Below are 72089 nucleotides of genomic sequence, written 5' to 3'. Positions count from 1 at the left end.
TGGTGAATAATTCAGGACACAAGTCATTTAACCCCTTTCCAGGGGGTGATTTGAACTTTTATAGTTTTTTTATTTTTTTTATATTTTTTAAAGCATTTTTTTTTTATACTTTTGCCATGTTTTAATAGTCTCTGCTGGAGACTTCTGGTTGTCATGCCAACCCATTGGCGACATACGGTCATGTGACATGGGATTTCTGGCTCGCTTGCCGGCAGCGCGTGTTAAATATTTAACTAGTTAACAGCCGCAAGTGGATAGCGATTCCATCCGCGGCTGTTAGAGGCAAGTGTTAGCTGTTCAAAACAGCTGACATGTGATGGAAAAGATGTGGGCTCCCCGCCAGAGCCCACATCAAAGAGAGGGAGTCCGCCATCGGCATTCTATTACGCCCGATGTCGGAAAGGGGTTAAAGTGTTATTTCCATCTTCAGAAATGGGTATTGTCAGTTAGAGCTGGTAAAAACAAGCACTTTTACAATTTGCTGCTTATTAAAATGTTCAAGAGTTCTTGAATTAATAACAGTTTTCTTTTGTTTATAGCTCGTTGCCTTAGAGACCGACCACTTCTGCCAGACAGCAGAACATGTGTTGTGGTTACCAGCTCTTTTTTACTGAGCTTGTAAGCACTCTTTTGAAGTTGGCCCAGATTGCTGGAGCGCTCTGTTACCTCCTAACCACGGCCAGTTTCACCGCAGTGCTTACTAGCTAGATAGCAGCGTCAGTCGCTCTCCTAGGCAATGAGCAGTAAACAAAAGTGTTAATATCTCAAGAACAGCTACAAATTTTACAAGAAGTAAATTCCAAAAGTGCTTGTTTTTCTGAGCTCTATCTGACAACAGCCATTTAGGAAAATGGGAATAACCCTTTAACAACCCCACTCTTCCTTCATGGAAGAGTCATCAGAAGAAACCTCTGATGCATTTTGGAAACAAATCTTTTGGACCAATGAGGTAAAATAGAAATCTTTAGCCACAATGATCAGAAGTATGTGTGAGGATAAAAAGGCACAGAATTTCAGGAAAAGAACATCTCACCTACCATTAAGCATGGGGGTGGATCATTCATGCTCTGAGGTTGTGTTGCAGCCAATGGCAACGGGAACATTTCACGGGTAGAGGGAAGAATGGATTCAATTAAATGTCAACAAATTCTTGATGCAAATATAACACCATCTGTAAAAAAGCTGAAGATGAAAAGAGGAAGAGGCTGGCTTCTACAAATGGATAATGATCCTAAGCACACGTTGCAATCCACAATAGATGACCTCAAAAGGAACAAGCTGAAGGTTTTACAATGGCCCTCACAGTCCGCTGATCTGAGCATCATTGACAATATGTGGCTAGAGCTCAAAATAGGAGAGGATGGAAGAAGCCCCAGGAATCTCACAGAACTGGAAGAATTCTCCAAGGAAGAATAGATGAAAATCTCTCAAACAAGACAGAAAGAAATGTTTACAAGCTGCGATACTTGCAAAAAGGGGATGCTACTAAATACTTACCATGCCGGGTGCCCAAACTTTTGCATTGGCCCATTTTTCGTTTGCAATTTTTTAACATGTAAAAGATTAAAATATTTTTTTTTTGTTTTTTTTTGCCTAAAATACAAAGGAAATGCGTCATCTTTAACTTTAGGCCATTTAGAGATCATTTCATTTTCAACTTGCTTCACAGTAACAGTAATCAGTAATTTTGACCAGGGGTGCCCAAACTTTTACATGCCAATGTAAGTTTTACCTAAAAATTACAGATGTTCCTCTGGTTTTGGATATTCATTATTTGTGCTTCCTTTTGCCATAATACATGAGGATTTATTTTTTTTAATATCTTGGTATCTTTTGTGTTATTAGCGGATAATCAATGTAACAAAATAAAACAAAGAAGTCACGGATGTGTCACATTTATAGAATTTTTATTTAGCACAAAGTGGGCGCTTTATCAGGGTTTTGCACTTTTTTGGCATTAAAAAGTTCAAAATTTTGTTGCAAGTCCTTTTTATGCAAAATGTACAATGTGCAAACTTTGATGAAACTGTTCGCCTTTTTGGTGGAGGAAAAGATTTAAGACTGGCTTCTTTGCAATCTAGTATTTAAGATATGGTTATCCAAGTAGTGGACAACGCCTTTAAGTAATTAAAGTCCCTCATGTAAAATATATATATATACAGTCATGGCCAAAAGTATTGACACCCCTGCAATTCTGTCAGATAAAACTAATTTTCTTCCTGAAAATGATTGCAATCACAAATTATTTGGTATTATTATTTTCATTTAATTTGTCTTAAATGAAAAAACAAAAAAATAATTGTCCTAAAGCCAAATTGGATATAATTCCACACCAAACATAAAAAAGGGGGTGGACAAAAGTATTGGCAGTGTTCGAAAAACCATGTGATGCTTCTCTAATTAGTGTAATTAACAGCACCTGTAACTTACCTGTGGCACCTAACAGGTGTTGGCAATAACTAAATCACACTTGCAGCCAGTTGACATGGATTAAAGTTGACTCAACCTCTGTCCTGTGTCCTTGTGTGAACCACATTGAGCATGGAGAAAAGAAAGAAGACCAAAGATCTGTCTGAGGACTTGAGAAACCAAATTGTGAGGAAGCATGAGCAATCTCAAGGCTACAAGTCCATCTCCAAAGACCTGAATGTTCCTGTGTCTACAGTGCGCAGTGTCATCAAGAAGTGTAAAGCCCATGGCACTGTGGCTAACCTCCCTAGATGTGGACGGAAAAGAAAAATTGACAAGAGGTTTCAACGCAAGATTGTGCGGATGTTGGATAAAGAACCTCGAGTAACATCCAAACAAGTTCAAGCTGCCCTGCAGTCCGAGGTACAACAGTGTCAACCTGTACTATCCGCCGGCGTCTGAATGAAAAGGGACTGTATGGTAGGAGACCCAGGAAGACCCCACTTCTTACCCCGAGACATAAAAAGCCAGGCTGGAGTTTGCCAAAACTTACCTGAAAAAGCCTAAAACGTTTTGGAAGAATGTTCTCTGGTCAGATGAGACAAAAGTAGAGCTTTTTGGGCAAAGGCATCAACATAGAGTTTACAGGAGAAAAAAAAGAGGCATTCAAAGAAAAGCACACGGTCCCTACAGTCAAACATGGCGGAGGTTCCCTGATGTTTTGGGGTTGCTTTGTTGCCTCTGGCACTGGACTGCTTGACCGTGTGCATGGCATTATGAAGTCTGAAGACTACCAACAAATTTTGCAGCATAATGTAGGGCCCAGTGTGAGAAAGCTGGGTCTCCCTCAGAGGTCATGGGTCTTCCAGCAGGACAATGACCCAAAACACACTTCAAAAAGCACTAGAAAATGGTTTGAGAGAAAGCACTGGAGACTTCTAAGGTGGCCAGCAATGAGTCCAGACCTCAATCCCATAGATCACCTGTGGAGAGATCTAAAAATGGCAGTTTGGAGAAGGCACCCTTCAAATATCAGGGACCTGGAGCAGTTTGCCAAAGAAGAATGGTCTAAAATTCCAGCAGAGCATTGTAAGAAACTCATTGATGGTTACCGGAAGCGGTTGGTCGCAGTTATTTTGGCTAAAGGTTGTGCAACCAAGTATTAGGCTGAGGGTGCCAATACTTTTGTCCGGCCCATTTTTGGAGTTTTGTGTGAAATGATCAATGTTTTGCTTTTTGCTTCATTCTCTTTTGTGTTTTTTCATTTAAGACAAATTAAATGAAGATAATAATACCAAAGAATTTGTGATTGCAATAATTTTCAGGAAGAAACTGAGTATTATCTGACAGAATTGCAGGGGTGTCAATACTTTTGGCCATGCCTGTATGTATATATATATATATCTATATACACATATATATATATATATATATATATATATATATATAAATACTCGCCTCTTGGACCAGCATGTCTGACCGTGCTCGTGTAACATTGTCGTATGAATTGAGCTCTACAGCCTATCATCCGCCATTAATGGGCTTCAGTGCTCTCACTTGCTTCTAATGACCAGCTCCGAACAAGTTGGTGATGGGTGAGAGGTGCAAAAAAGCTAATCTAGAATGCAAACAGAAATATACAAAATATATATACACTGCTCAAAAAATAAAGAAAACACTAAAATCCCACATCATAGATATCACTGAATAAAATATTCCAATTGTAAATCTTCATTCATTACACAGTGAAATGTGTTGAGAAAAATAAAACCTAAAAATTATCAACGTAAATCACAACTAATATCCCACGGAGGTCTGGAGTTGGAATGATGCTCAAAATCAAAGTGAAAAATGAAGTTACAGGCTGATCCAACTTCAGTGGAAATGCCTCAAGACAAGGAAATGATGCTCAATAGTGTGTGTGGCCTCCACGTGCCTGTATGACCTCCCTACAATGCCTGGGCATGCTCCTGATGAGGCGGCGGATGGTCTCCTGAGGGATCTCCTCCAAGACCTGGTCTAAAGCATCCGCAAACTCCTGTACAGTCTATGGTGCAATGTGATGTTGGTGGATGGAGTGAGACATGATGTCCCAGATGTGTTCAATCGGATTCAGGTCTGGGGAACGGGCTGGCCAGTCCGTAGCTTCAATGCCTTCATCCTGCAGGAACTGCTGACACACTCCAGCCACATGAGGTCTGGCATTGTTCTGCATTAAGAGGAACCCAGGGCCAACCGCACCAGCATATGGTCTCACAAAGGGGTCTGAGGATCTCATCTCGGTACCTAATGCCAGTCGGGCTACCTCTGGTGAGCACATGGAGGGCTGTGCGGCCCTCCAAAGAAATGCCACCCCATACCATTACTGACCCACTGCCAAACCGGTCATGCTGAAGGATGTTGCAGGCAGCAGATCGCTCTCCACGGCGTCTCCAGACTTTGTCACGTCTGTCACATGTGCTCAGTGTGAACCTGCTTTCATCTGTGAAGAGCACAGGGCGCCAGTGGCGAATTTGCCAATCCTGGTGTTCTGTGGCAAATGCCAATCGTCCTGCACGGTGTTGGGCTGTGAGCACAACCCCCATCTGTGAACGTCGGGCACTCAGACCATCCTCATGGAGTCACTTTCTAACCGTTTGTGCAGACATGCACTTTTGTGGCTGGAAGTCATTTTGCAGGGCTCTGGCAGTGCTCCTTCTGTTCCTCCTTGCACAAAGGCTGAGGTAGCTGTCCTGCTGCTGGGTTGTTGCCCTCCTACGGCCCCCTCCATGTCTCCTGGTGTACTGGCCTGTCTCCTGGTAGCACCTCCAGCCTCTGGACACTATGCTGATAGACACAGCAAACCTTCTTGCCACAGCTCGCATTGATGTGCCATCCTGGATGAGCTGCACTACCTGTGCCTCTTGTGTGGGTTGTAGAGTCCATCTCATCCTACCACGAGTGTGAAAGCACAACCAACATTCAAAAGTGACCAAAAGATCAGCCAGAAAGCATTAGTACTGAGATGTGGTCTGTGGTCCCCACCTGCAGAACCACTCCTTTATTGAGTGTGTCTTGATAATTGCCAATAATTTCCATCTGTTATCTATTCCATTTGCACAACAGCATGTGACATTGATTGTCAATCAGTGTTGCTTCCTAAGTGGACAGTTTGTTTTCACAGAGGTTTGGTTTACTTGGAGTTATATTCTGTTGTGTTCCCTTTATGTTTTTAAGCAGTGTACAATCTAGATATAAAAGATGTGTATTCCTCTAGTTATTGCTCTTGTAGTAAATTTTTTTCAGGTATTAGAAGAGGAAAGGATTCTTCACAGTAAGAGCAGTTGATCTAATACTTGTCCTATCATGAAAGGTAGTGACGGAAGATACATACAATGACAGCTACAAACAAGAAGAGTAAACTTTAATGGAAAAGTTTTTTTCTTTATCTTAAATAACTATGTAACTTGTATGGATCGGTGAGTGATCGGACCCCCAGCATTTAGCGCTATTCCATATCTTATGGTGGGTTAGAGGTGACAAGCTTGGATGGAAAGTATCACTTTCTGTGGTTACGACCTCACATGAAAAAAAAGTAATATAGAGATTTACGGACTTTGTGCGGAAGCCGATAATAAATGTTTGCACAGTGTAAGTTACGTGCAGTCCATATTCCGGGTAGAGCTGACGTTGAATGGACATTTTGGCACGGTCTCCTCTTCTTCGTTCACAAGGAGCAGCACAGACAACTTCTTCTCACACGGATTAGTCAGGGATGTGTCACAGCGTTCTTGGTATGTGTTTCATTACACCGCACTTATTATTTTTATATTGTATCATGTGGGTCTCATTTATTGTAGCTTTGAAAGACAGAAGTTGATCTGAAAAGTTAAGGCCGGTAGCCAAAACTTGCCACAGTTTCCATTTCTTAAGCCATTTTCATTAAGTCTGTCTGGCTTATTACATTAGCTTCTAGTGTCATCATTGAAGAAGAAAATACAGTTTCTCACTCCAAGGAATGTTGTCTCCATATATTTATATCCTGCGAGGGAAAGATTTAGAGAAACGTCCCTCTAACCACACAAGGTAATGGTGTCCAAAGCTACCAGCAAACTCATACAGGTTCTCGGAGATGCCGGAGAGATCTTTGATTTGGGCATTACTCAAACTCTTAATGACCCGGGTTCAACTTGAGGAGATCCAGTTGGTCTATAGAGTCCTACAGGCTATGCTTTTTGGGAAAACTGTACAAAATAGCTCTTTTCCCTAAGAAGAAATCCTCTATAGAGCAATAAAGTCCAAACAGAGCTGTGTACAAACGAGAGGCTCAAATGCTGGTGATAACCTGGTTATGTTTAAGGTACATTTACCAATTCTCCCAGAACATTTGGAAGACTTCAGAAAAAAAAAGAAAGACTTTTGAGAAAAGTTGGCAACCTCTCTTGCATTCAAGAACCCACGCAGAAGGCAACACATCCTGGATGTTTCACATAACGCTAGGATGGTCGGTGATCAAATGGCGCTCTGGCGCCCAATTGTGCATTCGGAGAGTAGAAAATGCAGAGTAATGAAAGTGTTGAAGGGCAACAAAGGTGACATAGATTGTAATTGGGGAATCAATTGAGGGGGATTTTAGATGCCTCCTTTTGTAATACAAAAGCAAGCATTTTAGGTTTTTTTTTCCACTACTAGGACAACCTCTTCTCAATCCTCATGTTTGGAGCCATTAAAATAAAAACCATTCCAGCGGTGAGGTTGTAATGTCATGTGATCCCTCTGCCAAATCGGCCCTGACAACACTGTCCCCTTCAAGGGGAAGTCAGAGAGCAGTCACAGCCCTCGATTTCTGTTGATGTTCAATGAAGGGATAGTGAAGCTGGTGCTGATTGGGTACAGGGCTCGTGTGATGCCACAACAACCTCACATGAGCCCTGGGAATCCAAGCGGCATAATCTCTGACCTGGGAGATGAGTATAAGTGTTTTTATTTTGATGGGACCAAATATGAGGAATGCGAAGGTGATGTTCAAGTAGTGAATAATCCCTTCAGAGGCTTATGAAGGGTCAGGTATTTACTTTGACAGTGGCTACAAAACGTTTAGTAGATGTGGACTTTTCCATATAGCTTTGTTATTGAATTTTCTAGTCCAGTTTGATCTCAAGTGAAGATATTGACAGATCCTCCAGGTCAAGAAACAGCAGCAGAGAACTCAAGGGCCAAGATTTTCCAGTAAGGACATGCTGGGTGATACCATGTTTCTGGGTGATACCATTAGTATTGGCTTTCTATTATCATAGAGGATTTTGATATTTTTAAGGTACTCTTTTGAGGATACCAAAAGCGAGAACATTGCGAAACTTTTTGTACATTCTTTGTTCGATATTTTTTGGATCTTATGTAGAAAAATAAAAAAGAGGAGGCATGAATCGTACAGAAGTAATCAAAGCTCAAAGCTTCAATTCTAGAAGAAGTAATTAAGTTGGAATCAATGTACCAATTCATCTGTAGTAAAATCATGCTGAAAGTGAGATCTGTAATGGTTTCCTCTCATTGGGTAGAAGGACCAATAGGTCAGTTGAAGCCACAACACTTTGAGCCGTTAAACAAGCATGCCGGCTTTTGGAAATTCATTTAATGGAGATTGGGGGTTGTGATGCCATTAAGGCATGGCCAAGTTTTTATTGGTTTATCAGATCTTGTCCCATTCCTTCCCCTTGAACGTGATTCCAGATGCCTTGGGCTTAGCCTGATAATACAACATCCCGACATCATGATGCAGGAAAGAATGAAGCTTGAATCTTCACTGAGAAACTTTTCTACTCTTCCAAGAATCCAGGACATCTCCTGTTCCAGGAGAAGTTGCAATTATGACTTTAGGACACAAAACTCCAACTAAATCAGAAAACACCATTCTTAAAAGTCAAAGAACAACAATGAGTTCTTCAAATGCCCTTCATCCCACTAGTGGCTTCATGGGCCACTTAGATGGTGCAATTGGGAGAAGACCCTGGTGGAACTATCTAGGCTTGCACAAAATCGATCTTCCCTCAGAGCGTTCATACATCAAGTCGCCATGGTTCGAGATCAAGCCGAAGGCCGTTAAGTGATAAAAAATTACTTTTGTCCGAGTCCCATACAGAAGTCCTGGTGTAAGTTCTCATCTTCTTGAAGTTCCTTCCACACTTCTCCAGGGCAATGTTATACAACCTTCACACCTCTTTCCTTGATATCCAGTCTCCTTCAAAAATAATTTGCCCTAAACTGATGTCATTATTCCCAGCGAGTACTAATTGCTGTAAGACCAACTTGGATGTGTTTTCTAGTGTAGGAAATGATGACACCTTGCTGGCAAAACGGGAAGGAAAAACATCATAAGTATTCTCTGGACTTTACAGGACAAACATGAGGTCATGTATTTTTCGGCCCACCTTGGTGAATAAATTTGCAAGGGTCCTTTGACATAACGTGACATTTTTGAATGCTGAATAAAGTAATTAAATTAAATTTACTTCTGAGGCAACATTGGGTTGGCAGTCAAAATGTACCATGTATTTTCCAAAGCAGTGGAAGACTGAGCATCTCACGGTACAGTGTTTCCCTTCACCTTGGTACAATACTCGCTTGTCCAATGAAGCCTTCACAATCATGATTATCTTATATTCATCTATGACTTCTTTTTTTACATTGTTCTTTTCAAATCAACAGAAGATATTTTTACAAAGGAGATAACAAAACATAAAATGGATTGTCCCATTCCAACTATCTTTAGCTTTAGCCCATTTACTCAGTGACGTATAAAAAATAAACTGAGCTTTAGTTAAGTCCCCCCTATCCAGATCCAGCGCTGTCTCTTCACCATTGCCCCAGCCTTTGATGCTCAGCTGTCTTGGTGATGTCACATTGACAATGCTGCAGTCAATCACTTAGCTCACTGGCTTTGCCGATGTTGAGTCAGCGAGCTTGGTGATTGGCTGCAGCGCTGTCAATGTTATGTCACTGCTGGAGCTAATCAACAAAGCCTGGAGCAGTGGAGGAGAGACAGGACTGTACATGGGAGAGCCACTGAGCTCAGTGATTGGCTGCAGCGTTGTCAATGAATTGCCACTGCTGCGGCTGATCAACAAAAACTGGAGTAGTAGAGGAGAGGGAGCCCGGACATGGGAGAGGCACTGATCTCAGTGATTGGCTGCAGCATTGTCAATCAACTGTCACTGCTGCAGCTGATCAACAAAGACTGGAGTAGTAGAGGAGAGGGAGCCCGGACATGGGAGAGGCACTGAGCTCAGTGATTGGCTGCAGCGTTGTCAATGAAATGTCACTGCTGCAGCTGATCAACAAAGACTGGAGTAGTAGAGGAGAGGGAGGCCAGACATAGGAGAGGCACTGAGCTCAGTGATTGGCTGCAGCGCTGACAATGAGATGCCACCACAGAAGCTGATCAACAAAAAGTGAATTTGCAGATTGGCACTATTGGACTTGGGAGAACCGATGGGTTCTTAGATTGGCTGCAGCGCTGTCAATATGATACCATTGCTGCAGCCAATCTACAATGACATAAGGAATGACAGAGAGGCAGCGCTGGATCTAGATAGGGTAAGCAAAGGTCAGTTTGTTTATTTGTACATCATTGACTCTAAAGTTACTTGAAACAGGACAATCCCATCAAGAGTCTGAATTTTGAATAATACTATGCACGGAAAAAGGGGAAAAAATTATTTGGGGTAAAATTATGATAAAGTTGTAATTCTGCAAATTTTTGGGGGGATTTCATTTTACGTCATTAAAACTAACCTGAAAGTGTAATTCTTCAGGTCTGTATGACTAAGTTTATGCTAAATCTCTGCACTTTTTTTTTAAATATTGTACTATTTAAAAAAAAAAATCTGTTTCCACCTTCTTTATAGACATTGAAGGATGATTTTTTTGCTTTGAAAACTGAAGTTTCGTTTTGAATTATAATTGGACACATATACTTTTTGAGGTACAGTGACTGAGAAGGAGAATTTTGGTATTTACTTTTTTTTGCAGAATATGAGAAACATTGTGTATTTTGACTCTTAGGCTGGGTTCACATTACGTGCCGACATTTTGGATGGCAAAACAAGTGCTAGTAATATCCCAAAAGTAATAGGAATGAAAAAATAACTTTTAAACATGCGAAAGGAGTTGAAAAGAAAAGTCTTTCTTGAGTGAGGAAAAGAAGGGCTCAATTCTGGCTTTACTAGCAGAAGGACACAGTGAGCATCATGTTGCCTCCATCCTTAAAATTTCTAAGAGGACATTCCATTACAACAAGGTCAAGCAGCAGCCATTGGGGACAACAATGCTACAGACCGACAGAGGGTGAAAACGGATCTCCATTGACCGGGATGACCGTCATCTTGTTCGAATGTCACTCAACAACCGCAGGATGACATCAAGTGACCTACAAAAGGAATGTCAAATGGCAGCTGGGGTGAAGTGCACTCCATGAACAGTTCGTAACAGGCTCCTAGAGGCAGGACTCAAGTCATGTAAAGCTAGAAAAAAGCCTTTCATCAATGAGAAGCAAAGGAGAGCCAGGCTGAAGTTTGCCAAAGACCATAAGGATTGGACCATAGAGGACTGGAGTAAGGTAATCTTCTCTGATGAGTCTAATTTTCAGCTTTGCCTAACACTGGGTCGTCTAATGGTTAGACGGAGACCAGGAGAGGCGTACAAGCCACAGTGTCTTGCACCCACTGTGAAAATTGGTGGAGGATCGGTGATGATCTGGGGAGGCTTCAGCAAGGCTGGAATTGGGCAGGTTAATCTTTGTGAAGGACGTATGAATCCAGCTGCATACAAGGCTATCCTGGAAAAACAGCTGATTCCTTCTGCTCAGGCGATGTTCCCCAACTCAGAGGACTGGTTTTTCCAGCAGGACAATGCACCATGCCACACGTCTAGGTCAATCAAGGTGTGAATGAATGACCACCGCATCAAATCTCTGTCATGGCCACCCAATCTCCAGAACTGAAAACCCATTGAAAACCTCTGGAATGTAATCAGGAGGATGATGGACAGTCACAAGCCATCAAACAGAGAAGAACTGCTTACATTATTGTACCAGGAATGGCATAAGGTCACCCAAAAGCCGTGTGAAAGACTGGTGGAAAGCATGCCAAGACGCATGAAAGCTGTGATTAAAAATCATGGTTATTCCACAAAATATTGATTTCTGAACTCTTCCTGAGCTAAAACATTAGTATTGTTGTTTCTAAATGATTATGAACTTGTTTGTTTTTTTTTTTACATTATTTGAGGTCTGCAAACAATGTTTTTTTTTTGTTATCTAGACCATTTCTCCTTTTCAGAAAATAATTACAAAATGTATTGCTTGGAACTTGGGAGACATGCTGTCAGTAGTTTATAGAATAAAAGAACAATTCACATTTTACTCAAAAATATACCTATAAAGAGAAAAATCAGACAAACTGAACATTTTGCAGTGGTCTCTTAATTTTTGCCAGAGCTGTATATGTATACACACTGCTCAAAAATAAAGGGAAGACTAAAATCCCACATCCTGGATATTGCTGAATGAAATATTCCAGTCCCAAATATTTATTCATTACATTGTTAAATGCGTTGAGATCAATAAAACATAAAAATTATCAATGTAAATCACAATTAATATCCCATGGAAGTCTAGATTTGGAATACTACTCAAAATAAAAGTGGAAAATCAATTGCAACTGATCCAACTTCAGTGGAAATGCCTCAAGACAAGGAAGTGATGCTCAGTAGTGTGCGTGACCTCCACGTACTTGTATGACCTCCCTACAACACCTGGTCATGCTCCTGTGGAAAGATGTTAAAATTGCTGTTGGGAGAAGGTGCTTTCACATGTGAGAGATCGAGAGCAGTTTACAAAAGAAGAGTCGTCCAAAACTTCACGTGAGAGGTGTAAGAAGCTTGTGGATGATTATAGGAAGCGATTGCAGTCATTTATCCCAAAGGGTGCAACCAAATATTAATTTGAGGGTGCCAACAATTTTGCCTGGCCCATTTTGGGGGTTTTATGTGAAATTATGTCCAATTTGCCTTTATTTCTCTGTTTTTTTGTGTTGTTCCTAAACTCACAAAGGCAATAAACATATGTATAACAAAGTATGTATAACTGCAGTAATATTCTGTGAGAAATATTTCATATTTGAGAACAATTTCCAGGATCCCAACACTTTCACTCATGACGGTATATGATTTTGTTATCATCTGACCCCACACCAAATAGTTTTCTATTGCAATCAACAACTCAGAAAATGCCAAGCTAATGGTAAAGTTAAGGAGGGAATATAAGCTCTTAGGCTATGGGCGCAGATTCGTGTGTGGATTTTTCCACGCAGAATCTGAAAAATCCGCAGGTAAAACGCCCTGCGTTTTATCTGCGAATTACCTGCGGATTTACCGCAGTTTTTGTGCGCATTTCACATGCGTTTTTACATCTGCGGATGCCTATAAAGGAATAGGTGAAAAACGCTGCAGGATCCGCACAAAGAATTGACATGCTGCAGAGAATACAATGCAGCGTTTCCACGCAGTATTTTCCACAGCATGTGCACTGTGGATTTTGTTTTCCATAGGTTTACATGGCACTGTAAACCTGATGGAAAACTGCTTCGAATCCGCAGAGTCATATCTGCTGTGGATCCGCAGGCAAATCCGCAACGTGTGCACATAGCCTTATGGTCAATGGAGTTCTCTCTCTCCTGTAGAGTGTAAGCTCTTATGGTCAGTGGGGTCCTCTCTCTCTCCTATAGAGTGTAAACTCTTATGGTCAGTGGGGTCTTCTCTCCTATAGAGTGTAAACTCTTATGGTCAGTGGGGTCCTCTCTCTCCTGTAGAGTGTAAGCTCTTATGGTCAGCGGGGTCCTCTCTGTCTCCTGTAGAGTGTAAGCTCTTATGGTCAGTGGGGTCCTCTCTGTCTCCTCTAGAGTGTAAGCTCTTATAGTTAGCGGGGTCCTCTCTCTCCTGTAGAGTGTAAGCTCTTATGGTCAGTGGGGTCCTCTGTCTCCTGTAGAGTGTAAGCTCTTATGGTCAGCGGGGTCCACTCTCTCCTGTAGAGTGTAAGCTCTTATGGTCAGTGGGGTCCTCTCTCTCCTGTAGAGTGTAAGCTCTTATGGTCAGTGGGGTCCTCTCTCTCCTGTAGAGTGTAAGCTCTTATGGTCAGCGGGGTTCTCTCTCTCCTGTAGAGTGTAAGCTCTTATGGTCAGCGGGGTCCTCTCTCTCCTGTAGAGTGTAAGCTCTTATGGTCAGTGAGGTCCTCTCTCTCCTGTATAGTGTAAGTTCTTATGGTCAGTGGGGTCTTCTCTCTCCTGTAGAGTGTAAGCTCTTATGATCAGTGGGGTCCTCTCTCTCCTGTAGAGTGTAAGCTCTTATGGTCAGTGGGGTCCTCTGTCTCCTGTAGAGTGTAAGCTCTTATGGTCAGTGGGGTCTTCTCTCTCCTGTAGAGTGTAAGCTCTTATGATCAGTGGGGTCCTCTGTCTCCTGTAGAGTGTAAGCTCTTATGGTCAGTGGGGTCTTCTCTCTCCTGTAGAGTGTAAGCTCTTATGTGCAGGGTCCTCTCTCTCCTGTAGAGTGTAAGCTCTTATGGTCAGTGGGGTCCTCTCTGTCTCCTGTAGAGTGTAAGCTCTTATGGTCAGTGGGGTCCTCTCTCTCTCCTGTAGAGTGTAAGCTCATATGTGCAGGGTCCTCTCTCTCCTGTAGAGTGTAAGCTCTTATGGTCAGCGGGGTCCTCTCTGTCTCCTGTAGAGTGTAAGCTCTTATGGTCACTGGGGTCCTCTCTCTCTCCTGTAGAGTGTAAGCTCTTATGGTCAGTGGGGTCCTCTCTCTCTCCTGTAGAGTGTAAGCTCATATGTGCAGGGTCCTCTCTCTCCTGTAGAGTGTAAGCTCTTATGGTCAGCGGGGTCTTCTCTGTCTCCTGTAGAGTGTAAGCTCTTATGGTCAGTGGGGTCCTCTCTCTCCTGTAGAGTGTAAGCTCTTATGGTCAGTGGGGTCCTCTGTCTCCTGTAGAATGTAAGTTCTTATGATCGTCGGGGGTCTCCTTCTTTCTTTCTCTCTCTCTCTCTCCTCTGATAAACCAAATTATAGCACTCAATACCAGTCTGCTGCTTTATAAGCCAACTTAATACTGTATTGTACTAATAAGTCGATAACTTCTAAAAAAAAAAGATTATATTGCCTATGTGGAGTCACATATAGAAGAGAGAATCCACAACTACCTGACAGACGAGCAGAAGACGAGCTCTCTGAGTCAATGATATGAAGCAGAAAATAATTACACATTTTTCTGGCTTCGCTTTTTCATCTGCTCCATACTGGAGCATTTGTCTTCATTCACTCATTCGAACATCCTCTTGGACTTTGACCACCGTGTCTTGCTGCAAGTATTCTCCAAGGAGCATCCAATATGCTACCCAGAAGAGACATTTTCCCTTTCCTTTTCCTTTCTGCCATTTTGTCTGTTATTGCAACTGCAATCTCAGCAGGGGATAATGCAAGAAGCGTATATATAACCTAGGGCATGTGGTTTATTGCTTCAAAGCTTTAAGTGCAGACAACATTTCTGAAATTTGTCACGTTGGCACCATCTACAAATGAGAGGAGCGGCTAATGCTCAACTTTGACTTCATTCTATGTCTATTGGACTGTTAGAAATAGTATCTTCGTCTTTATCCGGAAGCCACCTAGCCAATAAATGGAATGGAGGTCGAGCATGTGCGGAGGGCTCTAGAGTGTCTGGGATTCAGAGATGGGTTATCTAGATTCCGTGGTGTCCCGGCGGTCAGACCCCAGCATTCAGTAGGTTATCCTTCAGATAAGGGCTATCAAATGATTTCATGAATAATTTTCTAAAGGTGCATTTCTACTGAAAGATTAATGTGAACAAATGCTCTTAGGAACACTCATTTCACAATAATCTTGCAGTGTGAACCGACTACCAATGAGCAAAACACTTGTTCGTCGGGTGAAATGATTTTCAAACTTGCTTAAAAATTATGGATCTCAGCAGCACACTGTGTAAACAGCACCTGTGCTGCCGAGAACAATGGCAGCCTACGTGCACTGAGCGTTCGATTGTAGATAATTGTGGGCGCATCGTTTAGCGCGATCTACCTGTGCCATCGGTCAGTTCTTCTAAATGGAGCCTTAATTTTGACATTGAACCAATAGATACTCAACCAGCAGGGGGTCTCTAGGAGAAGTATGGTTAAGCCGGCCAAAAATATTGGATAGCTGTTTTATAAACAATGCTTCTCCAGATCAATCGGCCGACAGCCATCCAGTCCGTCTTTTCAAGGTGTGTGTTAGAATCTGTTTAGCTTGTTACTATCCGCCATTTTCTTGTGGTGTTCTGGCTGCTGGTCTTTTCCCTCTGGTGCTGGGTCAGGTGGTTGTATCACTCTTTATTACCCAGCACCTGCATCCCAGTCCTTGCTGGACAACAGTGTTAATCCGCTAGAGTTCTGGCTAGGTGCTTTGCTTTTTCTTCTGTGTGTGTAATTTGTGCAGTACTGGTACATCTGGTTCTGGTTGTCTCAGTTTCTGTTTTCTATTGCTTTCTGCAGCCTTCTCTGACCCATTTTTGTTCCCAGTCCTCAGATCTTTTAGGGAACCCTTTCCCCCAATCTATAGGTCTTCGCTTGAGATTGACCCAGGATCGTTGGTGGGTCTATTCGCAAGGAATGGGTCGCCCACTCCATCGTAGGGTACCAGCCTAGTCATAGTGCAGGGTCAGTTTTCCCCCCTTCTACCCTAGTCCTGTGTTGCAGTTCCATAACAGTTTGTCCAGCCACACATATATATATATAAAAAATCCTTTCCCGGATTCCTTCAAGAACTTGCTCAACGCTTGCAAGGGTTAACTTTGGAAGTAGCCAACCTGCAACAGCACGTGAGTAATTACTCTGGAGCACACTCTGAAGAACCTAAGGTAGGATTACCTGAGGTTTTTTTTCTGGTAAACGGCATGAATATTTTACATTTAAAAATGCATGTTTACTATATTTTCGGCTTAGACCCAGATCCTCATGGAGTGAACTACAGCATGTGTTGATTATTATGTCTTTATTGCAAAGTGAACCCCAAATCTGGGCATTTTCATTACATTCTGACAATCCTTGTTTGACATCAGTAGAAGTATTTTTTTTCTGCTATGGGGTTGTTATATGATTATCCTGATCGGGTCACATTAGCTGATGCAGAGCTCAGATGGCTTAAACAGGGTTCTGTGGATGCTGAGAGGTATTGCACCCAGTTCAGACGATGGTCCACAGAGGTCAGGTGGAATGACCCAGCGCTTAACACTAGAAGTCCCAGAAATTTCGAGCTCCAAAGGTTCCAAAGACAGGCAGAATGAAGAGAAGGCTCTTATAATGCTGGACCCAGTCTCTCAGGATAGCCCCATCGACAGCGGGGAACCCATGCAACTTGGGGCGATGTCCTTGTTCCCAGGAGAAGGAGAGGAGGTTCTCTCTGGGGCTATGCTTGTATCGTGATAAGGCTGACCATTTTATTAAGCAATGCGAAGTTTGCATAAGGAAAGGAAAAAAAAGTCAATCAGAATAACTCTCCCTTTCGCATTGCATTTTTACGGTCCGCAGGAGTTTCTTTTTCTGGTAGTTCTACATGTTGTGGTCATTCGATTGATTTTCAAGTGATGGTGGACTGTGGTTCTGCACTTAATTTGATTGATCAACAATTTCTACATAAATATAAGATTGATTCTGTACCTTTATCATGCCCTTTTCCTGTAGTGGCAATTGATAACACTCCTCTAGAGCATGGGTGCGTTTCTCAAAAGGTCACCGGGTTTCCTCTCACTGTGAATATGGAACACCAGGAATCTTTAGATTTGTTTCTACTTGATAAATTGCCTTTTCCAGTTGTTCTGGGGTTACCCTGGTTAAAGATGCACAATCCTGTACTGGACTGGTCGTCAAGTACGATAAGATCCTGGGGTCAGGAGTGTTATGGGAAATGTTACGATGTACACGTTGCTGCTGTCGTGAAAAGTGAGCTACCTGATGCCTTTCAGGAATTCTGGAAAGTATTTTCAGAGGTGGAGTCGCAAGCTCTACCACCTCATAGAGATTATGATTGCGCTATTGAGTTTGTCCCAGGTGCTACTCTCCCTAAGAGTTGTTTATTTAACCTAACGATTCCTGAGAGGGAGGCCTTGAAGGAACACCTGCAGACTAGTCTTGCTGCAGGTCTTATAAGACCCTCTAAATCCCCTGTGGCTGTGGGATTCTTTTTTTGTAAAAAAAAAAAGATGGGAGTCTTAGGCCGTGTCTGGATTTCAGGGAGATCAATAAGATCACTGTGTGCAATCCTTACCCCTTGCTGCTAATTCCGGATTTTTTTAACCAATTAGTTGGAGCCAAATGATTCTCTAAGATCGATCTCCGTGGGGCACATAATTTGCTGTGCGTAAAAGAAGGCGATGAATGGAAGACAGCCTTTAATACCCCAGAAGGTCATTTTGAGTGACTGTCTAGTAATGCCTTTTGGTCTTACAAATGCTCTGGCGTTCTTTCAAAATTTCAAATTAAGGACATTCTGAGGCCGTTGATCGGTAGGAGTGTTATTGTTTAGTTGGATGATGTTTTGATCTACTCGCCCGATCTGGAGTCGCATTGGCAGAGTCTGTGAGGTTCTGTAGATTCTGAGAGAAAACACACTCTTTGCTAAACTGGAGAAATGTGAGTTTGCGGTACAGAAAATTCGTTTTTTGGGGTACTTTATTTCCAGTGATGGTTTTGAGATGGACCCGGTGAAGGTTCAGGTGGTATTGGAGTGGCCTAGACCTGAATGCTTGAAGTCGATTCAGAGATTCTTGGTGTTTGCTAATTATTATAGAAAATTCATAAAGAATGTTTCTGTTATCGCAAAACCTCTTACTGAACTGACTAAGAAGGGTTCCAATACTGTCCAATGGTCCCCTGAGGCTGTCAAGGCTTTTGAGCATCTCAAGGAGATGTTTAGCTCTGCTTCCGTTTTGATCCAGGCAGATGGAACTAAGCCCTTTCTGGTAGAGGTGGATGCCTCATCAGTAGGAGTGGGAGCTGTTCTGTCACAGGAAGGAGAGGATGGGGTGCATCCCTGTGCTTTCTTTTCTAAGAAATTTTCGGAGGCGAAGCTCAACTACGATGTTGGGAACCGAGAAATGCTGGCTATTAAGCTTGGGTTTGAGCATTGGCGACATTTTTTGGAGGGTGCTAAACATCCTATACAAGTCTTTACTGATCATAAAAATCTGATCTATCTAGATGTTGCTAAACGTTTGAATGCCCGTCAAGCTAGGTGGGCATTGTTTTTTGCCTGGTTCCATTTCTCTGTGACATATATCCCTCGGACAAAGAATGTTAAAACGGATGCTTTGTCTCATAGTTTCTCCCCAGCGGTTAATACAGAAAAGCAGGAATCTATTCTACAGAGTGGGGTGGTCGTGGCAGCATTAGGTTTTGAGTTGGAAAATAGCATTCTTAAAGCCCAGGATGCGGAACCAACTAACACTCTGTATGGAAAATTATTTGTGCCTAAAGCCCTGAGGAGAGCTTTGCTTACGGAATGTCATGAGTCTCGTTTGGCAGGTCATCCGGGGATTGCCGAAACAAGAAAGTCGATTGGTCGGAGTTTCTGATGGCCGGGGTGGCTAAGAGAAATTGTCAAGTGGGTGCATCAGTGTACCATCTGCGCTAGGTCTAAGGCTTCTCATGCTCCGTCGGCAGGGTTGCTTTGCCCGTTAGAGGTTCCTAGTTCTCCATGGACGCATCTTGCAATGGATTTTATCACCGACCTGCCGGTCTCTGAGGGTTTTTCTCTCATCTGGGTTGTTGTGGACCGGTTTAGTAAGATGTGTCATCTGGTCCCATTCAATAAATTATCCTGCGCTAAGACACTTGCCAGGGCATTTGTGAAAGAGATTGTCAGGCTCCATGGTGTTCCCACCGACATTGTCTCCAATTGGTGATCACAGTTTGTGGCTCGCTTTTGGTGTGCTTTTTGTGACAGACTTAAGGTTCATTTGTCATTTTCGTCGGGTTATTATCCGGAGTCCAATGGACAGATCGAGAGGAAGAACCAGGATGTTGAGCAGTTTTTGAGATGTTTTGTAGCGGACAATCAGGAGATGTTGTCGGAATATCTACCATTAGCTGAGTTTGCTCTCAATAATCATACGTCTTCTTCAGCTGGGTGTTCTCCTTTCTTTTGTTGTACTGGGAAGCATCCATCTTTCGGTCCTTTTTCTAGGATTGGGGCGGCGGTGCCTGAGGAAAAGAGTTTTTCTGGAAATTAGGAAAAGGTGTGGACCAGTGTGCGCCATAATCATAAACAGGCTAATAGGAGGTCTAAGAAATATTTTGACAAGAGAAGAAGGGAGGCGAGGTTTGTTGTTGGGGACATGGTTTGGTTGTCCTCTAGGAATCTGCGTTTGAAGATTCCTTCTAAAAAGTTGGGGTCTAACTTTGTAGGACCCTTCAAAGTGGTTCAGATTGTCACCTCGGCAGCACTGAGAATAGACATTCCTTCATCCTGGAAAATTAAATCAGTTTTTCATGTATCTTTGCTGAAGAAAGTTGACATGCCAGATAAGGTGGCTATGCCGTCTGCTCCTCCAATTGATGAGGACTGCGAGTTTGAGATTTCATGCATTCTTGATACCAGGTGGCACAGAGGAGGGTTACAGTATCTTGTTTCCTGGAAGGGTTTCGGTCCCGAGGACAATTCATGGGTGAAAGCTGTGGACGTCTCAGCCTCAAGGTTAATTAAGGCTTTTCACAGGAGATTTCTGAATAAGGCCCGGCCTAGAGGATCCAGGGGATCCTCATTAAAGGGGAGGTACTGTTAGAATCTGTTTAGTTTGTTACTGTCCACCATTTTCTTGTGGTATTCTGGCTGCTTGTCTTTTCCCTCTGGTGCTGGGTTTGTCTTGGGTCAGGTGATTGTATCACTCTTTATTAACCAGCACCTGCCTCCCAGTCCTTGCTGGACAACAGTGTTAATCTGCTTGAGCTCTGGCTAGGTGCTTTGCTTTGTCTTCTGTGTGTATAATTTGTGCAGTACTGGAGCTCTGGTTCTGCTAGTCTTAGTTTCTGGTTTCTGTTTGTATCTGCAGCCTTCTCTGTGTTTTTCTATTAGGAGGTGACCTGTTTTTGTACCCAGTCCTTAGATCTTTTAGGGAACCCCTTCCCCCGATCTATAGGTCTTCGCTTGAGATTAACCTAGGATCGTCGGTGGGTATATTCGCAAGGAATTGGTTGCCCACTCCATCGTAGGGTACCAGCCTAGTCATAGTGCAGGGTCAGTTTTCCCCCTTCTACCCTAGTCCTGTGTTGCAGTTCCATAACAGTGTGCTCACTTCGTGGAGTGCTCCTGTGTCCTCTATGAGAAAATCATCAACAGACATCTCTGCCAGTGGCTTATCTCTCGGAGAACAAAGCATTCGGTAGACCAAAATTGGACATGTCTGACAATCAGTTGACCAGTGCCCTCATACACCTTAGAGTGTTGGCCAAACCCATTGATATCTGTGACTGTCGCCTACGGTAGTTTAATGTGTATAGGGGGCTTTACGCAATGAACCACCAGAGATGTTGAGTAGATGTTACCCACTGACGAAGCTGGGGAAAAAGGGTGAAATGATGTTAGAAATGCCAAGGAGATCAAGGTTAAGAACGAAATCAGCAGAGGAGAAATATGGACACTGAATCAGCAGGAAATGCCAGGGTGAATGGAAATGAGATACTGAACCTGCAGTATCTCTGGCATATAGAAATGAGGTTTATGAATGAGGTTTATAAATGAGGTTTATGCTAAGAAGAAACCAATTCTGGATGAGCTGTAAAAAGCCCTGCCACAATACTCTTATGAGAGCTGGGGAACTATGGCGCTCTTCACTCAGAACGGAAATGTTTCCATCTGTCAACTGCAAGGATTCCATTTCGAGCAATTCTTCTAACACTGTTTTGGGTTATAGTGACTCATTTTCATAGAAACTGCAAAAGCTTGCCGCTGATTGGCTGTCACTCTCACAAGTTGTGCTCCAAAAATTTGACATCCTTTCTCCTTTACATAATATAACCCGTCCTCTTTGTGGTTTTTGTCCGTCGGTGAATTTTGTGATTTTCTGCTGCGGTCGGATCAGATGAAGTCAGACATTTTTGTGTTGGTTTTTAGCATTCAGTTACGGTGTGTCACGCCGATCGGCTGTAACCGAATGAACTGAGTCTGACATTGAAAAATTATTAAATAGCAGATGGTCGTCCAGATGACTTTGCCGTGAAAGCGGCTGATGGGAATCATTATGACTTAGAGCCACCATTTGTTCTAGATTTTAGCGTGATCCAATGGAAAAATGATACAAGACGTCTGTTGCTCATCATGATGCCGGCTTCATTTCACCTGGTAGCCGCCGATTGAAATGGGAACATCTCAAGTTTTACAGGAAATTTTCACTTACGAGAAAGTGTTGAATCATAGGTTTAGATCTAAAATAAAAAATAAAATGAAAATTGGGTTCCGATGTGACTATAAGTCTTCAGAGACCCTATTATTTACCATGGGGGAAAAGTAAAAAATGAGATCACCATTGCCTGCACCATTTATCTAGTTTCTTAAAGGGTTTATCGAAAGGATATAAAGAAGGTTATAAAAAGACAGCAGAATTCCGAATCTTCTGGTATGTATGGAATGTTGAGGTGCAATATGGAGAATTGGCTGTTTTAGTTTCCATCTAGGTGGGACTTCTAACATCTTAATTGGTTTTCAAATTTTGAGAATGTTGGTGTAAGTTTGAGAAAGTTGGTGAAAGTTTGGAGCACAAAAATGATGCCTGGCTGTTGGCACTGGGCAGTACTTCTGGCTAAGTATGTTGATGATCCTCTGACATCTGAGGGTACACGTGAGAGTTGTTGTTGTGCCCGTGCAATGATGGTGTAACGTTGTGCGGGGCTGTAGCCATGGGCAAGGTACTCGTCTTCAACACCCCTGCACTCTACATGAAAAGTGGGATCTTGGCTGTGTGTGTTTTGCTTTTGTTACCTGGATGATACATAGCTGCATGGTGCTGCTATAGCAGGCAGGACCAAATGATAGAGAACAAATAGTAGGAGGGCAAAGTCCAAAAATAAACTTTTTTCTGAACATGAACTTGGTAAGAACTATGTACATCATAGGCACATTTCTTCTATAAGGTTTCTCTTGCATGAACCAGATATTGTCACTTCTCGGTTACATTTAACGATACTTCGCTTCTCTTGCACTTCACACTTTTGCATCTCATGACAATCCAGCAAATGATTATGGAAGACTTAATTTTCCCCAGTGAGGGCCGTACGGGTCCAAGTGTAATGCTACTGCCGCTCCCAGCTACTCTCAGTTTCCAACTGACTTATGTTGATACGACGCCTCACTAGAATCTCGAAAGTCCACAGCTCTCTGTATGAGAATTTAAGTCCCAATATTGTGACCATTGCTTCCTTTCAATACACCCAACCATAGGCAACTGTTTACTAATATCCTTCTCTTCTATCAATGCCCTTTAAGTGGGCCTTCTACTACCTTCTGGAATAAGTTCTGTATCGTTTAGGTGGCCACCATGGCGTTAGTTCCAATCTGTCGATTATTTCCGTCAACTATATCTTCACGTTTCTTTGGTCTTTAGGACGTGTTATCTGATGTCCTGTGGTCTTCTCTCATCACACACAGCACGCTATAAATGTCAGTCTGCCAAATGTCAGACCTTAGGTCTTTTTCTTTTGAACGCTGGGCTTTATCTAACTCACTATCAGGAAGTTGTCTTCAGTATTCCCATATGGACCTTCCTATTTTAGGCTGGTCCCAAACAGTAACTTTATCTTTACCCTACTAAATTACTAAATAGTCAATTCCATAGCCCTTATAAACAGTATGATGCCCCGCAGCCCTTATACACAGTATGATTGTCCTCACAGCCCTCCACACACACCACAATTCCCTATAACTTCCCTATATACAGTAGGATGCCTCAAGCTCACAGTATGATGGTAACACAGTACTTTCCCTCAGACATTCCATGATTCCACATTAGCTCCCATAACTTGGGTAACACATAATAAAAAAAACCTTATACTCATCCAAATAATTGTTCCCTGTTGCTGCAGCCTCCATCTCTTCTTCTGGCTTCCTAGCAGTTGGCCAGTAGGCACAGTCTGATGCAGTGACTTCATTTCTCCACCTTATGTCCCCTGTGTGGTGCCGGCCAGCAATATACTGCAGGAGGGAAGTAGTCTGTTGGAATAAGTGATGGAGCAGAGAGCTGATGACTCTCTGTTTCACTACAGCTGTCCACATTAAGTAAATATTCTGCCAAAGGACCTCTTGAGTAGAGAAGCCACTTATATAATGTGGTCCATCAGTGGTGCAGTAGTAGGAAACTGTAAAGAAGTTCTCATCAACCCAATCAAGCCAGTTTGGTGAAGAGGATGAGTGTTCTCCTAGTTTGGGAGTTTAAAAAACATTTGGTACCAGCTCATCTTGTTCCTCCTGGTCTTCGGTACAGTGAAATTACTTGTCTGGTGTTTGTTTAGCCTCCACTACCTAATTGAATACATGTATATTAAGTGGAGACCTCTTTATGTGCGTCTTGCAGCAGTTACTGACCGAGTCATTGAGGTCAATGTGGAGAACTTGGAATTTTAATGATTAATATCCTGTAGGAAATCTACATGTGTTGCCAAACCAATATTGACTTGGAGTAGGTTCTGATTGTTTTATTAGTGTTATCTTATTCTTTTGCAGCCTAAACATTTCCAAACGTTTCAGAAAATCGGAGCTCATTTGACAACTTACCCATATTATTTTGGGCATCTACTAGGAGAATCCAGGCAACTCTCAAAATGACGTTCATCAAGAAGCATTCTTATTGTGATCTTCTTGAATAAAATTATGACTCCTGACTGAAGAACGAGGGGTAATCTGAAGCCTCAGATCCCAAAATCTGTGATGGGTCTCGACTCTCTAACAATGATATATAATTTTAATTGTTACTCACCTGTCCTGGCTCCAGCCCTGGACTTTGCTTAATTCTCCCATGGCTCGCTTCCTTTGTGCTAGAGTAACCAGACAAACACCTCTAATGTCATCATGTAACGCCAGGTACGGACTGGGGCTGAAATTCAGCCCTGGCATTTGAAATCACACAGGCCTATGGTGTCACTGTCCCCAAGCACTAGATGGGATACATTGCTAATATTTCCCTGGATGGAGGAAAGCAAGATTTACTATAAGACCAATATTTCTAATGATACCTGTGGCCTGCTGGGGTAAGTGATGGAGTAAGCGACTTTCTGCTCCATCACAACTCTTAACAGCATGAGTGTCTTGAGAACACAAATTCTGTTAACAACGTTGCAGACAAGGCAGCCTACAACCAGACAGGCCCTTCTGGCATTTGCCAGAATTGCCAGATGGCCAGTCCAGCCCTGTGTAACGCTTATTAAGGTCGGCTCCGTTAGCTGTGCACTGCCTGAGTATTCAGGTAATAATATTATCATGTAATTTCCACTTGTAAAGCTACTCTTTCACTTGACTCTGCTCCAGCCACGTGTCTTATTAATTGCTATTCTACCAGGCTTAGTCCTGCTATTATTGGTGCTGTTCACACCTACAACTCCTCTGCAACCAGGTACCTGTTAATGAAGTCATCTCAGCTATTATAGTACCTACTACCACTGCGATCACATCTCCTAATGTGTGTTCCATTGCAAGTCCGCACATGATGCTTTGCTGTATCTAGTGTTCACTGTTTTGCATCTTCATCTGATGTCCAGCTTCTGTTCTACTGTATCATCACCTCCGGTCCGTGCTGCTCACCCAGCATATAGCTTAAAAATTCCACTTCACCAGGTGAGCCCATAACAGTAATTCTGGTTTTCACATATGGGGCAGAGGAACATTGATCCCTCAGGATCTAAGACCACAACCTTTTCATCTATCCCTTTAGAGTCTTCAAGCAAACCTTCACTCTAATCAAATCATAACGGCAGTCAAGGATATCATGGCTTCTTCTCTTTCACCTGTGTATAGTTACTCAATGTTTGTCTCTTCCTTTCATTATCATCCGTAGCCCATTTGTCCTTACTCTTTAAGGCTCATTTAACAATGGAGGTGGACCGTCCTAGGTTGTATGTATGTCTGCACTCCATGAGATATGTCAAATAGTCACAACAAATGATTTAGCAAATTTTTGGGTGGAGGTGATCTGTAAAGGGGTTGGAAAACCTATGTCCATTGCCCAGTTAGGGCATATGGACCTTACAGAGGGAAGTCTTCTGTCTAGGACAGTAGGGCATTTGGTTCACCTGTCCTGAAGAGTTCACAGGATCTTAATCCACCGCAGATAGAAAAGTCCAAAAAAGAAATCCAGCACATCTAAACTTTATTAAAAACATGGAAAAGACATGAGGTTTCGAGGAGAACGTCTCTTACTCATAATACTTGTAGAGATAAAGGTCCAATTTAGCGCATGATAGTTGACGCGTTTCGATGCAACTTATACTTGCTATCAGTAAGAAGCATTCGCCGCGAAACGCATCAACTATCATGTTGATAGAGCCATATCTTTGATGATCCCTTAATAACTTCATTGTGAGGCCACATTCACACGGTCAACATTTGGACAGTACTTCACATCAGTATTTGAAGCCAAAATCAGGAGTGGAATAATCAGAGGAAAAGTCTAATAGAAACACGTCACCACTTCTGAATTTTTCTTCCACTTCAGATTTTACTGAAGTAAAATACTGACAAAATATTGAATGTGTGAACATGTGCCGAGAACAGGTTTTCTGACTCCAACCATTGAGCTGCATTTAAGCAGCGCAGTCCTACCCAATGTCTCTTCTGGGCGACCTATCGACCTACCTATGATGCGATCTTGGGGTTTTGATGGGCCACCATATTGGTTTTCCAAGATTTTGACTTTTTATTGGAATATTGCAGTACAGAGAACAAAAGATCAGACGATCACAGGTTCTAACGGCAAAAACAGAGTGAAAAGAAAAGTTAAGATTTAAAAAAAAAGCAAAAAAATTAATAATTCAAAATCCCCCCACTTTTCTCCAGTGAAAGGTAAAAAAAATTAAAAAATATAAGAATACACATATTTGGTCACCATGTCTACTGTAAAAAAATGCTATAAACAGAATCTTCAAAACAATATGTACCCTTAAATTATATAAATAAAAACTACAGCTCAGCGCATAAAATTCAAACCCTTAATTAAGTTCGATGATGGAAAAATAAAAAAAGTTACATTTTTCAGAATATAGTGCCAAAAAGCTAATCTTTATTTATTTTAACCCTCTAAAATAGTAAAACGCGTTACAAATTTGGTATTGTCAGAATTGCACTCATTTTACCAGTTCATTTTATTGTACAATTAATACCTCAAAGAAAAAATAAAAACAATTGTGGAATTCTGTTTTGTTTGTTTTTTCCCATGGAATTTTTTTTCCCCATTTTTTTGTACTACATGTTGTAAAAATGAACGTTGACAATTAAAACTACAACTCATCTCGCAAAAAAAAGCCCCCATATGGATGTAATAAACAAAAATTAAGAGTTATGACTCTTCTAAGAAATGAAAAGGAAAAAAAAAAGAAAATGTAAAAAGCGGAAATTAATTGGGTCTTTAAAGGGACCCCAAAATGGCAAGTAAGTTACCGTATTTTCCGGATTATAAGGCGCACATAAAATGTTGAGAATTTCTCAGAAATAGAAAGTGCGCCTTATAATCCAGTGCGCCTTATATATGAACCCGACAGTAAAGAGAGAGGTTCATACAGGATCCTTTACCTCTATCGTGGGCGGCAGGGGTCAGCGGCGGCATACCACAGCACACACCATGCTCCTCCCCCCCGTGCGCCTATGAATTTATTCTTCACTTGGGTTTTTACAGTATCCATAAATGGATTGAGCATTACGGCCACCGTAGTCAGGAGCCACACTGAGTGATACTTACAGCTCTGTGCGCAGGATCCTTGCAATATATCTGTGCTTTAGCGTTAACTATACCCACTACCCCAAAAAATGCCTCCTGTTAAGAGACATGCTTATGATGCAGGTTTCAAGCTTAAAGCTATAAGTTATGCAATAGAGCATGGAAATAGGGCAACTGCAAGAGAATTCAACATTAATGAATCCATGGTGCGTAAGTGGAGAAAACAAGAAGATGCCCTCCGCCAAGTAAAGAAGACCAAACTGAGTTTCCGAGGAAACAAAGCAAGGTGGCCACAGTTGGAGGACAAAATAGAACAGTGGGTTATGGAACAGAGAAACGCAGGTAGAAGCGTCTCCACTGTCTCTATTCGACTCAAAGCCACTGCTTTAGCACGTGACATGGAGATCAAGGACTTTCGAGGAGGTCCTTCATGGTGCTTTCGTTTCATGAAAAGGCGTCATCTCTCCATTCGCACCAGAACTACTGTGTGCCAGCAATTACCAAAGGATTATGAAGAGAAGCTGGCCATTTTCCGCACCTACTGCATAACCAAGATAAATGAAAAGAATATCCAGCCAGAACACATTATTAACATGGATGAGGTTCCCCTCACTTTCGATATCCCCGTAAACCGTACTGTTGAGAAAACAGGGACCAGTACGATATCTATACGTACCACGGGAAATGAGAAGTCATCTTTCACTGTAGTTCTCGCTTGTCAGGCTAATGGCCAGAAACTACCACCCATGGTAATTTTCAAGAGGAAGACTTTGCCTAAAGAAAATTTTCCTGCTGGTGTCATCATTAAGGCTAACCCAAAGGGCTGGATGGATGAGGAGAAGATGAGTGAGTGGCTGAGGGAGGTCTACGTCAAGAGACCGGGTGGCTTTTTTCACAAATCCCCATCCCTATTGGTCTGTGACTCGATGCGCGCCCACGTGACCGATACTGTCAAAGCCCAAGTGAAGAAAACTAATTCGGAGCTTGCTGTCATCCCTGGTGGATTAACCAAAGAGCTCCAGCCGCTAGATATCAGCATCAATAGGTCATTTAAAGTTAAATTGCGAGCTGCATGGGAGCATTGGATGACAGAAGGTGACCACACATTCACCAACACAGGGAGGCAACGCCGTGCGAGTTATGCCACTATGTGCCAGTGGATCGTGGATGCCTGGAAGAATGTATCAGTCTCCAGTGTCATCCGAGCTTTCAGGAAGGCTGGAATCACCACTGAAGAGCCTAGCAGCAGCAACGAGACCGACTCGGATAATGAAGAGGAGGACCCCATGCTTGATTCTGAAATCGCCCAACTGTTCAACTCCGACACTGAAGATGACGGATTTGATGGATTTCTGGTGGAGGAATGAACTGGAATGAACTGAAAAAGTACGGTAAACGTTTTGATTTGCAATTACAGCTGAACCAGTTGCAAGTTATTGTTAAAAAGTGTAATAAATTTTGACTTGCAGTCTGAGCAATGGTTTATTTAACGCTGCGCCTTATAATCCAGTGCGCCTTATATATGAAACAAGATTGCTTATAAGGCGCTCATAGAAAGTGCGCCTTATAATCCGGTGCGCCTTATAATCCGGAAAATACGAGAACCTAACCCCTAATTATATCAGGGTCTCTCTCCTGAAGAAGCTGAGCGAAACGCGCGTCGGGGTAGAGGGACTTCATCGCATTCACCAGACTTGTGCAATATAAGGTACTGCATTCATCCATTCACTACTGGGTTTCAGTTGGGCTTATGAGCTAACGCCCAGCCTTATGTTGATAAAGATTTGATGATAACTATATTTATGTCTTTTACTTCACAGTTTTTTCCACTTGGTACGTTTTTATAACAGCCATTTTTTTCATCCATTACCTTTTGTTTTTTGACTGGAGTTTGTCACGGTTTCCTTTTATTTTTGCTCCTTACACAGTGAACTTTTCTCCCACCATATTTATTCATTGCTTTAGCATCATATTAAAGGTTAATTAACCTTCTTTAATTCAGACACACTTTGTAGCCTGAGCATTACACTTAATAGTATTGCAACATACACTATTTTCTTTAGCTAATCAATGAACTGTGGTACTTTTTGGTGTCACTGAATGTATTATCCCTTTGTAATGCTATCCCTCTTTGAATTCCAGCACCTTTATTTCCTACAGTGTTTTTAATATTATTATGAATAAAAATTATGTTTTAATCTTCAATTTAATTGTACTTTTTTTTTTACCTTGATTATATCTATGAGGTATTTTTTGTATAATTTAGATATTCTCTGAAGTGCTAAGACCCAACATTTTGTTACGGGTATACTATTTGTGGACTACAATTGAGTTACATACTGGGTGAGTATAGCTTAATTTAATATTTAATTAAAAATGCACTTTTATGTGATAAGCAAATTAGGGTGTTTCGGTGCACCCTTGGCGTGGCCCGCGCCTTCATGCACCGTCACGCCCTCCTATTTGCATAATAAAGGCGGTACCTTACATTGATTGATCTACGCCCAGAGCAAACACTGTATCTCTTGACACTGGATGATCGTGTGTGCCCACACAATGGCTTTGATGTTTTATCCAAAGAGCCAGGCATCAAAGCGTTCCCCAGCCATTGTGTGCACACCGACACTGACACTATGAGTGCTCTGCCATGATCATCCAGTATCGATGTGCAGACAGGAGACACGGTAGTCATTCTGGGCTGTGACGACAAGTCGATCAATATAAGGTACCAGATTTATCATGGATATAGGAGGCGTGACGGTGCACCAATGCATTGGCCACGCCGAGGGTGCGCCGTAACACCATCATTTGCATATCACATAAAAATTGATTAGTATGATATAAATAGGGGCTATGTGCCCTATATAACTGTTTAGGAAACTTAACTGCTATTTTGGGGGTGACAGATTCCATTGAAAAGGTTATAGGGTCAGATGTTGACTTTTAGGGTAATAGATGGCACTAGAGAGTATTTTCTTCATCTTGAAAAATTTTTCACGCTTTTTCCTTGAATTATTGAATGCAAAATTTCATAATTCAGCTGCGTCGCCTTAACAAGAACCATTACCCCCCAGAAGTAGCATTATGGTAGAACTCAAGACAATTTTGCAGTTGACCGCAAGTCCATCATTGTTGGCCCTTACTATGATCCTACAATGCGCGTACAAGGATTCGAGGTTTTACCCCTTGTCCCCACCATCTTGAACCAGGATGATATTTTCCCCTGGACTGAATTTAGACAGGAATTTTAGGAGAAACTTGGAACCAATCTACTTCTTAGTTCAACAAATGTAGTAAATGTCATTCAACAAGATAATAAAATCTCTATAAAATAAGCCGGATTGAATTGCAATTCTCCAAACACTCTACCCCCCTACACAGTACAGCGGAAGTTCACCTCTACCTTGTACACGGTTTCATTTACGTGGGCCGAAGAAACCAAAAGGGCAGCAGAGGAATGTAAAACGGGCGAGTCGGAAATTAAAAACACCTCAGAGGCCAGTTCCTCATAAGGCCACTGGGAATTGACGGAGCAGACTTCATAATATCTCCCAGCTTTCTGCGAAACTTTCAAACAACAGTTAAGTCTGTGAACCTTTTGCTTCAAAAACTCCAAGAGACCAAGCGATGTTGATTTAGGAGGGAGGAGATTGTTCAGGGGCTATTTTTCTACTTCTCTGACAGGCAGGTATTTCAGCAGATCTTTACTGGAAATCAGACTCATACTGGGATGAAATCATGGATCATGAATAATGGTTCCCGTAAAGTAAATGGGAGATAATATCAGAGTCACGGCAGGGTCATATTCTCTGATTGCCAATGTTACGTTCAGAAGTAACACCTGAGCCCTGGTTATAGAGTGGGACCCCTCTATACCATCTCTACCTTGATGACACCCAAATGCCTTCAGGGGTTCAAAGATAGTTGGCCATTCTTTATTAATGGAAACCTCAATGCCACTGGATTTCTGAAATTGCTACATGATGATGTTTTGCCCTCTTTGTGCACTGAAGATGGCACGTTCCCTAAGTTTTTCCAGCAAGATGGTGCACCACCACATTACGGGTGTCAGGTCCGAGCATTCCTACATAAAGAGCTTCCTGGAAAGTGGATTGGTCGCTGTGGGCCAGTTGAATGGCCACCAAGGTCTCCTGATCTGACCCCCTTAGACTTTTATCTTTGGGGTCATCTGAAGGCAATTGACTATGCTGTGAAGATACGAGATGTGCAGCATCTGAATCAACGGATACTGGAAGCCTGTGCTAGCATTTCTTCTGCGCTGTTGCTATCAGTGTGTCAAGAGTGGGAGAAGAGGGTTGCATTGACAATCCAACACAATGGGCAGCACTTTAAAAAGATTTTATAAGTGGTCATAAACTTGAAAATAACTCATGAAAGAATAAAGTTATGTTAAAACCAAGCACACCATTGTTTTTCGTGTGAAATTCTCAAAAAGTTTAATGTGTCACATGACCATCTTCCCATTGGAAAAAATAACGCTGGATCCAAAATGGCTGACTTCAAAATGGCCGCCATGGTCACCACTAGAGTTGAGCGACCTTGACCTTTTTAGAGTCGAGCCGGGTTTTGCGAAACCCGACTATGTCCAAAGTCGGGTCGAGTGAAATCGGCCGATTATGACGTAAAGTCGGGATCGACCGAAACACGAAACCCAATGCAAGTCAATGGGGCAGCATAGTCGGCAGTGAGTGGGGGCCAGGAAAACACCTAGAGTGGCCATTTTAATGTCAAAACCATCCATTCTTCTTAATGAAGCTTGTCAAGCGTAATTTACCTTATAATAATTGGAAGGCATTTGAAATTGGGGGTCATTTGGCTAAAGTTGTGGGGGGTAGGGCTGGTTCAAGTAATTAGTGGGCCCAGGAAATCTGGACCACGTCACGGCAGTGGAGCAGGGAGAGGTAAGTATTTCAACTTTGCAAGTGCTGTGAACCTGAGCAAGCAGGGGGGGCCCACTCGTTGGCATTGGCACTGGCACAGGGCCCCTCAAAGTACAGCGGTGTGTTTGCACGGCGGGGGCGCCTCCCACCGGCAGCAACACTTTTGCGTACTATGAGAGGCCCTGTGCCAGTGACGTCGCCAACTAGTATTCCTCCCCCCACCTGATGAAGGAACCTGCACTTTCATCTGCACCTTCCTCTTTGTCCCCGTGTAAGGTGGTATGGTATGCGGGAAGAGCAACCTGACTTTCAGCAGGGTCACAATGTTGTTGTGTAGCGTGCACGGGGAATGTTGCGTTATGGGTCAATGTACCAGCAGACTCATCTATCACTGGCTGGGCAATGGGCACGATGAAGTGGAAACACAGATATAGGCCCAAAGAAGAAAGTGGGCTAAATGCAGTTCAAAATTGGTAACACAGGAATAACCAGGGGGCATTGCAGTGGAGGACAACTGGAATGAGAGGCTGACACAGAGAGTAGGGCCAAATCAGTAAGTAGTCGAAATGCAGTTCAAAATTGGCAACCGTAGTAAACAGGCGGCACAGCTTTGTTCAGTGGAGGAGAACAGCAAGGAGTGGCAGACACCGATAGTAGGCCCCAAACCAACTAGTACGCCAAATGCAGTTGTTCCATTTAACCACAATTTAATGAGAGCCTGAAGATAGAAGCTCAGGAAAGGCAACCTGGGGAACACCTTGGAGTGTAACACACCATCTCTCTCCACCCCATACCCATTTTGTATGGCCTAATGCAGTGTACTTTTCTACAACTACTAAACGAGAGTCGGAAGACCGAAGCAATGGCAAGGAAACCTGGGGAACACCTTAGAGTGTAACACACCCTCTCTCTACACCCCATACCCAATTTGAAGGCCTAATGCAGTGTAGTTTCCAAGAACTACTAAACGAGAGCCGGAAGATCGAAGCTCAGGAAAGGCAACCTGGGGAACACCTTGGAGTGTAACACACCCTCTCGCTACACCCCATACCCAATTTGAAGGCCTAATGCAGCGTAGTTTCCAACAACTACTAAACGAGAGCCGGAAGATCGAAGCTCAGGAAAGGCAACCTGGGGAACACCTTGGAGTGTAACACACCCTCTCTCTACACCCCATACCCAATTTGAAGGCCTAATGCAGTGTAGTTTCCAAGAACTACTAAACGAGAGCCGGAAGATCGAAGCTCAGGAAAGGCAACCTGGGGAACACCTTGGAGTGTAACACACCCTCTCGCTACACCCCATACCCAATTTGAAGGCCTAATGCAGCGTAGTTTCCAACAACTACTAAACGAGAGCCGGAAGATCGAAGCTCAGGAAAGGCAACCTGGGGAACACCTTGGAGTGGAACACACCATCTCTCTACACCCCATACCCAATTTGAAGGCCTAATGCAGAGTAGTTTCCAAGAACTACTAAACGAGAGCCGGAAGATCGAAGCTCAGGAAAGGCAACCTGGGGAACACCTTGGAGTGTAACACAACGTCTCTCTACACGACGGAAGGGCTGATTCTTAGGAAGGAAGGCTGTTGGAAATAAGCATTGCGCGTCCGAGGGTGATTATATTCTTATTAGGTATATACTCACCCTCGGACGCGCCCTGCTTCTTTATTTGGAATGAATGTTTATTTGCAATGTGGTGTTGACTTTCTCTATTATTTTGGTAATTAATGATTTTATTATTTTCATTATTTTGCATCTTCTCGGCAATAATATAAAGAAGACGCGACAGGACAACACTCGGTGGATGCCATATGTGTGTTTTCAATTTAAAAAAACTTTCAGTTAACTACTTGCAGGAGAAAGTAATTGTAGCTGGTGGCCATTTTTAGTACTGTACCAGATTAGAGTTGTGTGTTTGTTTTTAATGTTAAAATGTCTGCATTTGATATCTCACCAGTATTTTCTTTTTTATAAGCAAAATACTTATTTTTATATTTTCTGATGTTGGTTCCAGGGGTACACGGCCAGCAGTGCCCTGGTCAGTGTAGTAGTAGTTGAAAGAATGGACCGCAGACAGGCATCGAAGGCCTAAAATAATAACACATGGCTGTAGGCAATTTTAAATTGGTTCCAGGGGTACACGGACAGCAGTGGTGTGGTCAGTGGAGGCCTAGTGGAAGGAGTGACCGCAGACAGGCATCGAAGGCCTAAAATAATAACACATGGCTGTAGGCAATTTTAAATTGGTTCCAGGGGTACACGGACAGCAGTGGTGTGGTCAGTGGAGGCCTAGTGGAAGGAGTGACCGCAGACAGGCATCGAAGGCCTAAAATAATAACACATGGCTGTAGGCAATTTTAAATTGGTTCCAGGGGTACACGGGCAGCAGTGACCTGGTCAGTGTAGTAGTAGTTGAAAGAATGGACCGCAGACAGGCATCGAAGGCCTAAAATAAAAAAATTGGGCTGGCTGTAGGCAATTTTAAATTGGTTCCAGGGGTACACGGGCAGCAGTGACCTGGTCAGTGTAGTAGTAGTTGAAAGAATGGACCGCAGACAGGCATCGAAGGCCTAAAATAAAAAAATTGGGCTGGCTGTAGGCAATTTTAAATTGGTTCCAGGGGTACACGGGCAGCAGTGGTGTGGTCAGTGGAGGCCTAGTGGAAGGAGTGACCGCAGACAGGCATCGAAGGCCTAAAATAATAACACATGGCTGTAGGCAATTTTAAATTGGTTCCAGGGGTACACGGGCAGCAGTGACCTGGTCAGTGTAGTAGTAGTTGAAAGAATGGACCGCAGACAGGCATCGAAGGCCTAAAATAAAAAAATTGGGCTGGCTGTAGGCAATTTTAAATTGGTTCCAGGGGTACACGGGCAGCAGTGGTGTGGTCAGTGGAGGCCTAGTGGAAGGAGTGACCGCAGACAGGCATCGAAGGCCTAAAATAATAACACATGGCTGTAGGCAATTTTAAATTGGTTCCAGGGGTACACGGGCAGCAGTGACCTGGTCAGTGTAGTAGTAGTTGAAAGAATGGACCGCAGACAGGCATCGAAGGCCTAAAATAAAAAAATTGGGCTGGCTGTAGGCAATTTTAAATTGGTTCCAGGGGTACACGGGCAGCAGTGACCTGGTCAGTGTAGTAGTAGTTGAAAGAATGGACCGCAGACAGGCATCGAAGGCCTAACATAACAAACTTGGGCTGGCTGTAGGCACTTTTAAATTGGTTCCAGGGGTACACGGGCAGCAGTGGTCTGGTCAGTGGAAGTCTAGTGGAAGGAGTGACCGCAGACAGGCATCGAAGGCCTAAAATAATAACACATGGCTGTAGGCAATTTTAAATTGGTTCCAGGGGTACACGGACAGCAGTGGTGTGGTCAGTGGAGGCCTAGTGGAAGGAGTGACCGCAGACAGGCATCGAAGGCCTAAAATAATAACACATGGCTGTAGGCAATTTTAAATTGGTTCCAGGGGTACACGGGCAGCAGTGACCTGGTCAGTGTAGTAGTAGTTGAAAGAATGGACCGCAGACAGGCATCGAAGGCCTAAAATAAAAAAATTGGGCTGGCTGTAGGCAATTTTAAATTGGTTCCAGGGGTACACGGGCAGCAGTGACCTGGTCAGTGTAGTAGTAGTTGAAAGAATGGACCGCAGACAGGCATCGAAGGCCTAAAATAAAAAAATTGGGCTGGCTGTAGGCAATTTTAAATTGGTTCCAGGGGTACACGGGCAGCAGTGACCTGGTCAGTGTAGTAGTAGTTGAAAGAATGGACCGCAGACAGGCATCGAAGGCCTAAAATAAAAAAATTGGGCTGGCTGTAGGCACTTTTAAATTGGTTCCAGGGGTACACGGGCAGCAGTGGTCTGGTCAGTGGAAGTCTAGTGGAAGGAGTGACCGCAGACAGGCATCGAAGGCCTAAAATAATAACACATGGCTGTAGGCAATTTTAAATTGGTTCCAGGGGTACACGGACAGCAGTGGTGTGGTCAGTGGAGGCCTAGTGGAAGGAGTGACCGCAGACAGGCATCGAAGGCCTAAAATAATAACACATGGCTGTAGGCAATTTTAAATTGGTTCCAGGGGTACACGGGCAGCAGTGACCTGGTCAGTGTAGTAGTAGTTGAAAGAATGGACCGCAGACAGGCATCGAAGGCCTAAAATAAAAAAATTGGGCTGGCTGTAGGCAATTTTAAATTGGTTCCAGGGGTACACGGGCAGCAGTGACCTGGTCAGTGTAGTAGTAGTTGAAAGAATGGACCGCAGACAGGCATCGAAGGCCTAAAATAAAAAAATTGGGCTGGCTGTAGGCAATTTTAAATTGGTTCCAGGGGTACACGGGCAGCAGTGACCTGGTCAGTGTAGTAGTAGTTGAAAGAATGGACCGCAGACAGGCATCGAAGGCCTAAAATAAAAAAATTGGGCTGGCTGTAGGCACTTTTAAATTGGTTCCAGGGGTACACGGGCAGCAGTGGTCTGGTCAGTGGAAGTCTAGTGGAAGGAGTGACCGCAGACAGGCATCGAAGGCCTAAAATAATAACACATGGCTGTAGGCAATTTTAAATTGGTTCCAGGGGTACACGGACAGCAGTGGTGTGGTCAGTGGAGGCCTAGTGGAAGGAGTGACCGCAGACAGGCATCGAAGGCCTAAAATAATAACACATGGCTGTAGGCAATTTTAAATTGGTTCCAGGGGTACACGGGCAGCAGTGACCTGGTCAGTGTAGTAGTAGTTGAAAGAATGGACCGCAGACAGGCATCGAAGGCCTAAAATAAAAAAATTGGGCTGGCTGTAGGCAATTTTAAATTGGTTCCAGGGGTACACGGGCAGCAGTGACCTGGTCAGTGTAGTAGTAGTTGAAAGAATGGACCGCAGACAGGCATCGAAGGCCTAAAATAAAAAAATTGGGCTGGCTGTAGGCAATTTTAAATTGGTTCCAGGGGTACACGGGCAGCAGTGACCTGGTCAGTGTAGTAGTAGTTGAAAGAATGGACCGCAGACAGGCATCGAAGGCCTAAAATAAAAAAATTGGGCTGGCTGTAGGCACTTTTAAATTGGTTCCAGGGGTACACGGGCAGCAGTGGTCTGGTCAGTGGAAGTCTAGTGGAAGGAGTGACCGCAGACAGGCATCGAAGGCCTAAAATAATAACACATGGCTGTAGGCAATTTTAAATTGGTTCCAGGGGTACACGGACAGCAGTGGTGTGGTCAGTGGAGGCCTAGTGGAAGGAGTGACCGCAGACAGGCATCGAAGGCCTAAAATAATAACACATGGCTGTAGGCAATTTTAAATTGGTTCCAGGGGTACACGGGCAGCAGTGACCTGGTCAGTGTAGTAGTAGTTGAAAGAATGGACCGCAGACAGGCATCGAAGGCCTAAAATAAAAAAATTGGGCTGGCTGTAGGCAATTTTAAATTGGTTCCAGGGGTACACGGGCAGCAGTGACCTGGTCAGTGTAGTAGTAGTTGAAAGAATGGACCGCAGACAGGCATCGAAGGCCTAAAATAAAAAAATTGGGCTGGCTGTAGGCAATTTTAAATTGGTTCCAGGGGTACACGGGCAGCAGTGACCTGGTCAGTGTAGTAGTAGTTGAAAGAATGGACCGCAGACAGGCATCGAAGGCCTAAAATAAAAAAATTGGGCTGGCTGTAGGCAATTTTAAATTGGTTCCAGGGGTACACGGGCAGCAGTGGTGTGGTCAGTGGAGGCCTAGTGGAAGGAGTGACCGCAGACAGGCATCGAAGGCCTAAAATAATAACACATGGCTGTAGGCACTTTTAAATTGGTTCCAGGGGTACACGGGCAGCAGTGGTCTGGTCAGTGGAAGTCTAGTGGAAGGAGTGACCGCAGACAGGCTTCGAAGGCCTAACATAACAAAATTGGGCTGGCTGTAGGCACTTTAAATTGGTTCCAGGGGTACATGGGCAGCAGTGTATGGTCAGTGGAAGTCTAGTGGAAGGAGTGACGGCAGACAGTCTTCGAAGGCCTAACATAACAAAATTGGGCTGACTGTAGGCACTTTTAAATTGGTTCCAGGGTAACACGGCCAGCAGTGGCCTGGTCAGTGTAGTAGTTGTAGAAAGAAGGGACCGCAGACAGGCTTCGAAGGCCTAACATAACAAAAATGTCAAAACAATGGTATTGTCAGTGCCAGGCATTGAAGGATGTCAGCGGCTAGACTACACATTGGTGAAGCTGTGAGAGATAATTTTGCTAGTGGTACAGCACTGTTTGAGCTGGGGGGGGGAACTGTCTTGTGGCCGGCGGTACAGGCACAGGGCCCCTCATATTACAACGGTGTGTCTGACGTTGGGTGCGCACCACCACCGCCAGAGACACTTTATTGTACTATGAGGGACCCAGTGGCAGTGCCGTCGACCAAAAGCGGCCACACCCACCTCTTCAGACAAACAGCACTCTCAAGGGTCCAAGCGCAAAGTGGCGATAGCACGGCCCCGTGTGGGGAGTTTGGCCATTTCGTGAGGTGGAAACATGTCGTATGCTGGACAATCAGGTGAAGAAAATTACGAGATTGGAAAAGTCATTCAGAATAGTCCACAGGCAAGACCTTTTCATAGGAAAGCTAGGTGTCAGCCGGGCAGGGTGGGGCAAAAGATTTTGAAATCCAGTTGTGGTTCATTTTAATGAAGGTTAGATCATCTACATTTTGGGTAGCCAGACGAGTCCTTTTTTCTGTTAGTATTGAACCTGCAGCACTGAATACTCTTTCTGATAGGACACTAGCTGCCGGGCAAGCAAGCTCCTGCAATGCATATTCTGCCAATTCTGGCCAGGTGTCTAATTTGGATGCCCAGTAATCAAATGGGAATGACGGTTGAGGGAGAACGTCGATAAGGGATGAAAAATAGTTTGTAACCATACTGGACAAATGTTGTCTCCTGTCACTTTGAATTGATGCTGCAGTACCTGTCCTGTCTGCGGTCATAGAAAAATCACTCCACAACCTGGTCAGAAAACCCCTCTGTCCAACGCCACTTCTGATTTCTGCCCCTCTAACACCTCTGGTCTGCTGGCCCCTGGAGCTCGTGTGAGAACGATCACGGGCGCTGTGTGCAGGGAATGCCAGAAGCAAACGGTCAACAAGAGTTGATTGTTTTGTTGCTAATATTAGTTCCAAGTTCTCATGTGGCATAATATTTTGCAATTTGCCTTTATAGCGAGGATCAAGGAGGCAGGCCAACCAGTAATCGTCATCGTTCATCATTTTTGTAATGCGTGTGTCCCTTTTGAGGATACGCAAGGCATAATCCGCCATGTGGGCCAAAGTTCCCGTTGTCAAATCTGCGGTTGTGCTTGGTTGAGGGGCAGTTGCAGGCAAATCTACGTCACTTGTGTCCCTCAAAAAACCAGAACCCGGCCTTGCCACGCCACCAATTTCCCGTGCCCCCGGGAAAGCTTCCTCATTAAAAATATACTCATCCCCATCATCCTCCTCATCCTCCACCTCCTCTTCGCCCGGTACCTCGTCATGTACACTGCCCTGACCAGACAATCGCTGACTGTCATCAAGGCTTTCCTCTTCCTCTGGTGCAGACGCCTGATCCTTTATGTGCGTCAAACTTTGCATCAGCAGACGCATTAGGGGGATGCTCATGCTTATTATGGCGTTGTCTGCACTAACCAGCCGTGTGCATTCCTCAAAACACTGAAGGACTTGACACATGTCTTGAATCTTCGACCACTGCACACCTGACAACTCCATGTCTGCCATCCTACTGCCTGCCCGTGTATGTGTATCCTCCCACAAAAACATAACAGCCCGCCTCTGTTCGCACAGTCTCTGAAGCATGTGCAGTGTTGAGTTCCACCTTGTTGCAACGTCTATGATTAGGCGATGCTGGGGAAGGTTCAAAGAACGCTGATAGGTCTGCATACGGCTGGAGTGTACAGGCGAACGGCGGATATGTGCGCAAAGTCCACGCACTTTGAGGAGCAGGTCGGATAACCCCGGATAACTTTTCAGGAAGCACTGCACCACCAGGTTTAAGGTGTGAGCCAGGCAAGGAATGTGTTTCAGTTGGGAAAGGGAGATGGCAGCCATGAAATTCCTTCCGTTATCACTCACTACCTTGCCTGCCTCAAGATCTACAGTGCCCAGCCACGACTGCGTTTCTTGCTGCAAGAACTCGGACAGAACTTCCGCGGTGTGTCTATTGTCGCCCAAACACTTCATAGCCAATACAGCCTGCTGACGTATGCCAGTAGCTGCCCCATAATGGGAGACCTGGTGTGCAACAGTGGCAGGTGCGGATGGAGTGTTTGTGCGACTGCGGTCTGTGGACGAGCTCTTGCTTCTGCAGGAGGACGAGGAGGAGGAGGAGGAGGGGGTGCGAACGGCTACAGACAACTGTTTACTAGACCGTGGGCTAGGCAGAACTGTCCCAAACTTGCTGTCCCCTGTGGACCCTGAATCCACCACATTTACCCAGTGTGCCGTGATGGACACGTAACGTCCCTGGCCATGCCTACTGGTCCATGCATCTGTTGTCAGGTGCACCTTTGTGCTCACAGATTGCCTGAGTGCATGGACGATGCGCTCTTTAACATGCTGGTGGAGGGCTGGGATGGCTTTTCTGGAAAAAAAGTGTCGACTGGGTAGCTCGTAGCGTGGTACAGCGTAGTCCATCAGGTCTTTGAAAGCTTCGCTTTCAACTAACCGGTAGGGCATCATCTCTAACGAGATTAGTCTAGCTATGTGGGCGTTCAAACCCTGTGTACGCGGATGCGAGGCTAAGTATTTCCTTTTTCTAACCATAGTCTCATGTAGGGTGAGCTGGACTGGAGAGCTGGAGATCGTGGAACTAGCGGGGGTGCCGGTGGACATGGCAGACTGAGAGACGGTGGGAGATGGTATTGTTGCCGCCGGTGCCCTAGATGCAGTGTTTCCTACTACGAAACTGGTGATTCCCTGACCCTGACTGCTTTGGCCTGGCAAAGATACCTGCACAGATACAGCAGGTGGTGCGCTAAATGGTGGTCCTACACTGCCGGAAGGGATGTTGCGTTGATGACTAGCTTCATTGGCCGAGGGTGCAACAACCTTAAGGGACGTTTGGTAGTTAGTCCAAGCTTTCAAATGCATGGTGGTTAAATGTCTATGCATGCAACTAGTATTGAGACTTTTCAGATTCTGACCTCTGCTTAAGGAAGTAGAACATTTTTGACAGATGACTTTGCGCTGATCAATTGGATGTTGTTTAAAAAAATGCCAGACTGCACTCTTTCTAGCATCGGATACCTTTTCAGGCATTGCAGACTGAGCTTTAACCGGATGGCCACGCTGTCCTCCACCAGGTTTTGGCTTTGCCACGCGTTTTGGGCAAGATACGGGCCCGGCAGATGGAACCTGTGGCGATGTTGATGCCTGCTGCGGCCCCTCCTCCTCCTCTGCTTCAGAACTGCTGCCGCCTGCACCCTGTTCCCCCAATGGCTGCCAATCGGGGTCAAGAACTGGGTCATCTAATAACTCTTCTTGTACCTCCTGCGCAACTTCGTCTGTGTCACCGTGTCGTTCGGTGGTATAGCGTTCGTGATGGGGCAACATAGTCTCATCAGGGTCTGATTCTTGATCAGCACCCTGCGAGGGCAATGTTGTGGTCTGAGTCAAAGGACCAGCATAGTAGTCTGGCTGTGGCTGTGCGTCAGTGCACTCCATGTCAGATTCAATTTGTAATGGGCATGGACTGTTAACTGCTTCACTTTCTAAGCCAGGGACGGTATGTGTAAAGAGCTCCATGGAGTAACCCGTTGTGTCGCCTGCTGCATTCTTCTCTGTTGTTGTTTTTGCTGAAGAGGACAAGGAAGTGACTTGTCCCTGACCGTGAACATCCACTAACGACGCGCTGCTTTTACTTTTACCAGTTTCACGAGATGAGGCAAAAGAGCTAGAGGCTGAGTCAGCAAGATAAGCCAAAACTTGCTCTTGCTGCTCCGGCTTTAAAAGCGGTTTTCCTAATCCCAGAAAAGGGAGCGTTCGAGGCCTTGTGTAGCCGGACGACGAACCTGGCTCCACAGCTCCAGACTTAGGTGCAATATTTTTTCCCCCACGACCACCTGATGCTCCACCACTACCACTACCCTCATTACCAGCTGACAATGAACGCCCCCGGCCACGACCTCTTCCACTAGACTTCCTCATTGTTTTAAAAACGTAACCAAACTAACGTTATTTGTTGCAGTCACACAACTTACACGGTGAGCTATAACTTCTGTATGATTTAGCTACCCCTTTACAGGTTGGTGAGACCACAGCGAAAATCAGGCCCAATGTTACACACTCTTTTTTTGGTGGCTGCAAATTAGAGAGATGCCCCACACGCAGGACTGTCACTGAAGCACAAATGTTAATATTAATGTCACACTATTATTTTTTTTTTATTTTTATTTTTTTCAGGAACACTTTAGAAACCCCCCCAAAAAAAAAAAATAGATTTTTGCAGGGAGAATTTAGAAAACAAATGTAACAAACTATATGCTTTCTATGGGCCACTGAGTGAGAGATGACGCACACAGGAATCAGGAGTGGCACACAAGCCCAGAGGCCAATATTTTTCTACCAATGATTGATGGAGTTATTTTCTCTGGTAGATTTTGGAACCCAAATCAAGGAAAAAAAATGTAGGCTTTCTATGGACCACAATTGGAGAGAGAGAGAGAGAGAGATGGCACACCCAGGAGTCAAGACTGGCACACAAGCAGAAAGGCCAATATTAATCTCCCACTGTTTTTTTTGGTTGTTTTTTTTTTTTTTTTTTTCAGGGAGACTTTAGAAAAAAAAATAATAAAAAAAATATGATTTTATCAGGAAGAATTTAGAAACCAAATAAAATAAAATGATTTTTTCAGGGAGAATTTAGAAAACAAATAAAACCAAAAATAGGCGTTCTATGGCCCACTGACTGAGAGATGACGCACCCAGGAGTCAAGACTGGCACACAAGCAGAAAGGCCAATATTAATCTCCCACTGTTTTTTTTGGTTGTTTTTTTTTTTTTTTTTTCAGGGAGACTTTAGAAAAAAAAATAATAAAAAAAATATGATTTTATCAGGAAGAATTTAGAAACCAAATAAAATAAAATGATTTTTTCAGGGAGAATTTAGAAAACAAATAAAACCAAAAATAGGCGTTCTATGGCCCACTGACTGAGAGATGACGCACCCAGGAGTCAAGACTGGCACACAAGCAGAAAGGCCAATATTAATCTCCCACTGTTTTTTTTGGTTGTTTTTTTTTTTTTTTTTTTCAGGGAGACTTTAGAAAAAAAAATAATAAAAAAAATATGATTTTATCAGGAAGAATTTAGAAACCAAATAAAATAAAATGATTTTTTCAGGGAGAATTTAGAAAACAAATAAAACCAAAAATAGGCGTTCTATGGCCCACTGACTGAGAGATGACGCACCCAGGAGTCAAGACTGGCACACAAGCAGAAAGGCCAATATTAATCTCCCACTGTTTTTTTTGGTTGTTTTTTTTTTTTTTTTTTCAGGGAGACTTTAGAAAAAAAAATAATAAAAAAAATATGATTTTATCAGGAAGAATTTAGAAACCAAATAAAATAAAATGATTTTTTCAGGGAGAATTTAGAAAACAAATAAAACCAAAAATAGGCGTTCTATGGCCCACTGACTGAGAGATGACGCACCCAGGAGTCAAGACTGGCACACAAGCAGAAAGGCCAATATTAATCTCCCACTGTTTTTTTTTTTTTTTTTCAGGGAGACTTTAGAAAAAAAAATAATAAAAAAAATATGATTTTATCAGGAAGAATTTAGAAACCAAATAAAATAAAATAATTTTTTCAGGGAGAATTTAGAAAACAAATAAAACCAAAAATAGGCGTTCTATGGCCCACTGACTGAGAGATGACGCACACAGGAGTCAGGAGTGGCACACAAACCCAGAGGCCAATATTTTTCTACCAATGATTGATGTAGTTATTTTCTCTGGTAGATTTTAGAACCCAAATCAAGGAAAAAAAATATAGGCTTTCTATGGACCACAATTGGAGAGAGAGAGAGAGAGAGAGAGAGAGAGAGAGAGAGAGAGAGAGATGGCACACCCAGGAGTCAAGACTGGCACACAAGCAGAAAGGCCAATATTAATCTCCCACTGTTTTTTTGGTTGTTTTTTTTTTTTTTTTTTTTCAGGGAGACTTTAGAAATAAAAATAATAAAAAAAATATGATTTTATCAGGAAGAATTTAGAAACCAAATAAAATAAAATGATTTTTTCAGGGAGAATTTAGAAAACAAATAAAACCAAAAATATGCGTTCTATGGCCCACTGACTGAGAGAGAGAGAGAGATGGAACGCTTAGTACTGGCACACAAGCCCAAAGGGCAATATTAATCTCCCTTTTTTTTTCCAGGGAGAATTTCTGAAACCCAAAAAAAAAATAAAATAGGCTTTCTATGGCCCACTATTTGTGAGAGAGATGGGACGCTCAGGACTGGCACAGATGGCACGCTCAGGACTGGCACAGAAGCCCAGAGGCCAATATTAATCTCCCTTTTTTTCTGGGAGAATTTATAAAACCAAAAAAATATTTAAATAGGCTTTCTATGGCCCACTATTTGTGAGAGAGATGGCACGCTCAGGACTGGCACAGATGGCACGCTCACAACTGGCACAGAAGCCCAGAGGCCAATATTAATCTCCCTTTTTTTCTGGGAGAATTTATAAAACCAAAAAAATATTTAAATAGGCTTTCTATGGCCCACTATTTGTGAGAGAGATGGCACGCTCAGGACTGGCACAGATGGCACGCTCACAACTGGCACACAAGCCCAGAGGCCAATATTAATCTCCCTTTTTTCAGGGAAAATTTATAAAACCAAAAAAAAAATTAAATAGGCTTTCTATGGCCCACTATTTGTGAGAGAGATGGCACGCTCAGGACTGGCACAGATGGCACGCTCACAACTGGCACACAAGCCCAGAGGCCAATATTAATCTCCCTTTTTTCAGGGAAAATTTATAAAACCAAAAAAAAAATTAAATAGGCTTTCTATGGCCCACTATTTGTGAGAGAGATGGGACGCTCAGGACTGGCACAGATGGCACGCTCAGGACTGGCACAGAAGCCCAGAGGCCAATATTAATCTCCCTTTTTTTCAGGGAGAATTTATAAAACCCAAAAAAAAATAAAATAGGCTTTCTATGGCCCACTATTTGTGAGAGAGATGGCACACTCAGGACTGGCACACAAGCCCAAAGGCCAATATTAATCTCCCACTGTATTTTTATCAGGGAGAATTTATACACCCCACAAAAAAAAATACAGAAAAATGAAAAGGCTTTCTATGGCCCACTATGTGAGAGAGATGGCACACACAGGGATGGCACTCTAGCAGAAATGCCAAATTGCCAATCTTAATCTCCCACCAAAAAAAAAAAAAAAAAAAAAACAGGGAATGTCCTACAATTACTATCTCCCTGCCTGCAGTAATCTCAGCCAGGTATGGCAGGCAGCTACTATCTCCCTGCCTGCAGTAATCTCAGCCAGGTATGGCAGGCAGCAATAAGGAGTGGACTGATGCACAAATGAAATAAAAAGTGTGGACAAACAAAAAAGATAGCTGTGCAGAAAGGAAGGAACAAGAGGATTTGTGCTTTGAAAAAAGCAGTTGGTTTGCACAGCGGCGTACACACAGCAATGCAGCTATCAGGGAGCCTTCTAGGGCAGCCCAATGAGCTACAGCGCTGAGGGGAAAAAAAAAAAAAAAAAAAATTCCACTGTCCCTGCACACCGAGGGTGGTGTTGGACAGTGCAAATCGCTGCAGCACAAGCGGTTTTGTGGTTAATGGACCCTGCCTAACGCTATCCCTGCTTCTGACAAAGCGGCAGCAACCTCTCCCTAAGCTCAGATCAGCAGCAGTAAGATGGCGGTCGGCGGGAACGCCTCTTTATAGCCCCTGTGACGTCGCAGACAGCAAGCCAATCACTGCAATGCCCTTCTCTAAGATGGTGGGGACCAGGACCTATGTCATCACGCTGCCCACACTCTGCGTTTACCTTCATTGGCTGAGAAATGGCGCTTTTCGCGTCATTGAAACGCGACTTTGGCGCGAAAGTCGCGTACCGCATGGCCGACCCCGCACAGGGGTCGGATCGGGTTTCATGAAACCCCGACTTAGCCAAAAGTCGGCGACTTTTGAAAATGTTCGACCCGTTTCGCTCAACCCTAGTCACCACCCATCTTGAAAAGGTTTCCCCCTCCCATATACTAATGTGCCACAAACAGGAAGTTATCACCAACCATTCCCATTTTATTTAGGTGTCGCCATATAAATGGCCCACCCTTGTGTACTGCTGTGGTCATACTAACCTGATGAATTATGTTGCCAGGTCATTTTTACCAAACAATGAATAGCATAAAAATGAAAGCCACAAAATAATGGTGGATTGGGTTTTTTTTCCAACATTTCACCAAAACGAATGGTGTCAGTCATGACTATTTCAATGGAAAAAAATAACTAAGTTTTTTCTCTTGGAAGAAGAAAAAAAAAGCACCAAAAATGAAAACTTACATGGTCCTTAAGGGGGTTAAATCTGTCACTTCCTGGAGAGTGACACAAGAGCATGGCCAACCTGTATGATGGGACCAGAACTCTAAATGATTTTATCCATCTCACCTTCACAACCAATTTCTTTTATTACTACAAATTACATTTGAAATAGAAAATTCTTCTACCATTTGCATTGAAAAGATTCTATATGTCTCCATGGTAACAGACAACAAACAAACGCATTGTAGTCAGATCTGGCAGCTTTTCTCTCTTCACCGCTAACAGCAAATTTGTTCTTGGTGTCTCTTTCAAGAGACATTTGAAATCTCCATTAAAGATCTGCTGAAGAATTAATCGAAGGGCAAAAAATGATGTCGGAAGACCATTAAATACTTGAAGTCCAGAAATATAATATTCAGCAGTTCACCAACCCCGGCCAATCAGGATTAGTGTCTTTCTCATTTCTGGTGGTGAGAACAAGTTTTATAAGGTAAAGACTGGGTTCAGCAATCGAACAGGGCAGGTATTGTTGAAAGTAACCTCTTATTATTCATTTTACGCAGATATTTTTGCATTTTTTAGCATAATATGTTCAAGAATACAATGAATATAAAAAGCCTACACAACCCTGTTACAACGCCTGTCATGTCATGTCAAAAAAATTATACGGAGAAGAATCATTTCAGATCTTTCTCCACCTTTAATGTTGTCCATAATCAGTAGAAATCCATCGAGAAACAAACTGAAATCATTTTGACAGGGAAAATAAAAGTAACAAAACCAAAATAAAGCAGCAGGAGGGCAGGTGGAGTGCTCGCCCGGGGCACAGTCACCAAGGGAAGTGCTGTCTGGCCGCCTAGTGTGGCAGTCCGAGGGGTCTCCCAGGTGGCTGCATTTTACTGCCCTGCCGAGAGTGAGACTTGTCCGTTCTCCAAGCCGGTTACCAAATTAACAGCCAACGCCGAGGACATGAAAGATGTCAGCTCCCTGCACCTAATCGTATGTCCTTCAGACGCGAATACAACTGAAAGCCTGACCGCCAGCAATGCCGGATCAGGGAAACATCAGATGATGCGAACACCTGTGCACACTGCTGACATCACACCTGCGCCGCAGATAAGCTAAGCACGGCAATCAAGCTGAAGATGGAGGTGAGATTTGGGGGAGTTTTAGTGGACAGTATGGGGGAGAAATGTGTGAGGAGATAGTAAGTGGGGAAATACATGAGGAGACCTTATGGCTAGTAGTGTGAGGGGTCATAGTATAAAGACTAGAGGTCTGTATATAGAGCCTGCAGCATATGGAGACAATGTGAGCACCAAAATTGCTCAAAAGAATTGGATGGAAGCTCCCCCTAGTGGTGGCTGCAGACAGAATATCATCATGTATCTCTGTATACAGGGAGCTCCCCCTAGTGGTGGCTGCAGACAGGATCTTATCATGTATCTCTGTATACAGGGAGCTCCCCCTAGTGGTGGCTGCAGACAGGATCTTATCATGTATCTCTGTATACAGGGAGCTCCCCCTAGTGGTGACTGCAGACAGGATCTTATCATGTATCTCTGTATACAGGGAGCTCCCCCTAGTGGTGGCTGCAGACAGGATCTTATCATGTATCTCTGTATACAGGTAGCTCCCCCTAGTGGTGGCTGCAGACAGGATCTTATCATGTATCTCTGTATACAGGGAGCTCCCCCTAGTGGTGGCTGCAGACAGGATCTTATCATGTATCTCCGTATACAGGGAGCTCCCCCTAGTGGTGGCTGCAGACAGGATCTTATCATGTATCTCTGTATACAGGGAGCTCCCCCTAGTGGTGACTGCAGACAGGATCTTATCATGTATCTCTGTATACAGGGAGCTCCCCCTAGTGGTGGCTGCAGACAAGATCTTATCATGTATCTCTGTATACAGGGAGCTCCCCCTAGTGGTGACTGCAGACAGGATCTTATGTATCTCTGTATACAGGGAGCTCCCCCTAGTGGTGACTGCAGACAGGATCTTATCATGTATCTCTGTATACAGGGAGCTCCCCCTAGTGGTGACTGCAGACAGGCTCTTATCATGTATCTCTGTATACAGGGAGCTCCCCCTAGTGGTGGCTGCAGACAGGATCTTATCATGTATCTCTGTATACAGGGAGCTTCCCCTAGTGGTGGCTGCAGACAGGATCTTATCATGTATCTCTGTATACAGGGAGCTCCCCCTAGTGGTGGCTGCAGACAGGATCTTATCATGTATCTCTGTGTACAGGGAGCTCCCCCTAGTGGTGGCTGCAGACAGAATCTTATCATGTATCTCTGTATACAGGGAGCTCCCCTAGTGGTGACTGCAGACAGGATCTTATCATGTATCTCTGTATACAGGGAGCTCCCCCTAGTGGTGGCTGCAGACAGGATCTTATCATGTATCTCTGTATACAGGGAGCTCCCCCTAGTGGTGGCTGCAGACAGGCTCTTATCATGTATCTCTGTATACAGGGAGCTCCCCCCAGTGGTGACTGCAGACAGGATCTTATCATGTATCTCTGTATACAGGGAGCTCCCCCTAGTGGTGGCTGCAGACAGGATCTTATCATGTATCTCTGTATACAGGGAGCTCCCCCTAGTGGTGACTGCAGACAGGATCTTATCATGTATCTCTGTATACAGGGAGCTCCCCCTAGTGGTGGCTGCAGACAGGATCTTATCATGTATCTCTGTATACAGGGAGTTCCCCCTAGTGGTGGCTGCAGACAGGCTCTTATCATGTATCTCTGTATACAGGGAGCTCCCCCCAGTGGTGACTGCAGACAGGATCTTATCATGTATCTCTGTATACAGGGAGCTCCCCCTAGTGGTGGCTGCAGACAGGATCTTATCATGTATCTCTGTATACAGGGAGCTCCCCCTAGTGGTGACTGCAGACAGGATCTTATCATGTATCTCTGTATACAGGGAGCTCCCCCTAGTGGTGACTGCAGACAGGATCTTATCATGTATCTCTGTATACAGGGAGCTCCCCCTAGTGGTGGCTGCAGACAGAATCTTATCATGTATCTCTGTATACAGGGAGCTCCCCCTAGTGGTGACTGCAGACAGGATCTTATCATGTATCTCTGTATACAGGGAGCTCCCCCTAGTTGTGGCTGCAGACAGGATCTTATCATGTATCTCTGTATACAGGGAGCTCCCCCTAGTGGTGACTGCAGACAGGATCTTATCATGCATCTCTGTATACAGGGAGCTCCCCCTAGTGGTGGCTGCAGACAGAATATCATCATATATCTCTGTATACAGGGAGCTCCCCCTGGTGATGGCTGCAGACAGGGTCTTATCATATATCTCTGTATACAGGGAGCTCCCCCTAGTGGTGGCTGCAGACAGGATCTTATCATGTATCTCTGTATACAGGGAGCTCCCCCTAGTGGTGGCTGCAGACAGAATCTTATCATGTATCTCTGTATACAGGGAGCTCCCCCTAGTGGTGGCTGCAGACAGAATATCATCATATATCTCTGTATACAGGGAGCTCCCCCTGGTGATGGCTGCAGACAGGGTCTTATCATATATCTCTGTATACAGGGAGCTCCCCCTAGTGGTGGCTGCAGACAGGATCTTATCATGTATCTCTGTATACAGGGAGCTCCCCCTAGTGGTGGCTGCAGACAGAATCTTATCATGTATCTCTGTATACAGGGAGCTCCCCTAGTGGTGACTGCAGACAGGATCTTATCATGTATCTCTGTATACAGGGAGCTCCCCCTAGTGGTGGCTGCAGACAGGATCTTATCATGTATCTCTGTATACAGGGAGCTCCCCCTAGTGGTGACTGCAGACAGGATCTTATCATGTATCTCTGTATACAGGGAGCTCCCCCTAGTGGTGGCTGCAGACAGGATCTTATCATGTATCTCTGTATACAGGGAGCTCCCCCTAGTGGTGACTGCAGACAGGATCTTATCATGTATCTCTGTATACAGGGAGCTCCCCCTAGTGGTGGCTGCAGACAGGCTCTTATCATGTATCTCTGTATACAGGGAGCTCCCCCTAGTGGTGACTGCAGACAGGATCTTATCATGTATCTCTGTATACAGGGAGCTCCCCCTAGTGGTGGCTGCAGACAGGATCTTATCATGTATTTCTGTATACAGGGAGCTCCCCCAAGTGGTGACTGCAGACAGGATCTTATCATGTATCTCTGTATACAGGGAGCTCCCCCTAGTGGTGACTGCAGACAGGATCTTATCATGTATCTCTGTATACAGGGAGCTCCCCCTAGTGGTGGCTGCAGACAGGATCTTATCATGTATCTCTGTATACAGGGAGCTCCCCTAGTGGTGACTGCAGACAGGATCTTTTCATGTATCTCTGTATACAGGGAGCTCCCCCTAGTGGTGGCTGCAGACAGGATCTTATGTATCTCTGTATACAGGGAGCTCCTCCTAGTGGTGACTGCACACAGGATCTTATCATGTATCTCTGTATACAGGGAGCTCCCCCTAGTGGTGGCTGCAGACAGAATCTTATCATGTATCTCTGTATACAGGGAGCTCCCCCTAGTGGTGGCTGCAGACAGGATCTTATCATGTATCTCTGTATACAGGGAGCTCCCCCTAGTGGTGGCTGCAGACAGGATCTTATCATGTATCTCTGCATACAGGGAGCTCCCCCTAGTGGTGGCTGCAGACAGAATCGTATCATGTATGTCTGTATACATGGAGCTCCCCCTAGTGGTGTCTGCAGACAGGATCTTATCATGTATCTCGGTATACAGGGAGCTCCGTCGAGTGGTGGCTGCAGACAGGATCTTATCATGTATCTCTGTATACAGGGAGCTCCCCCAAGTGGTGGCTGCAGACAGGATCTTATCATGTATCTCTGTATAGAGGGAGCTCCCCCTAGTGGTGGCTGCAGACAGGACCTTATCATGTATCTCTGTAAACAGGGAGCTCCCCCTAGTGGTGGCTGCAGACAGGATCTTATCATGTATCTCTGTATACAAGGAGCTCTCCCTAGTGGTGGCTGCAGACAGGATCTTATAATGTATCTCTGTATACAGGGAGCTCCCCCTAGTGGTGGCTGCAGACAGGATCTTATCATGTATCTCGGTATACAGGGAGCTCCTCTTAGTGGTGGCTACAGACAGGATCTTATCATGTATGTCTGTATACAGGGAGCTCCCCCTAGTGGTGGCTGCAGACATAATCTTATCATGTATCTCTGTATACAGGGAGCTCCCCCTAGTGGTGGCTGCAGATAGGATCTTATCGTGTATCTCTGTATACAGGGAGCTCTCCCTAGTGGTGGCTGCAGACAGGATCTTATCATGTATCTCTGTATACAGGGAGCTCCCCCTAGTGGTGGCTGCAGACAGAATCTTATCATGTATCTCTGTATACAGGGAGCTCCCCCTAGTGGTGACTGCAGACAGGATCTTATCATGTATCTCTGTATACAGGGAGCTCCCCCTAGTTGTGGCTGCAGACAGGATCTTATCATGTATCTCTGTATACAGGGAGCTCCCCCTAGTGGTGACTGCAGACAGGATCTTATCATGTATCTCTGTATACAGGGAGCTCCCCCTAGTGGTGGCTGCAGACAGAATATCATCATATATCTCTGTATACAGGGAGCTCCCCCTGGTGATGGCTGCAGACAGGGTCTTATCATATATCTCTGTATACAGGGAGCTCCCCCTAGTGGTGGCTGCAGACAGGATCTTATCATGTATCTCTGTATACAGGGAGCTCCCCCTAGTGGTGGCTGCAGACAGAATCTTATCATGTATCTCTGTATACAGGGAGCTCCCCCTAGTGGTGGCTGCAGACAGAATATCATCATATATCTCTGTATACAGGGAGCTCCCCCTGGTGATGGCTGCAGACAGGGTCTTATCATATATCTCTGTATACAGGGAGCTCCCCCTAGTGGTGGCTGCAGACAGGATCTTATCATGTATCTCTGTATACAGGGAGCTCCCCCTAGTGGTGGCTGCAGACAGAATCTTATCATGTATCTCTGTATACAGGGAGCTCCCCTAGTGGTGACTGCAGACAGGATCTTATCATGTATCTCTGTATACAGGGAGCTCCCCCTAGTGGTGGCTGCAGACAGGATCTTATCATGTATCTCTGTATACAGGGAGCTCCCCCTAGTGGTGGCTGCAGACAGGATCTTATCATGTATCTCTGTATACAGGGAGCTCCCCCTAGTGGTGACTGCAGACAGGATCTTATCATGTATCTCTGTATACAGGGAGCTCCCCCTAGTGGTGGCTGCAGACAGGCTCTTATCATGTATCTCTGTATACAGGGAGCTCCCCCTAGTGGTGACTGCAGACAGGATCTTATCATGTATCTCTGTATACAGGGAGCTCCCCCTAGTGGTGGCTGCAGACAGGATCTTATCATGTATTTCTGTATACAGGGAGCTCCCCCAAGTGGTGACTGCAGACAGGATCTTATCATGTATCTCTGTATACAGGGAGCTCCCCCTAGTGGTGACTGCAGACAGGATCTTATCATGTATCTCTGTATACAGGGAGCTCCCCCTAGTGGTGGCTTCAGACAGGATCTTATCATGTATCTCTGTATACAGGGAGCTCCCCCTAGTGGTGGCAGCAGACAGAATCTTATCATGTATCTCTGTATACAGGGAGTTCCCCCTAGTGGTGGCTGCAGACAGGATCTTATCATGTATCTCTGTATACATAGTAACATAGTAACATAGTTAGTAAGGCCGAAAAAAGACATTTGTCCATCCAGTTCAGCCTATATTCCATCATAATAAATCCCCAGATCTACGTCCTTCTACAGAACCTAATAATTGTATGATACAATATTGTTCTGCTCCAGGAAGACATCCAGGCCTCTCTTGAACCCCTCGACTGAGTTCGCCATCACCACCTCCTCAGGCAAGCAATTCCAGATTCTCACTGCCCTAACAGTAAAGAATCCTCTTCTATGTTGGTGGAAAAACCTTCTCTCCTCCAGACGCAAAGAATGCCCCCTTGTGCCCGTCACCTTCCTTGGTATAAACAGATCCTCAGCGAGATATTTGTATTGTCCCCTTATATACTTATACATGGTTATTAGATCGCCCCTCAGTCGTCTTTTTTCTAGACTAAATAATCCTAATTTCGCTAATCTATCTGGGTATTGTAGTTCTCCCATCCCCTTTATTAATTTTGTTGCCCTCCTTTGTACTCTCTCTAGTTCCATTATATCCTTCCTGAGCACCGGTGCCCAAAACTGGACACAGTACTCCATGTGCGGTCTAACTAGGGATTTGTACAGAGGCAGTATAATGCTCTCATCATGTGTATCCAGACCTCTTTTAATGCACCCCATGATCCTGTTTGCCTTGGCAGCTGCTGCCTGGCACTGGCTGCTCCAGGTAAGTTTATCATTAACTAGGATCCCCAAGTCCTTCTCCCTGTCAGATTTACCCAGTGGTTTCCCGTTCAGTGTGTAATGGTGATATTGATTCCCTCTTCCCATGTGTATAACCTTACATTTATCATTGTTAAACCTCATCTGCCACCTTTCAGCCCAAGTTTCCAACTTATCCAGATCCATCTGTAGCAGAATACTATCTTCTCTTGTATTAACTGCTTTACATAGTTTTGTATCATCTGCAAATATCGATATTTTACTGTGTAAACCTTCTACCAGATCATTAATGAATATGTTGAAGAGAACAGGTCCCAATACGGACCCCTGCGGTACCCCACTGGTCACAGCGACCCAGTTAGAGACTATACCATTTATAACCACCCTCTGCTTTCTATCACTAAGCCAGTTACTAACCCATTTACACACAATTTCCCCCAGACCAAGCATTCTCATTTTGTGTACCAACCTCTTGTACGGCACGGTATCAAACGCTTTGGAAAAATCGAGATATACCACGTCCAATGACTCACCGTGGTCCAGCCTATAGCTTACCTCTTCATAAAAACTGATTAGATTGGTTTGACAGGAGCGATTTCTCATAAACCCATGCTGATATGGAGTTAAACAGTTATTCTCATTGAGATAATCCAGAATAACATCCCTCAGAAACCCTTCAAATATTTTACCAACAATAGAGGTTAGACTTACTGGCCTATAATTTCCAGGTTCACTTTTAGAGCCCTTTTTGAATATTGGCACCACATTTGCTATGCGCCAGTCCTGCGGAACAGACCCTGTCGCTATAGAGTCACTAAAAATAAGAAATAATGGTTTATCTATTACATTACTTAGTTCTCTTAGTACTCGTGGGTGTATGCCATCCGGACCCGGAGATTTATCTATTTTAATCTTATTTAGCCGGTTTCGCACCTCTTCTTGGGTTAGATTGGTGACTCTTAATATAGGGTTTTCATTGTTTCTTGGGATTTCACCTAGCATTTCATTTTCCACCGTGAATACCGTGGAGAAGAAGGTGTTTAATATGTTAGCTTTTTCCTCGTCATCTACAACCATTCTTTCCTCACTATTTTTTAAGGGGCCTACATTTTCAGTTTTTATTCTTTTACTATTGATATAGTTGAAGAACAGTTTGGGATTAGTTTTACTCTCCTTAGCAATGTGCTTCTCTGTTTCCTTTTTGGCAGCTTTAATTAGTTTTTTAGATAAAGTATTTTTCTCCCTATAGTTTTTTAGAGCTTCAATGGTGCTATCCTGCTTTAGTAGTGCAAATGCTTTCTTTTTACTGTTAATTGCCTGTCTTACTTCTTTGTTTAGCCACATTGGGTTTTTCCTATTTCTAGTCCTTTTATTCCCACAAGGTATAAACCGCTTACACTGCCTATTTAGGATGTTCTTAAACATTTCCCATTTATTATCTGTATTCTCATTTCTGAGGATATTGTCCCAGTCTACCAGAGCTATACAGGGAGCTTTCCTTAGTGGTGGCTGCAGACAGGATCTTATCATGTATCTCTGTATACAGGGAGCTCCCCCTAGTGGTGGCTGCAGAAAGGATCTTATCATGTATCTCTGTATACAGGGAGCTCCCCCTAGTGGTGGCTGCAGACAGGATCTTATCATGTATCTCTGTATACAGGGAGCTCCCCCTAGTGGTGGCTGCAGACAGGATCTTATCATGTATCTCTGTATACAGGGAGCTCCCCCTAGTGGTGGCTACAGACGGATTAGTCCTAATGCAGGGAACTTAGAGCTGTGAATTAAAATAAGACCTTACGTTTTTTAAATTTTTATGTATTTCTATCCTTGCTGCCTTTACATCTCTCCCTGAATCTTTTAAATATTAACAAAGGTCGCCTTGAAATGGTGAAAATCAACACAAAATTTATAAATCCTTTACTTTTGTAGAAAAATATTTGGAAAGGCTTGGCTTCCAAATAAAAAAAAAGATAAAACTTTCCCAGTGCAGAAACTCTACCTCATGTGACTTACAGCCGGGTCAGATTGTTAGGGCGCAGCAGTCATAAAAAGTGTGAAATTCATCGTCCCGGCCTCATATTACATGTGTGTTTAGGAATTATGAACCCCGCACACTCTCCCTGTCAGTTAATTCATTAGCAGATGTACATTCCTGGAGCAAATTGAGTTTGACATAACCTGGAGGAGACGCGCGCTCGGACGATGCTGCTAAGAAAACTGTGATTTCATTCGATGTCTTGTAATTGCAGAGCAGAACCCGTGTGTGGATGACCCTGCCCGTAGACTAATAGGGTCGGGGTTAGCATCTGCTGCGTCTGCACAGTTTCCAGCTCCTCTAATTGTTTTTCGAGCGTAGACTACGGCTTTGTGCCTTGGCCAGGATTTCAGATATTCTGATGTTTCTTCTAATGAATTGCAGAATAGGTCAGTGATCTTCAAACGGTTCGATGGGACGGGATGTCAGACGAGATCAAGATCAAGATCTCATCAGAGCTTATGTGTTCTTAATAAGATTAGAAAAATAATGCTGTTTTCTTTCAGAAACAGTGCCTCCCTTTTGCTCAGGTGATGTCTGATATTGCACCTCTGCTCTGTTCACTTGAATACTGGACTATGTATAAGTGTGGTCCTACTTGTGAAGAAGCAGCCATGTTTTTTCATATCTCATCTCCTTAAGATTTGCCCCACTGGTAGTGGGAACATAAAGGTTATTCCTAACATTAATTTTGTGGATTAGTTTTGGTCCGACCCTCTGACTGCCAAGACTCCCACCAAACTGGGAAAAAGGGTTCTCTATAACATCCCGTAATAAAGGAAGGAAGCAGTTACTGCGCATGCGCGCCACCGCACCTCTCCTCCTCTTAAGTGCAGGGCTCAGTTAACTTGGATAGTCCTATAGACAATGAATAGATGGGCGGTATGCAAGGGCAGTCAAGCAGCTACAGTATTCCCAGAGCGGATTTTAGAGCCTTGAGATCTGTGAGGGTCCTTGTGGTCGAATACTTATCGTTCCATAAGTGTCAACTTTAGCAATAATTTTTATTGTAGGGCATAAACCTTTAATGTGAGGCCCCGTATATGTACAGTGCGAGGAGAAATCCCTGCTCAGCCTATGCCATCAATGCTATAAAAACCGAGAGCACCTGAAGAAGCCTGAATACTGGCGAAACGCGTTCTATTTTTAAATACATTTTTATTTTATTCTTCTGGTCCTTTTTTTTTGTAATTTGGTTTTCTCTGCTACTGTGGGAGCGCTCTTCGCCTGGTACCTTCACCCTCTACAAACCTTCATCAGTTAAGTAAATTCCTTTATTTTTAATTTTAATATCTTTTTTTTAAAACTTGCTATGCTCAGAAAACATGTTCTCTCCATTTTCCTTTAGGGGAATTCCACTATTGGTATATATTCTATCAAAACTGAAATGATGTTCCAATGCCCAGAATTATCGCATGCTGTGATCCCAGGTATTCAACTGGTTAGATGCTTCAGGCAGTACTGACTGTAACAGCCGAGGAGTTAGACATGTCGACCCGTTGATGCGATTGGGGATAGCTAATGTGGCATTGAGATGACATAGGAATCTGTTGCCCCTAAGAGTAGTGGGAAGATAATATCATTAGCAGTTGTAGGAGACAGCTTGCTTATCTCTGTTCGGGCCATTTCTAGGTGGTGGTTCTAGACTAGCTGACTGGTATGTGGTACAACAAAGACCATTAGAGCTGGATTTGGAGGACAACACATGGATCAGCAGAGCCGGAAGTGATAGAAGCAGCAACATGGAGCATGTGGAGAGCACCCTGAAGCAGCAAAGACAGGTGCAGGCAGGTACCATGATGCAGCAGAGTGTATTGTGCAAACAACAACTGGAATAAGAAGAGATGGGTAGACTAGCTGGCACCTTGATGCAGTAGAGTGGAGTGTACAAACAGCACCTGGAATTAGTAGAGATGAGTAGACTAGCTGGCACCTTGATGCAGTAGAGTGGAGTGTACAAACAGCACCTGGAATTAGCAGAGATGAGTAGACTAGCTGGCACTTTGATGCAACAGAGCTGAGGATGCAGACAGCACCTGGAATTAGCAGAGATGAGTAGACTAGCTGGCACTTTGATGCAACAGAGCTGAGGGTGCAGACAGCACCTGGAATTAGTAGAGATGAGTAGACTAGCTGGCACTTTGATGCAACAGAGCTGAGGGTGCAGACAGCACCTGGAATTAGGCTGGTTTCACACTTGCGTTTTGATCTGCAGCGTTTTAAACGCAAACGCATTTGGTGCAAAAACGCGTTTAAACGCGTTTTTTAGGCGCATGCGTTTTTGCATGTTTTAACGCAAACGCGGCGTTTTGACGCGTTTACAAGCATTTTTTCCTGCATTTGCGTTTTTGAAACGCATGATGAGAAGTGTGTGACAGCTGCCAATCATCAAAATCAACTAGAAAACCCACTATAAACAGAAATACCTAGTGTTAGGGTTAGGATCCCTATTAACCCTAGGGATCCTAACACTAACCCTAAAACACAAACTCTAACCCTAACACAAACTCTAACACAAACTCTAACACAAACTCTAACCCTAACCCTAACACAAACTCTAACACAAACTCTAACCCTAACCCTAAAACACAAACCCTAACCCTAACACAAACTCTAACACAAACTCTAACACAAATTCTAACCCTAACCCAACCCCTAACCCTAACCCTAACACAAACTCTAACACAAACTCTAACACAAACTCTAACCCTAACCCTAAAACACAAACTCTAACCCTAACCCTAACTCAAACTCTAACCCTAACCCTAACACAAACTCTAACAAACTCTAACACAAACCCTAACCCTATCCCTAAAACACAAACTCTAACCCTAACCCAAACTCTAACCCAAACTCTAACCCTAACCCTAACACAAACTCTAACAAACTCTAACACAAACTCTAACCCAAACCCTAACCCTATCCCTAAAACACAAACTCTAACCCTAACCCAAACTCTAACCCTAACCCAAACCCTAACCCTAACCCTAACACAAACTCTAACCCTAACCCTAAAACACACACTCTAACCCTAACCCTAACCCAAACTCTAACCTTAACCCTAACTCTAAGCCTAAAACACAAACTCTAACCCTAACCCTAACCCAAACTCTAACCCTAACCCTAACACAAACTCTAACACAAACTCTAACCCTTACCCTAACCCTAACCCTAAAACACAAACTCTAACCCTAACCCAAACTCTAACCTTAACCCTAACCCAAACTCTGACCCTAAGCCTAACACAAACTCTAACAAACTCTAACACAAACTCTAACACAAACTCTAACCCTAACCCTAACCCAAACTCTAACCCTAACCATAACACAAACTCTAAAACAAACTCTAACACAAACTCTAACACAAACTCTAACCCTAACCCTAAAACACAAACTCTAACCCTAACCCAAACCCTAACCCTAACCCTAACCCTAACACAAACTCTAACACAAACTCTAAAGGTACCGTCTCACTAAGCGACGCTGCAGCGATACCGACAACGATGTCGATCGCTGCAGCGTCACTGTTTGGTCACTGTTTGGTCACACAGACAGCTCTCCAGCGACCAACGATGCCGGTAACCAGGGTAAACATCGGGTTACTAAGCGCAGGGCCGCGCTTAGTAACCCGATGTTTACCCTGGTTACCATCATAAAAGTAAAAAAAAAAACCACTACATACTTACCTTCCGCTGTCTGTCCCCGGCGCTGTGCTTTGCTGCACTGACTGTGAGCACAGCGGCCGAAAAGCAGAGCGGTGACGTCAGGTAGGTAAGTATGTAGTGTTTTTTTTTTTTACTTTTACGATGGTAACCAGGGTAAACATCGCCGATTCAGCGATGTCTGCAGGAGGTCCAGCGACGAAATAAAGTGCTGAACTTTCTGCAGCGACCAACGACATCACAGCAGGATCCTGATCGCTGCTGCGTGTCAAACTGAACGATATCGCTAGCCAGGACGCTGGAACGTCACGGATCGCTAGCGATATCGTTCAGTGTGACGGTACCTTAACCCTAACCCTAACCCTAAAACACAAACCCTAACCCAAACTCTAACCCTAACCCTAACCCAAACTCTAACCCTAACCCAAACTCTAACCCTAACCCTAAAACACAAACTCTAACCCTAGCCCTAAAACACAAACTCTAACCCTAACCCTAACACAAACTCTAACCCTAACCCAAACTCTAACCCTAACACTAGGGATCCTAACCCTAACCCTTAGGGTTAGGATCCCTTAGAGTTAGGGTTAGGGTTAGGGTTTGGGCGTGGCTTATCAGTGTGTATTCTTGTGTTTTTCTATAAAAACGCATGCGTTTACATAGACATCAATATGTTTTTTTGCCGCAAAAAAACGCATGCTTTTTTTGCGGCAAAAAAAAACGCCGCTAAAATTACTACATGTTGCATTTCTGCAATACAACGCATGCAGAGAAAAAACGCATGCGTTGCAAAAACGCATCAAAACGCATGCAAAAAAACGCATGCGTTTTTAATGTTAAGTATAGGGAAAAAAACGCATGCTTTTGTCGCGTTTTTTAGCGCAAAAACGCAAAAAAAAACGCAAATGTCAAACCAGCCTTAGTAGAGATGAGTAGACTAGCTGGCACTTTGACGCAACAGAGCTGAGGGTGCAGACAGCACCTGGAATTAGTAGAGATGAGTAGACTAGCTCACACTTTGATGCAACAGAGCTGAGGGTGCAGACAGCACCTGGAATTAGCAGAGATGAGAAGACTAGCTGGCACTTTGATGCAACAGAGCTGAGAGTGCAGACAGCACCTGGAATTAGTAGAGATGAGTAGACTAGCAGGCACTTTGATGCAACAGTGCTGAGGGTGCAGACAGCACCTGGAATTAGCAGAGATGAGTAGACTAGCTGGCACTTTGATGCAACAGATCTGGGGGTGCAGACAGCACCTGGAATTAGCAGAGAAGAGTAGACTAGCTGGCACTTTGATGCAACAGAGCTGAGGGTGCAGACAGCACTTGGAATTAGTAGAGGTGAGTAGACTAGCTGGCACCTTGATGCAACAGATCTGGGGGTGCAGACAGCACTTGGAATTAGCAGAGATAAGTAGACTAGCTGGCACCTTGATGCAACAGAGCTGAGGGTGCAGACAGCACCTGGAAATAGTAGAGGTGAGTAGACTAGTTGGCACCTTGATGCAACAGAGCTGAGGGTGCAGACAGCACTTGGAATAAGTAGAGATGAGTAGACTAGCTGGCACCTTGATGCAACAGAGCTGAGGGTGCAGACAGCACCTGGAATTAGCAGAGATGAGTAGGCTATCTGGCACCTTGATGCAACAGAGCTCAGGGTGCAGACAGCACTTGGAATTAGTAGAGATGTGTATGCAGCGCCCCAGAGTCCTGGTCGTTGCAGTAATGTTGCTCTGCCGCTAAGGGGAATGATGTTATGTCTGATTGCACGAAAGGAGTTCATCTGACCAGGTATCACAGCACACATTACACTTCAGACTCTGGCCACCAGGGGGAGCAAAAGGCACTATGTATTAGGCCACTCCTCACACTGTTAAAACTAGGGGTTGGATAGGAAGTTAGAACAGAATGCAGCCTGGGAGAGATCCAGGGAGGACCTGTCAGGGGTGGGTTTTTCACAGGGGCCTAGCAGAACGAATAGAAAGCAACGGAACCGCGCCTGCACTACTTTGCGGCGGTATCCTAAGAAAGAACAAGAAGAGAAGGATATTGTGGAAAGTGAGAAACGAGATCAAGCACAAAGGAGAGCCAGTAGGAGTCATGCGCCGAGAATGGCAACATCCTACTGAGGCGCGTAGCCGGTGACCGGAACACCGAGGAAGTAACTGACTCTATGCCTTACTTCAAATACCGCAGGACAGTTAATTATAGGTTGGCTGTCTACCATACAGCACCTAAGCAGACATAGGGGGCAAGCATGGAGAGGGGCGTCTCTAGGGTCCCAGAATAGCTCCGAGCCTTCCCGTCAAACGGGTGCGTCCTATCCAGATAACTTGGGGGACGAAGAGAGAGAGAGAGAGAAAGAGAAAGAACGAGAACAGAAGTTGTGAGGGCTATACCGAATGCTCAGCAGGGAAGAACTACAACACACAGGCGTTAGTGGTAGGCACTGATCTCCACCTGCAAAGGGAACTCTGGATGTGCCTTCGGACCGGCCGGTCTCAGACAGCCAGGTTAACAGTGCTCTAGATTGTGGATCCCGAAGTCTTCAGTAAAAGGTAAATAGACTGCAACCCTGTGTCCTCGTTATTAACTGCGCCTCACATCATCACCACCTACACTACTGGGAAGGCCTGGGGACACACTTCCCCTGTGGGAAGGTATACCATCTAGCTGCCATTCCATCACCCCAGCGAACCCCTAAGCAGCGTCGGACACCCTGACCGAATACCACAGGTGGCGTCACGAACCCTTGACAAACTACCATCAAACTATAGGGAGAAAAATACTTTATCTAAAAAACTAATTAAAGCTGCCAAAAAGGAAACAGAGAAACATATTGCTAAGGAGAGTAAAACTAATCCCAAACTGTTCTTCAACTATATCAATAGTAAAAGAATAAAAACTGAAAATGTAGGCCCCTTAAAAAATAGTGAGGAAAGAATGGTTGTAGATGACGAGGAAAAAGCTAACATATTAAACACCTTCTTCTCCACGGTATTCACGGTGGAAAATGAAATGCTAGGTGAAATCCCAAGAAACAATGAAAACCCTATATTAAGGGTCACCAATCTAACCCAAGAAGAGGTGCGAAACCGGCTAAATAAGATTAAAATAGATAAATCTCCGGGTCCGGATGGCATACACCCACGAGTACTAAGAGAACTAAGTAATGTAATAGATAAACCATTATTTCTTATTTTTAGTGACTCTATAGCGACAGGGTCTGTTCCGCAGGATTGGCGCATAGCAAATGTGGTGCCAATATTCAAAAAGGGCTCTAAAAGTGAACCTGGAAATTATAGGCCAGTAAGTCTAACCTCTATTGTTGGTAAAATATTTGAAGGGTTTCTGAGGGATGTTATTCTGGATTATCTCAATGAGAATAACTGTTTAACTCCATATCAGCATGGGTTTATGAGAAATCGCTCCTGTCAAACCAATCTAATCAGTTTTTATGAAGAGGTAAGCTATAGGCTGGACCACGGTGAGTCATTGGACGTGGTATATCTCGATTTTTCCAAAGCGTTTGATACCGTGCCGCACAAGAGGTTGGTACACAAAATGAGAATGCTTGGTCTGGGGGAAAATGTGTGTAAATGGGTTAGTAACTGGCTTAGTGATAGAAAGCAGAGGGTGGTTATAAATGGTATAGTCTCTAACTGGGTCGCTGTGACCAGTGGGGTACCGCAGGGGTCAGTATTGGGACCTGTTCTCTTCAACATATTCATTAATGATCTGGTAGAAGGTTTACACAGTAAAATATCGATATTTGCAGATGATACAAAACTATGTAAAGCAGTTAATACAAGAGAAGATAGTATTCTGCTACAGATGGATCTGGATAAGTTGGAAACTTGGGCTGAAAGGTGGCAGATGAGGTTTAACAATGATAAATGTAAGGTTATACACATGGGAAGAGGGAATCAATATCACCATTACACACTGAACGGGAAACCACTGGGTAAATCTGACAGGGAGAAGGACTTGGGGATCCTAGTTAATGATAAACTTACCTGGAGCAGCCAGTGCCAGGCAGCAGCTGCCAAGGCAAACAGGATCATGGGGTGCATTAAAAGAGGTCTGGATACACATGATGAGAGCATTATACTGCCTCTGTACAAATCCCTAGTTAGACCGCACATGGAGTACTGTGTCCAGTTTTGGGCACCGGTGCTCAGGAAGGATATAATGGAACTAGAGAGAGTACAAAGGAGGGCAACAAAATTAATAAAGGGGATGGGAGAACTACAATACCCAGATAGATTAGCGAAATTAGGATTATTTAGTCTAGAAAAAAGACGACTGAGGGGCGATCTAATAACCATGTATAAGTATATAAGGGGACAATACAAATATCTCGCTGAGGATCTGTTTATACCAAGGAAGGTGACGGGCACAAGGGGGCATTCTTTGCGTCTGGAGGAGAGAAGGTTTTTCCACCAACATAGAAGAGGATTCTTTACTGTTAGGGCAGTGAGAATCTGGAATTGCTTGCCTGAGGAGGTGGTGATGGCGAACTCAGTCGAGGGGTTCAAGAGAGGCCTGGATGTCTTCCTGGAGCAGAACAATATTGTATCATACAATTATTAGGTTCTGTAGAAGGACGTAGATCTGGGTATTTATTATGATGGAATATAGGCTGAACTGGATGGACAAATGTCTTTTTTCGGCCTTACTAACTATGTTACTATGTTACTATGTTACCCCTTTTATTGGACGCCCCTTAGCAGGGTCACGGACCGGGTCCAGCCACCGTGACATCCCCAGCATCGAGACAGAGGACCGGTACCGAGTAACCTGTGGCCCTGTGTCTGGGGGCGCTCCAACTTGGCGTCACGAACAGGATAGTACTTAAGCCTGAAGAATCAGGTCATGTGTGCCTTGGAACTGTGATTGAAATGTGCTTGAACTGTGATTTATTGCAAAGACTGTGTATTGCTATTTGCCGCCAAGATTCCCGCCAAAACCGCCGCCATTATAGCGCCACGAGGAGCGCAGGAGAAGAAGGGCGTGGAGTTGTGGGCATGAGCGAACTGAGAAGCACGAAAAGTAATGGCCACCCAGTCTAAATATTTCTGTACTTTGAGGACGTGTCCGTCAGCAGCCGAGATCCGCCTCCTGATCCTCAATGGTGGGCAGAGACAAAGGAAGCAAAACCGCCCACGAAGGAGATAGCGGGAAAAGGACAAGGAGGGGGAAGAAGTGAGCCACGTGGGAGACGCCATGGCCAGCCGCCCATGATCGGAGCGTGGGGTCGGAGCAGAGGACTCCCCCAGCTACCCAGAGAGATACAGCAGCCAGGCGTCACCTGTTGGCCCCGACTTCCTGCAGGCCAGAGTGGACGAGCTCAGCGATCAACTCCGGCGGACGCAGCTGAGCACTGAGGCCGGGTGGAAGGAGACCATCATCGGGGGTCTCACCAGAAGTCTGTCGGCAGCCTCGTCTGGTCCGGAGCAAGAAAGAAGTTCCAGCGCTCCGAAGCCAGAAAGCAAGGCCCTGCCGGAAAGCGAGATACTGCAAACAGAGATGACAACGCCACAGCGCAAGGCCCCGCAGTCAGCGTTCCAGATCCCAGCGGAGACGGAGCTGGCCGGCACCGGAGGGACCGCATCTGAAGCAGGTATGAAGAACGACCCTGCCCCAGTGACAGAAGACCTACTGGTAGGCCCCGTAGCAGCGCCACCTGCTGCCATGACTAAGACTAACTCTGAACTGACAAATCCAGATACTACTATCTCGCTGAGGATCTGTTTATACCAAGGAAGGTGACGGGCACAAGGGGGCATTCTTTGCGTCTGGAGGAGAGAAGGTTTTTCCACCAACATAGAAGAGGATTCTTTACTGTTAGGGCAGTGAGAATCTGGAATTGCTTGCCTGAGGAGGTGGTGATGGCGAACTCAGTCGAGGGGTTCAAGAGAGGCCTGGATGTCTTCCTGGAGCAGAACAATATTGTATCATACAATTATTAGGTTCTGTAGAAGGACGTAGATCTGGGGATTTATTATGATGGAATATAGGCTGAACTGGATGGACAAATGTCTTTTTTCGGCCTTACTAACTATGTTACTATGTTACTATGTTACCACAGTGGGCATTATTGCCGCTACTGAACCTACTACCAAAATTGACATTCGAACCCAGATTATACCTGAAGAGCCGATTGGTGACGTTGATGCCACCTCAGATGAGAAGTCGAACATAGATCTTCCCACGACCGAAACTAGTGCCGATACTCCACCGACCCCCGAAACTACGGAACCCAGTACTACTACTTCTGTGTGTGGCGTTCTACTTACAGAGTCTGCCACTAGCACTGCCGACCGTACCCAGACTATTAATGACTTGATTATGCCTGAAAGACAATCCAGAGACGTCAATGCAGTAATGGATGAGAGCACAGAGCTGAACCTTCCCCGGCCAGGAAGTGGTCACAACCGGCTGATGTCTTGTCACTTACTATGAGAATAAACCTCGAAACCCCAACAGATGTAAATAGTTAACTGTTTCCTGCTCCTTTGGCTGCTAAACCCATCTAGGGTTAACCCTTAAAGGGATTCCTTTATTGACCCGGGATCCCTATTGTTTTACATTTTTCATTTGCACAAAGTTATCATTGTTTCAAAAGACTGCTGAATCATGGACGGTGAATGATTCACAAACTGTGTTGTAAATAGTTTGCACCTTCTTAAAGGTGCTCCCTACTGGTTTTACAGAGCATGAAGACTTTGCGAAGAAACTGTTCCTGATGACGACGTGAAAGTTTCTCTTGTCTTAAAAGATTATTAGTGACTTGATGATTGTTGCACTACCTCAGAGAAGACTGATTTTCCCCTCTTAAAGGGAATGTTTACTTGTTGTATTTGATAATGTTGCCTTAAGTAGTAAGACAGTGATAATGTTTGCATAGTAGATGCCATGTAGCTAGAGAGCTAGTAAGTGAACCCGTAGGGGTTAGTGAGTCTGAGAACCATAGAGAGATGGTTTGCCGTGGACCTAGAAGAAGGGATGCAGTAGGCCCAGACGAGTAGCTAGGCGGTCCTGCATCTGTGTGAAGTTAGAAGAAGTAAAGAAAACGTTAGATTTGTACTGTAATGTTTTATAGTAAGCCTTTAGTGGGTTCAGCTTATACGCCCTTAATGGAGAAGTTAAATTATTGTTCAAAGATTTGCACTTAGTAGAATACCCGGCAGAGTAATAGGAATTATTTATAGTCAGTAGAATAGAATGTTATTTAAAATATTTAAACATGTTTCTGTTTGTAACGTTCAAATGACTTCACCTCCCATAAAGGGAAGCATTGTTATATTTACTTGTTTAAAGCATTCCAAAATTTTGTATGTCCTTTTCTAATAACTGTTGTTGTTCTTCTTTTCCCAGTCCGGGAGTACTGGATTTAACCAGGGGGGAGTGCAGCGCCCCAGAGTCCTGGTCGTTGCAGTAATGTCGCTCTGCCGCTAAGGGGAGTGATGTTATGTCTGATTGCACTAAAGGAGTTCATCTGACCAGGTATCACAGCACACATTACACCTCACACTCCGGCCACTAGGGGGAGCAAAAGGCACTATGTATTAGGCCACTCCTCACACTGTTAAAACTAGGGGTTGGATAGGAAGTTAGAACAGAATGCAGCCTGGGAGAGATCCAGGGAGGACCTGTCAGGGGTGGGTTCCTGACAGGGGCCTAGCAGAACGAATAGAAAGCAACGGAACCGCGCCTGCACTACCTTGCGGCAGTATCCTAAGAAAGGACAAGAAGAGAAGGATATTGTGGAAAGTGAGAAACGAGATCAAGCACAAAGGAGAGCCAGTAGGAGTCGTGCCCCGAGAATGGCAACATCCTACTGAGGCACGTAGCCGGTGACCGGAACACCGAGGAAGTAACTGACTCTATGCCTTACTTCAAATACCGCAGGACAGTTAATTATAGGTTGGCTGTCTACCATACATCACCTAAGCAGACATAGGGGGCAAGCGTGGAGAGGGGCGTCTCTAGGGTCCCAGAATAGCTCCGAGCCTTCCCGTCAAACGGGTGCGTCCTATCCAGATAACTTGGGGGACGAAGAGAGAGAGAGAGAGAAAGAGAAAGAACGAGAACAGAAGTTGTGAGGGCTATACCGAATGCTCAGCAGGGCAGAACTACAACACACAGGCGCTAGTGGTAGGCACTGATCTCCACCTGCAAAGGGAACTCTGGATGTGCCTTCGGACCAGCCGTCTCAGACAGCCCTGTTAACAGTGCTCTGGATTGCGGATCCCGAAGTCTTCAGTAAAAGGTAAAGAGACTGCAACCCTGTGTCCTCGTTATTAACTGCGCCTCACATCATCGCCACCTACACTAGTGGGAAGCCCTGGGGACACACTTCACCTGTGGGAAGGTATACCATCTAGCTGCCATTCCATCACCCCAGCGGACCCCTAAGCAGCGTCGGTCACCCTGACCGAATACCACAGGTGGCGTCACGAACCCTTGACAAACTACCATCACCCCTTTTATTGGACGCCCCTTAGCAGGGTCACGGACCGGGTCCAGCCACCGTGACATCCCCAGGACCGAGACAGAGGACTGGTACCGAGTAACCTGTGGCCCTGTGTCTGGGGGCGCTCCAAGTAGACTAGCTGGCACCTTGATGCAACAGAGCTGAGGGTGCAGACAGCACTTGGAATTAGTAGAGGTGAGTAGACTAGCTAGCACCTTGATGCAACAGAGCTGAGGGTGCAGACAGCACCTGGAATTAGCAGAGACGAGTAGACTAGATGGCACCTTGATGCAACAGAGCTGAGGGTGCAGACAGCACCTGGAATTAGTAGAGATGAGTAGACTAGCTGGCACTTTGATGCAACAGAGCTGAGGGTGCAGACAGCACCTGGAATTAGTAGAGATGAGTAGACTAGCTGGCACTTTGATGCAACAGACCTGAGGTTGCAGACAGCACTTGGAATTAGCAGAAATGAGTAGACCAGCTGGTACCTTGATGCAACAGAGCTGAGGGTGCAGACAGCACCTGGAATTAGTAGAGATGAGTAGACTAGCTGGCACTTTGATGCAACAGACCTGAGGGTGCAGACAGCACCTGGAATTAGCAGAGATGAGTAGACTAGCTGTCACTTTGATGTAACATAGCTGAGGATGCAGACAGCACCTGAAATTAGCATTACATATGTCTGAGAACCATCAATTAGGGCACTTCACAACACTATATACAACTAATCCCACACCAATACAGGTGGGAAGAACGAAGAGATCCCAAGTAAAAACCAAATGTTTATTAATATTATTAAAAAATAACAATAAAAAAGCAAAATAACCGTAGGGGACACCACAAGACAAGGTAAAATATCAATAACCTATACTCAATAATATTGAGGTATTAACAGTGGTTGTTTAAGCTCCAGAATGATGGTAAAAAGGTAATTAGCACAATGGCTCAATAATATTTATCATGGTTACAAAAACTCCATATATCCGCTAAAAGATAACATAACACTCAATAACACAATGGCTGGATCATTACCGGATATCCTAAGTTAACCGTGCAGAAGCATGTAATTGTCGCAGATTCCCAAATTATCCACATAAGGGCCCAATAAGAATAAATAACACAGTGGTTGTATATACAATATATAAAGACAATTGGGAGTATAGAACCACTCACACCAGAGCAACCCGGCTGACCAAAAACCTCCATACAAGAATAAAGAGATGGTATACCTTGCATCAAGTGGCGTCCCCTCACCGCAACGCGCGTTTCGCCTCCTGCTTCTTCCAGGGGCGTCAGAGCTGAGGGTGCAGACAGCACCTGTAATTAGCAGAGATGAGTAGACTAGCTGGCACTTTTATACCACAAGCTTGCAATGAACTCTGTTATGACCTGGTGGTAAGGACAATAATGGACCTGGTGGTTAAGAGCACACGGAATGACCTGATAGTTACTAATAATATAGGACGAGCTCTGAGACGTGGGAACTCTGCTGACCGCAATCCCTAATCCTATCACACACACTAGAAATAGCCGTGGATTGCTCCTAACGCTCCCTATGCAACTCAACACAGCCTAAGAAACTAGCTAGCCCTAAAGATAGAAAAATAAAGCCTACCTTGCCTCAGAGAAATTCCCCAAAGGAAAAGGCAGCCCCCCACATATAATGACTGTGAGTAAAGATGAAAATTACAAACACAGAGATGAAATAGATTTAGCAAAGTGAGGCCCGACTTACTGAACAGACAGAGGATAGGAAAGGTAACTTTGCGGTCAGCACAAAAAACTACAAAAAGACCACGCAGAGGGTGCAAAAGACCCTCCGCACCGACTCACGGTGCGGAGGCGCTCCCTCTGCGTCCCAGAGCTTCCAGCAAGCAAGACAAAATCAAAATAGCAAGCTGGACAGAAAAATAGCAAACCAGAGAAAAGCAAGCAGGAACTTAGCTTCTGCTGGGAAGACAGGTCACAAGAACGATCCAGGAGAGAACAAGACCAATACTGGAACATTGACAGGTGGCATGGAGCAATGATCTAAGTGGAGTTAAATAGAGCAGCCAGCTAACGAATTAACCTCGTCACCTGTGGAAGGAAACTCAGAAGCAGCAGCTCCACTCACAACCACCAGAGGAAGCCCATGGACAGAACCAGCCGAAGTACCATTCATGACCACAGGAGGGAGCTTGACAACAGAATTCACAACAGTACCCTCCCTTGAGGAGGGGTCACCGAACCCTCACCAGAGCCCCCAGGCCGACCAGGACGAGCCAAATGAAAGGCACGAACCAGATTGGCAGCATGAACATCGGAGGCAAAGACCCAGGAATTATCTTCCTGACCATAACCCTTCCACTTGACCAGGTACTGGAGTTTCCGTCTCGAAATACGAGAATCCAAAATCTTCTCCACCACATACTCCAACTCCCCCTCAACCAACACCGGGGCAGGAGGATCAACGGATGGAACCACAGGCGCCACGTATCTCCGCAACAATGACCTATGGAATACATTATGGATGGCAAAAGAAGCTGGAAGGGTCAAATGAAACGACACAGGATTGAGAACCTCAGAAATCTTATACGGACCAATGAAACGAGGCTTAAACTTAGGAGAGGAAACCTTCATAGGAACATAACGAGACGACAACCAAACCAAATCCCCAACACGAAGTCGGGGACCCACACAGCGCCGGCAGTTAGCGAAACGTTGAGCCTTCTCCTGGGACAATGTCAAATTGTCCACCACATGAGTCCAAATCTGCTGCAACCTATCCACCACAGTATCTACACCAGGACAGTCCAAAGACTCAACCTGCCCTGAAGAGAAACGAGGATGGAAACCAGAATTGCAGAAAAACGGCGAAACCAAAGTAGCCGAGCTGGCCCGATTATTAAGGGCGAACTCAGCCAAAGGCAAAAAGGACACCCAATCATCCTGATCAGCAGAAACAAAACATCTCAGATATGTTTCCAAAGTCTGATTAGTTCGTTCGGTTTGGCCATTTGTCTGAGGATGGAAAGCCGAGGAAAAAGACAAATCAATGCCCATCCTAGCACAAAAGGCTCACCAAAACCTCGAAACAAACTGGGAACCTCTGTCCGAAACGATGTTCTCCGGAATGCCATGTAAACGAACCACATGCTGGAAAAACAATGGCACCAAATCAGAGGAGGAAGGCAATTTAGACAAGGGTACCAAATGGACCATCTTAGAGAAGCGATCACAAACCACCCAAATGACCGACATCTTTTGAGAGACAGGGAGATCCGAAATAAAATCCATAGAGATATGCGTCCAGGGCCTCTTCGGGACCGGCAAGGGCAAAAGCAACCCACTGGCACGAGAACAGCAGGGCTAAGCCCGAGCACAAGTCCCACAGGACTGCACAAAAGATCGCACATCCCGCGACAAAGACGGCCACCAAAAGGATCTAGCCACCAAATCTCTGGTACCAAAGATTCCAGGATGACCAGCCAACACCGAACAATGAACCTCAGAGATAACTCTACTAGTCCATTTATCAGGGACAAACAGTTTCTCCGCTGGGCAACGGTCAGGTCTATCAGCCTGAAATTTTTGCAGCACCCGCCGCAAATCAGGGGAGATGGCAGATAAAATTACCCCCTCTTTGAGAATACCCGCCGGCTCCGGAACACCCGGAGAGTCAGGCACAAAACTCCTTGACAGGGCATCAGCCTTCACATTCTTAGAGCC

The sequence above is a fragment of the Ranitomeya imitator genome, chromosome 3 (genome assembly GCF_032444005.1).
Source record: "Ranitomeya imitator isolate aRanImi1 chromosome 3, aRanImi1.pri, whole genome shotgun sequence".
Lineage (NCBI taxonomy): Eukaryota > Metazoa > Chordata > Amphibia > Anura > Dendrobatidae > Ranitomeya > Ranitomeya imitator.
The sequence above is the reverse complement of the archived record's forward strand: the minus strand, read 5'-3'. Positions refer to the sequence as shown.